This window comes from Lytechinus pictus, chromosome 1 (genome assembly GCF_037042905.1).
Source record: "Lytechinus pictus isolate F3 Inbred chromosome 1, Lp3.0, whole genome shotgun sequence".
Taxonomy (NCBI): domain Eukaryota; kingdom Metazoa; phylum Echinodermata; class Echinoidea; order Temnopleuroida; family Toxopneustidae; genus Lytechinus; species Lytechinus pictus.
Genome location: NC_087245.1, coordinates 39,244,432 through 39,309,535, shown reverse-complemented (window position 1 = coordinate 39,309,535; position 65,104 = coordinate 39,244,432). Strand labels below are relative to the sequence as shown.

At 36.1% G+C, this 65,104-nt stretch overlaps 3 protein-coding genes across 4 annotated transcripts; 1 reads left to right on the top strand and 2 right to left on the bottom strand.

Annotated features, from left to right (window-relative positions):
* Positions 1–17,186: 17,186 nt before the first annotated feature.
* On the bottom strand, positions 17,187–34,099 carry LOC129262582 (uncharacterized). Of its 2 annotated transcripts, none has more exons than XM_054900722.2 (6): positions 33,922–34,099; positions 25,574–26,048; positions 22,948–23,089; positions 20,758–20,952; positions 20,267–20,434; positions 17,187–17,927 (listed from the first exon to the last, which is right to left on the bottom strand). In XM_054900722.2, exons 2-6 carry the CDS (start codon positions 25,715–25,717, stop codon positions 17,425–17,427), a joined length of 1,152 nt encoding a protein of 383 aa, XP_054756697.2. In that variant the 5' UTR covers positions 25,718–26,048; positions 33,922–34,099; the 3' UTR covers positions 17,187–17,424. The 2 variants fall into 2 exon arrangements, with proteins under 2 accessions (XP_054756697.2, XP_054756704.2); XM_054900729.2 differs by lacking the exon at positions 33,922–34,099 and adding an exon at positions 33,586–33,819.
* A 248-nt stretch (positions 34,100–34,347) lies between these two features.
* On the top strand, positions 34,348–55,581 carry LOC129262677 (translation initiation factor eIF2B subunit delta-like). The gene is made up of 11 exons (XM_064102590.1): positions 34,348–34,467; positions 36,425–36,678; positions 37,756–37,915; positions 39,634–39,731; positions 41,855–42,030; positions 43,191–43,298; positions 45,966–46,068; positions 47,850–47,980; positions 48,703–48,880; positions 49,976–50,156; positions 50,698–55,581. Exons 2-11 carry the CDS (start codon positions 36,427–36,429, stop codon positions 50,895–50,897), a joined length of 1,587 nt encoding a protein of 528 aa, XP_063958660.1. The 5' UTR covers positions 34,348–34,467; positions 36,425–36,426; the 3' UTR covers positions 50,898–55,581.
* LOC129262563 (adenylate kinase 2, mitochondrial-like) lies at positions 55,440–60,209 on the bottom strand. The gene is made up of 3 exons (XM_064102598.1): positions 59,940–60,209; positions 58,768–58,935; positions 55,440–58,164 (listed from the first exon to the last, which is right to left on the bottom strand). The coding sequence occupies exons 1-3, from the start codon at positions 60,123–60,125 to the stop codon at positions 57,937–57,939; spliced, it is 582 nt and encodes a 193-aa protein (XP_063958668.1). The 5' UTR covers positions 60,126–60,209; the 3' UTR covers positions 55,440–57,936.
* Positions 60,210–65,104: the final 4,895 nt, after the last annotated feature.

The window sequence follows — 65,104 nt, the reverse complement described above, 5'->3', positions numbered from 1 at the left end:
TTTCAATTTGATATTGCTGATTGACAAAAGTGTATGAATATGATTCAAAATCTAACACTGATTCTAGAAATGGTAACTACTGAACTTCCTTTGCCCAAATTGGGAAGATATGTCAATGATTTTGAACTATTTTTTGACTGGCGGAAGAATTGGGGCTATTTTACTGTTTCAGTTGATGAATTTGATCCCATCATAGTTATCTTCATAAATGGCGATTTATTTTTAAAATGAGCTGGCTACGATACCCTTCTCTGGTCAGATATGGAATGTCAGATATATATCCTATCCAAAGGTAGTAAACATTCGACCCTCTAATTTCACATTTATTTTTTATGAATTTTTCTTAAGTGCCATTTTAACACACAAGTCTATGGGGAATGTTTTACGCGCGTGAGACCTTATGAAGATAACGCTGAATGTATGAGTATACATCGGCACCTAGAAACTATTTGAATAAACATGCGTTTAAAGATGTTGGCGTTGTTGGCTTTCCATAGTTGTGGTTGATCGAATAAATCTCGCCTTTTTATGACATGTGGCCCTGAAGTACAATGAAAATTACTTAGGTATAGATGAAAATGCAAAGATTTATATCAAATAGAACATTAAAACAGTCAACATTAATGTTTGTTTATACCCTAATCTTATTAAGTCCTACACCTGCACAACACCAGGTACATTAGTTTGGAATGTTGACACATTAGACCCAGTGCTGCGTTATAGGAAGGTCGGCCTTGGTCCTTAACAAATTCTCATGGACCCCACATTAATACATAATTGAATTCCAGTCCTGATTGAAGTATATAGATCTGTGGCCAGTACTTTCTAATGTGCGGTGGCGGTGGTTTCACATCCAGAACCCCGTTACACAATACTCAACGTTTGATCATAGGGCTGATTTTAAAGACTGAGTTCATTGCTCTTTATATGCAATCATTCGCAGTGATCAACTTTACGTCGAACGCTTAGCTTTGTGGTACGGACGCCAGAACGTCGATTTTAAATCCATTGGAATGATTGAAAATGTTGGCAGTAAAATGGCTATGATTAACACGTATTTTGTGTACTGACAGTGTAGAACATGTACATGTAGAAGCGTCAGTGACATCGCTCTTCCGCGTGCGCGCTGACCAATTTGTTTTGGGGTTTAGGGGTATTGATCATTATGACCATTAAGATATTGGTTAGCCCTAGGGCGAGGTTTAAGGTTCGCCAACATAATAAATACATTCGAATAGAATACTATAGAGAGGACAAGAAGGAATGCAGGCATAAACCGATTAAACCTACAAGAAATAAACTTTATCGGTCTGTAAGGTACGTGTTGAAAATGGCGCCAATCTTGTCAAACTGTATTTTGTATACATTGTATAGGTCCTCTGTCACCATACCATCATGTCCATATTTGAATTTATAAAGTAAATACCATAATGTATACAGGCAGAGATATACATATATTTACTTATTTGAATTATTCTATCAAGTTTTCGGGTGTACATTTGAACTTTTAAACCCCATAGGGCATGTATATGCATTTGATTTTCTTCAAAGTGGCGCCTTGGGAATCAACAGTACAATACTGGTACATGTATACAGTCCACTTGTTTCCTCCCCCTTCTTCTTCTTCTTCTTCTTCTTCTTCTTCGACACCCCAAGCAATAAAGTTATTCTAACACCGACAACTCTTCTTTGATAGCTCGCATGGAAAAGACGTGGCATATAGGACGAATAAAAAATTGATTTATTTCCAACAGCAACATTTAAGCTTTTGGTGAGGGGAAATGATGCATTTCCCAGTTTAGAAGCTAGGCGGTTCGATCATTTCCCCGTGCTCCTCCCAAAACCCTCTTGAAGCCAAACAAATCCCTTTCACTCGTCCAGCGATATAACGTGATACGGCATGTTGTTGAGAATCGAATAGAAATCAGATGCATTAATGATAGTTGACAAGAAGCCGCCCGCCCCCTCCATCCCCTTTGGATCCTCCACTGGTCATGCTCTAAATCCGATCAGATATTATTGCAATTGGGACATTGGTCGTTTTGTGATTCGTCCTTGAATACATCGATAATAGTCTTAAGATGCTGCTCCAAAGTGCAATGTTTTGAAGATCTTCATGAATGAAAGATTTGCATAATTCTTATCATCAATGATGTTCATTATGAAATGTATCAATGAACAAAAACTTGAAGTTTACCCCCCCCTCTCTCTCTCCCTAGGGGGGTAATCCATGTAAGTCATAAAAGATGTGTCATTGGCATTGTATATAATAGAAACGTGAGAAAGAAGCATAACATTACAAATATAGCATACAAACACGTGGTAAGTATCATGACATAAATTCCATAGGAAGCTGATAACTGGAATCTTTTAGAGGCCTACTTTCCTCAGGAAAATAAATCACGGTACATGTATCTGCAACAGGTTAATGCAATTACCCTATTTGCTAAACAAATTAATTTCATAATACTTTCATCATTTCTGAATACAGACACAATTACTATGATATGTGTATGACATCCAAACCCTTTGAATTTAATTTTGAATATCATTGAATTCGCATTTGGAAGCTCAACATTTATCGATGCTTTTTATAAGAACAAAAATAATGTATAAAATATTCATGTACAACCTATTGTCGTTTGAAATGAATAACAATCTTCATTTATCCATTTCAATTTCCAAAAAACACCACCGTTTGTATCACGTGCCAGATAATGTTGACAGTTTTCATAAAATACATGTAAGCTATCAGCATAAGATAGCAATGTACTGAGATGCGCTGTGGCCCAATAGTAGAGCGCCTGTCTGTGATAACCGAAGGTTGATGGTTCGATTCATTGTCGAGTCATTCTAAAGTCTTTAAAAGTGGTACCTACTGCCATCTACAAATGTAGCTAGGCGTTCGGCATGTTGGAGTCGAGAGGGGTAATACTAACACATATTAACAATATCATAAAATGTTATATAATTATGCAGGACCCGCTGGAAGACCAGCTAATAGCTAATGTGGCTACTCTGGGGAAATATGAGATATTATTATCATCATTTTTTGCACACCTTCAAACTACCTAAACTAAAGTAGAATACATGTACCTAAGCGGTTGTAAAACCAAACAAGATTCTGCTATTCCTCGAAGGGTAATAAGAGCGCATCCTTTTCTAGAGGTGCATTCTTATTACCCTTCGAGGAATGGCGAAATCTTGTTAACGCCAGCACAATATCTAGTCTTGAATATGGATAACGACCTGATGGGTTTGATAATGATCATTAAGCCAATGATCACGACGACGATGAAAACGACGATGAGGAAGACGATGATGGTGACGAAGATAGTGACCATTACCATGCAGACCTTCTTTTCTTACTGTAAAACTATTTATTCAACGGTTTAATTGATATTGGAATATAACTATGATATCAACTGTAAATAGATCGTCAAAAAATGCTAACTACAGTGCGTAACAAAAAAAAAACAGTTTACACTTTGAAAAAGCCCTGGGAATTAAAAAATATACAACAGGTGGGTAATTTTTTCACATATAATCTTGGGTTTGGGTCTCATCTATCAAATGAAAGTAAAAGTTTTGACAGAATGTTACACTTAAGTGAGCACTGTCCATTTTTGTAAAGCTCGCAGAAATCTGTTTGCGCAGAAATGCTCGTTTTCACGCTGTGTCAAGGGGAAAGGGCGAAATCAAACTTACCCTGCGAATCATTTCTCAGACATTTCCCTTGCATTTTTAGTCAATTGAAATAAAACGGATACATTCAAGCATTTTGTAACAATTTTGCCACCCAAATTAAAATTTCAACACTTAGTAAGCACAACCTTTACCCTTTTTGTGCCAGCTAGATCTGAGGACATAACTGAATCTGAACAAATGTTTATATCAGACATCTCCAACATTTTTTCACTAAGTTTCCATCATTTAAAGTGGGTTTACATTTCATTTTTCATTTAATACTTGGTTCTCCACACTTTTTCCAGGATTGACAATGATTAACAAAATGAAAATCAAGCCTAAGCCATTTCATGTAAATCACAGCTCAGTGTAAAGCAAATATCGTCACGATGGCCTCGGTGTGTGGGGGAGTGAGGTGGGGCGCAATGCACTCTCCGAAGTGTTTTGGGCAAGGAAACAAGTTAAAAAGGGGTAAAAGATATTTTCAAATCAATTTTACTAGCTATATTCCACGTATTCTTCATGATTAAGGTATACTTTTATTCGCATAACTATTTCAAAGTTCTGCGCAAATCATTTTTCACTAACTTTTCAAAAATAAGTGGTGCTCACTCAAGCGGAAATATTTTTCGACAGTTATATCGTCATTTGCTTAAATGGACATGTACCAATGTTAACATGTGAAAAAATCTTCAGAATATTACATATTTATAATTTTACAGGATTTTTTTCTAAGTGTAAACTTTTCTTTGATACGCACTGTATAAAGACTGTCTCTCGAAAATCATGTTTTATCCTTTTTTTTGTTGGGGGGGGGGCTGAACTTATTATGCGCGAAATATGGAATTAGAAGTATATTATTTTTATCCAACCGACAGTTGGTTCAAATATGAATCTGCCAACTGTTGGTCAAAACATCTCAATTTATTTTGCATGAAATTTTGTTTTAACCAACTTATATAAGTTGGTTAAAATAACTTCTAAAGGCGACCGCACACCTTACGATTGGTCTGCGACTCAATTTTGGAATAAAACGTAGTAGAACGTGATGCTAATATTGAGACTTGGAAAATCTTACTGTGTAATGTTCTAAATCATCGTACGAATGTCTATATGTTCAAATCTGTGACTATGCTATCATCCTTCGTAGAATAAAAGTAAATTAAATATCTAGTCGTAATGACGTCATAACAGTCGTACGATTGGCTACGATTTGAAACTAATTTGGCCTTTACTAAAAAAAAAAAGGCTTGCCATCTTTCAAGATGATTATATTAGTATTATTTCAATTAATTTTAACCTCAAATTAAATGATATGTTCAATTCACATTTTCAGAAAATGAGCAAAATACGATTTGTTCCAAAATCGGATCACGAACAGTCGTAAGGTGTGCGGTGGGCTTATGAGTGTATGAAAGGGTTACACTTCGTAATTCCGAAGGTTCGTAATTCTGAAGGTTCTTTATTCCGAAGGTTCGTAATTCCGAAACGCGTAAATTGCCTATACCTCGATGTTCGTTAATCCGAAAACGTAAAAGGGTTCGTTAATCCGAACATTTGTGAAGTTATTCCGAAGGTTCGATAATCCGAAAACGAAATAAGGTTCGATGTTCCGAAGGTTCGTTAATCCGAAAACGAAATAAGGTTCGTTAATCATTTCGTTTTCGGACTAACGAACCTTCGGAATTACGAACCTCATTTCGTTTTCGGATTAACGAACCTTCGGAATTACGAACCTCATTTCGTTTTCGGACTAACGAACCTTCGGAATTACGAACCTTCGGAAATACGAACCTTTGGAATAACGAACCTTCGGAATATCCGAACCTTCGGAATAACGAACCTTCGGAATTACGAATGTATGCGGTATGAAAGAACCAGAACACATTACTTTTATTTTTGTCAGTACTGTATGATTAGTCACGGGACATAAAGAAAAAAAAAAAAAAAAAAAAAAGACGTGCGTTGACGTGCACACATATAAATATCCCATCTCTGCGATGCAAAGTCACCACCAGTAGTTTTTCATGCAAGGATAAAGTAAATAAACTTCTTTTTAATAAATATATTTTAGCATGTATGGAGGTCACGAAGAAAATTCAACAATAAGGCAGAGTTTGCATTTTGTCTCTCTATTTATTCTGCATTGTACTTATACAGTATATCATACCACAGAATGGTAATGTTTGCACTCTCTATGTCTATGATGTATATAAGCATTCTCCATGCATTTGGTGTATTGTCTCGGAAACAGAAAAAGACATTTTGAAAAGAATAAGGAACGCCATCTTTGCCACTGGAATGTATACACGAATTCAAAGATATGAAACTAAATTTATATTTTCTTGACCTAGCCTTCTTGTTTGTACAATGTAAAATTACATTTGTGTCGTTGGCAATGTGGACCTCTATGAGATGTGCGCAATATTCTGCCCATGTATGTCTCAATCTGCAATAGATGGATCGTTGCGGCACTTAAATAACCACAGAAAACATGAGATGTTAATCAAATGAAATCTGTCTGCCATGCTGACTTAAATCAGAGCAATTCAATGATGTCTTTGTACAAAAGAATGCATATCTATGCTGCGTACATGTACACATCGTAACGTATCGTTTACTTGGTTGATAATTCGTGTACTATAGAATTTGGCCTAGATAAGCATACAGCAGAGGTAAAAATGAAACTATCGATTGCTAAAAATGTAATCACTTTCTTCTTGCGATTGGAGGGCAGAATTAATAAAATTAATTACCCTACGAAAGTGGCAATCATGATTTAGAACAAAAGAATGCGTAGATAACAACCAACAAGCCTTGCTTTTACTTTTGGCTCTCTCATATCCACATCTCTCATTTTCTTCTTTTGTCATTATTTCATAACCAATTACAACAATACATTCTAGTACCTTTTTTTCTATTGTTATATTACGTATACATTTCATATTTTACGATATTTATTTATGCTTATCTATGAAAATTTGTATTGTATAATATTATTGTTTGTATTGAGTTGTTGATTTTTTTGAAAATGTGAAATGTTGATGTGAATAAACCTTTAACCTTGAGATAACATGAACAGGTTTTAAGAGGAACCCATGAAAAGACAATTAGTTAAAAAGTGATCATAAAAAGGACTATTATGACGTCAGCATTGTCAGGGGAGTGTTTGATGAAAGGACTTGTCAGATTTTTTATCCGTCAAGTCGTTTTAACCCACAGTTACCATGGTGGTGATGGTATCAGTGCTTCTCAGCCGATAAAGTTCAAGAAAAGTTGTCAGTTGTCGTCTCCTTGTTGGACGAAACTGTTTGATGAAACACTCCCCCAGAAAGTAGCTCGGCCCGTGTCCGTTGCCAGAGTTTGGTTGGATCTCTTTTTGTTGAGGGGGGGGGGGGGCAAAAAAGATGCGGAATCATGATTTCATAGGGAGCAAATTATAAATCACGGGGTCAGATTTTTGGTGTCATATGGACCAACCTGGCATAACGCGTCAAAAAAGGATTCATGGTACATGTACGTTAATCTATACTCATTATCCGAAGTGGCTTGCACAAGTCCCTGCCTGTTTAATATTCGCTCGCTCGCCCACAAAGCTATATCCAAGCGCGAAGCGCAAGCTGAATTTGTATATACTGTCCTTAAAAACGGACATTTCAAGCACAGTTTAAAAGGCTTCAGTTATCAAATTTCTGGAAAAGGGACTATTTAATATGATATAGATCAAGGTGGAATTATGTTGAAGGCAGAATGCAAATATGGTTGTGTCAAATGTGTGAAGTAACTTCTACTCAGGTTTTTTTCAAAAGAATTTTAGGGGGCACATGCCCCATGCCCCAATCCTTGGTTATAGCAGTTAAGATGCTGTTCATGCAGCAGCTTAACTGATAAAAACAGATACATGTCTCCCTTTTTAACAAAAATATTAATCCTTTTCTGCTGCAGAAATGCAACTTAATTTGTACCAAAAACATGCTAAGGGGAGTTGTTATGAGGATGTAATAGCAGTGATAGAGAAAGTAAACGTCAGATCGAGAGTGCATACAAAGATGAACTTGGTGTTAATGGATCTGTGATTGATGATGAGCTATTAGGAAATTCGGTGCGACAGCTCGGGATTATACATACGTATGACTTTTATTAACATGTGAATTGACAGTTTATTAACACGTGAATTTACAGTTCAAATAACTTTCCATCAAAGTGAATGAGACGAATAGGGATAAGGATAAATGCGATGCAGACAGGTAGTATACATACGTTTAAAAAAGCATTAAATGCCAAGTTCTTATGGCAACAACATGCATTACATGTAAATATATGATAAAAAGAGCAATGTATAGACACATTTTTAAAAATAATCACATGCACCCTTTTTGCAAGTAATACATAGAACATTTTCTCTCTTTTTATTCTTGTTTTTATTTTATTTGATTCAAGATAAAAAGAGTCGTGTAGATAAAATGAATTGCTTTAGGACATGAATTGCTGTGCCTGGGAATCGAACACCGGACATTCATGTGTGTAGTCAGGCGCCGTCATTAGACCACTTTGTCATGGCACCTTCACGTTCGTTTTGCAGCCCACGACCATCTCGTTTAAATAAAAGTCTTGCTTAAGGATATGCTCAAAAGGCAATCGGTAAATTTAGGATGTCAGGGTAACAGTGTTTATTTTTCACGGGTTTAAGGGCGATATTGATAACCAGCCTATCCTCTTGAAGTTCATGATAATCTCTACTACTAATTATGAGTAATAGGCCTTCTCTATGTATTACTACTATTGGTAATGATAAGAGTAATTCATGTAATGATAATGATGATGATGATGATCACGATGATGATGATTATGATGATAAGGATGAAAATGATAATAATAATATCAATGATAATGATAATAACAAAAATAATGATGAAAATTATAAAAAAATAATGATAATAATGATAATGATGATAATAATAATAATAATAATATTTCTGACTATCATCATCATAATCAATTCACCACCATATAACTACTAATAAAAAGTATAAGGATGATACTATCGCTAATGAAAATTAACTTAAGATGGTGTTATACAGTCAAACATATCTATCAGGTTTGACTTAGTCCACCTAAGGGAACAGAAAATTTGACCACTTTGGACAGAGATGGCCTTTATAGACGGGTTATATAAAATAATCCTTTAAAATTGGAGACAATTTTGGTGGCCACTAGAGATAGGTTTTCAGAGACAGGTGGCCACTAAGCCATGGTTGACTTTATTACGTAGACCTACTTAAAATAAAATGAATAAGTACATGTGAATGTTCTGCATTCCAAGAAAGAACTTATACGCAATTTCATATTGTTACTTGTAAGTTTCTATTTGTTTCCTTGTCTTAAATCACTTAATGCGAGGACATATTTTCTACGAGATTTGTCGAGAAGAGGCGCTTATACATGGCAAAAAGTGCTTCCAAAATATCGAGCAAAGATCCATGATCCACGGATAGGCCTAATGCTCTATGTTGTGTATGTAGATACATTACATTGCAATTATCTTATGGCATTCAATGTAATCATATACATTTGACTGTCAATGAGGAAAAGTCTTCGTCAGACATGCAAGTCACATGATCAAAATGATCTTAAGGACGTACCTGTTTTAGAAGTAAATGAAAACAACCTTGTTTTTACGGCTCATGTAGTATCCAAATTAACTCCATCCTTCATCTGTGGGTCCCATCTAGCAACAGATCAAAAATGGTGACCTAAAACTCCAGTAAATACGCCAAGTTGAAGACTTTTTCCTTTAAAATATCAGTCCGTCATAACAAATTAGCGTTAGTTTCGTCGTACGCCAATGATATTTGGTTTTGTATCACCACTGCAGCGCGCATACATTGAACGTCATTTCTTTCCTTTTCTGCATTTGGTCCTCTCGCTCTTTCTCTCTCTCTCCTTTGCGACTTCTTACCATTACCATTAGACACATACACACATGTGTGTGTTTTGCACACATCGGGTGCTCAAACTGTGTTCGCTCACCTGAAAAGCTTCGAGTTATTTTACTTTCTCTCTCTCTCCTTCTCTCTCAACACCCCTCGTCTATTCTTTTTGGTTGCTCGCTAACCCCCGAAAGGAGAAGAAGAATAGAAAAGGTGGGAGTGCTATTCAGTAGCCCGCTTCGATCCTATTGTAATGTAAATCAAAGTTTCAATGGGAATCTGTGGTGTAAAGAATGAGGGGTTTGAGCAACGTTTAGCACACTGCTTTAATATTTTGTTGGACAAGTTCGTCGAGACTGCACGGGCGCCGTAGGATATAACCAAATTGGGCAGAAGCCATACACTGGGCTAATTCTATTAACATGGACATAAAATTCTCAGAATACTTGTTTCAATTCAGACATTTGATGATAAGAAATCTAAAACAAGGCTGATTAAAATTGCTTCAGTCCCCTTGAATAAATTTGAAATGAATTATTTTGTGTTTAGGGTATGTTTTTTCCCCCAAGCTTTTTCCCCGGGGCTTTTTTCTCCTCGTTTCTGAAGTGTTCGGGCCGGCCCGAGACAAAAATTGTTTAGGGGTTATATTCTGGCGACAACTTGTTTAGGGGCCAAAATGCGTAAAGTTTAAGTTTTAAGTATATTTTTATTGATTTCAAATCCAAACATAAAGGATTACAATCAAATGAAATTAAATTTTTTTTTTAATTATCTAACTTAAGTTACAATGATGAATTAACATTTCTAACAATAAGCAGAGTCACAAATTAAACAAAACGAAAACAAAAGAAAAAACAACAAAACAAATCAAATGCAGGAGGAAAAAACTATGTGCTGTCAGAAACTGTTTCACTCGACTATCTGTCAATTAACAGGGCATAATTATTCTTATCAAAACAATAATAATCATGTACTAATACGTCGTTCTAATTCATCAACTGCAAAATTATCATAAAATTTGTGAAATATTTGTCATTGCTTTAATTTGAGGCCATGCTATTGATATACTTGGATCGCAAATCATACATCTTATGTATTCCAATGATGAATATTTTAATTATATCCGTTTCTTTGGGCGCTAACAAAAACTTGAATTTGTAATCATCATTGTATTTAATAAAATCAGGTATTACGTCTTTTATCTTTTATTACGTAAATGAAGCCCGCAAAAAACTTGTTTCGGGGGTTATTTTGCACACAGAGAAAAACTCGTTTAGGGTGTGTTTAGAAATAATTCGGTCACGCATGTGTACAGCAATAACTTCGTGGTTGTGTTGAAATCATAAGATTGACTGATTATCTTTCAAACAGTGATGATAATAACTGAATTAGTGACAATACACCCATGGTAATATCAACATTCTCAAGACCCGTCAAAGCAATGTTATCCTTTTCTCTACATTCCTAACAAAATTACCTTTTCTGCGTATCCATTGGATCTCGCAGTTCCCCCAAGACTTGAGGAAATCAATAGAAGAACAAGAATAAGTTATTCTAACTTCATAACAAGCATATCCTTTGAGTTATGGCTACAGATGCTACTATACACTTACCGGGGATCTGCTGACCGGAAATCGTTTTGAGTTGCTTAACAATTCATTCACATTACACCCGGTTTAACAATAAACCATTTGTATAGTACTGAAAGTCATCAACTCTGTTTTCGGTTTTGATAATTATTATGATAAAAGACGATCGTGTCTTCGTTGGTATTTGTATTCTCAATTATATCGATGGTGGTGATATGGCCTTGTACTAGGCCGTTAAAATGATATTAAGATAAAATGAGAATGATTGCTTGTACCGACTCTAAGTTCCAAGAAGGCTTGATTCTCTCATTCTACGGTTATTTGTAAAGCCTTTGAAAATGCAAGGAAGTAATGCATGGTGAGTTTGTGTGTAGGCCAACGTATGGAAAAACATCTTATACCAAATGTTATCGTATAAAAGAAAACAATAAGGGTTGAAATAAATAAAAGTTATTCGTGTTTCGTATTGAACAATGAAAGCACAAGACGAAAATAATGTGCCCTAAGTTTACGTCAAAATCATTCTGATTTTACTGTTGGGGGTGAATGCAAATCAGTTAAACAGGGGGTACTAAAGACTTTAACGAATCAGGCCAAACAGTTGGTAGGGTTTTTTTTTTCTCTCTCTCTCTCTTCCTTCTGTCTCCCTCTTTTCCTCCGATTTATCTTTCTTTTTCCTATATAGTTTGAAAAAATGTCATGAGGGAGCCGCCCATGCTATCGAGTAGCAACGCCCTTGCGTTTCATTGCACTGCACATAAAGCTAAACATTATTGAACCCCCTATGAATATAATGAATATCAAAATACGTAAATAAAGTAACAAGCTGATATTTAATATTGATTCCATGATAAGCAGTCATACAAAATTCCTCATCCTCCTTGCATGAACAGAATATCCCATTTTAAGTCATTGTAGCCTAGCTGGTCATTACCATTTTTCCCCCTTTTTCATCTATTTTACTATGTAAATTGACAAAACAGTATCCCTTTGAAAAATAGTTTTATGCATACAATTTTGTGGTCTGTATTATTCGGAATTAGGTCCTTTAATGCAGAATCCTACGACCAATAACAAACAATATCAATTCTGACTTGGATTATGTTATTTCAGGTTGACTACCCATCCATTGATAGGCCGTGGGAAACGATTGATCGCAGGAATGAGACGAGTGAGTGAGAGAGGGAGTAAGAAAGAGACTAGAGTAAGAGGGAGAGAGAGAAACAGACAAACAGAAAGACGGAGGAGATAGGGAGTTAGTGACGGAGGGGGAGAGAGATAATGGGAGATAAAGAAATAAAGGTGCCAAGGGGTACTGGAAAATTGAAAAATAGGAATAGGACAAGCTGCAAAATGAGAGAGAACTGAAGAGGGGAGAGAGGGGAGGGTATGTGCGTGTGTGTGGAGAGAGAGTGGGAGATAGGGAAAGAGAGTGTAAGAGAAAGAGAGAGAGAGGGGTGCAAGGGGTAATGAAAAAGGAAGCAATAGGAACAGGATAAACTGTAATGGGGGAGAGAAAGAGAAAGATAGAAGGGAGAGGGGGTAGAGTGTGGGTGTGCGTGCGTGCGTGTGTATGTGAGAGAGAGGGGGGTAGAGAGATGAAAAATGAAGGGTTTTCATGGTAATATGATACAGAAAGGAGAAAGGAATAATGAATAGGAGGGAATCAGATTTTTTTTTTAGGGACTTAACTACCGGCATTATTGCTCCGACTGTAATATTTCTTATCATCATTTACATCATCACCAAAGGTATTAACAAGATATCATTGGATGAAAGTACTAAATTATTATCATTATTAGTAGTAGAAGTAGTGGTAGTAGTAGTAGTAGTAGTAGTAGTAGTAGTAGTAGTAGTAGTAGTAGCAGCAGCAGCAGCAGCAGCAGCAGCAGCAGCAGCAGTAGTAGTAGTAGTAGTAGTAGTAGTAGTAGTGGTAGTAGTAGTAGTAGTAGTAGTAGTAGTAGTAGCAGTAAGTAGAAGTAGTAGTAGTAGTAGCAGTAGAAGTAGTAGTAGAAGTAGAAGTAGTAGTAGTAGTAGTAGTAGTAGTAGTAGTAGTAGTAGTAGTAGTATACAGTAGTAGTAGTAGTAGTAGTAGCAGTAGTAGCAGTAGTAGCAGTAGTAGTAGTAGTAGTAGTAGTAGTAGTCAGGGGCGTCGATCCACTTTTCAGATTGGGGGGGCAAAATCATTAACGTTCCAAAGGCGCTCGATCGTACAAAACACCCACCCACACACACACACACACACATATATATATATATATATATTATACACACACACACACACACACCCATATATATATATATATATGACTCATGAGACACAGACACGTATCTCACTACACAGATAGTACGAGTGCCGAGAGTGAGCTCAAATTTCTTTATATTCTGAGCTGAAAACTTGATATTCTAAGCATTTTTGGTACCAATGATTAAGATTTGTATCTAAAAGAGAATAGATGCGAGCGCGAAGCCCGAGCTGAAAATGTTGATATTTCGATCTGAAAAAATGACAGTTTACTGGACGTTTTTGATAAAGAACAAGCTATATATCCAAGAAAAGATGATTGCAAATTGAAGCAGTTCTTTTGAGGCTTAGAACTGAAAACGGGACATTTACATTCACCAATTTAATCATGAAAAGTATGGGTTTTTGCTACAGAAATGATACGAGCGCGAAGCGCGAGCTGAAAATTTGTATATTCCAATCTGAAAAGCGGACATTTTGAGCACGATTTTAAATAAAGAACGAGTTGTGTATCTCATCTCGCTTGCTGAACATTACAATCTTGTTTTTTTTTAATGCATATCCGGAATTATTGGGGGGGGGGCAAAATGATATGTTTGCCCCCCCCCCCCAATATTTTCATTGGTGGGGCGGTCGCCCCCCCCCCCCCCCAGGATCGACGCCTCTGGTAGTAGTAGTAGTAGTAGTAGTAGCAGTAGAAGTAGTAGTAGTAGTAGTAGTAGTAGTAGTAGTAGTAGTATTAGTAGTAGTAGTAGTAGTAGTAGTAGTAGTAGTAGTAGTAGTAGTAGTAGTAGTAGTAGTAGTGTTATCATTATCGTCATCATTATTACTATCATCAATGCATCTTCATAATGCTTTTCTTTTTCTCATTCCCCGTTTCTTCTTGCAACCTTCAGTTTTCACGTCTGTTCTTACCTATTTCCACACGTTATTCCCTTTTCTTTGTTGCAAAATCCAGTTATGGAATCCATGTAACGATGCAGCAATTTGTAAATATAATTCCAGATTTAATGTTATTATACATACAGTGACAATTTTGTACAGAAAACAAATACAGCAAGTCCTTTTACAGACGAACAAATGTATAGATGTAAAATGCGATGGTCCACATTAAGAATATCGTCTGATAGAAAGACTAATGGCAAAAGTAATGAAATTGATTTTTTCTCTCTTTTTTATAGTTTATACGTGGTTTTCAGAATCGCAGTTGATAAATCAAACATTCAAAGACGGAGAAAAAAGGTAAAACAAACCGGTTATATGGATATATATAGCGTTATGTAATAGTCAACATCATATGAAGCGATTATACATGGCTGCAGTGCAATGGGGTGTTTTCCCCATGATGCTTTACGTTCACAAAGAAACACAAAACAAACAAACAACAATATAAAATTTTTCATAATAAGTCAACGCTATATAAAGATCCGTCTTTACAGAAAACACAATGTTAAATGAAAGACATTGTGAATTTAATGTAGACCTGTAAAGGATGAATTAAAAAAGAATGTTATTACATACAAATTATGACATACTTGGCTTATTTCAGAAAAAAAATTGAGTTAAAACGTCACGGCAAGAATTTACTTTTTATCTAAAAGAGTAAATTTTCAAGGAAATAACAAAATATGTATTGTTGAACGACAATGAAATAACATTATTAAAAAAAAAAGATATGTCCATAAATGAATAAATTGGTACATATTAAGTAAATAAAAAAGATGAACTGGATAAATCAAATGTCTGATCATTATCACTGTTTTATCCCAATCCATCTTTATTTTTTAAATAAACTAAAGGTTTACAAAATACTTTAAATGATGTACTGTAATTGAATATAAAGTATAAAATACCATCAATTCTGAATTAAAAAGAAATCATAAGGGAATATGTTTATGATATATCAAATAAGAATTTTTCAAATACCCATATAATTGTTATAATCTGCACATAATTGTTTCTTGAAATATACAAAATATTATTGGTATCACTGTAATATTTTTTTTTATTTTTATGTTTTACAATCGTAATAAACAGATACATGAAATTACATGAACAATAGATGAAGCTAATATTTAACAAATCAGAATAAAACACCAAAGTTTTATCCATACAGTAGAATGATAAAAAGGAATACATTATTTCATCAAAACCTACTGATGGCAAATAGTTTACATATCCTATAAAGAATTTCGTGAAAACGTAAAAGTTATTATTAGAGCATTGTATTAAAATCAGTTTCTATTCATTTTAGCACCTTTCCTTTAAAACAATCACAAAACTTGATTCAGCAAATATTGTGCATCCGAATAGATATAAAAATTAACTTCTAGCACAAACATAGAAATATCTTATTCTCTTCTCTTCTTTTTGTTATATGATATTTTGATTTGGCCCAAGTAGAGGATAGAGTATCGGCCAATTTCAATTTAATAATATATTATATTCGAACGTAGTTTATCTTTGTAATTGTTTAAAAAAAATATTTAAGTCTGGAAATCATGGTTTTTGGATATCGGATATCATATCAAGGTGCCGTGACCGAGTGGTCTAAAGGCCACCGCACACCTTACGACTGTTCGCGATCCGATTTTGGAACAAATCGCATTTTGCTCTTTTTCTGAAAATGTGAATGGAACATATCATTTTATTTGAGATTAAAAATAATTGAAAGAATACTAATATAACCATTTTGAAAGATTGAAAGCCTTTATTTTGGAGTGAAGGCCAAATCAGTTTCAAATCGTAGCCAATCGTACGACTGCTATGACGTCATGACGACTAGATATTAAATTTGCTTTTGTTCTGAGAAAGATGATAGCATAGTCACAGATTCAAACATAGGTATTAGTACGATGATTTCGAACCTAACACAGTAAGATATTCCAAGTCTCAATATTAGCATCAAATTCTACTACGTTTTATTCCAAAATTGAGTTGCAGACCAATCGCAAGGTGTGCGGTCGCCTTAAGGCGCCTGATTGTACATGGAAAGTCCGTGGTTCGATCCCGGTCGGCCGCGGCACCTATGCCCATGCGCAAGGCATTTAATCGACAATGCTCTTATATCCTGCATTCAAATAAATGGAAATGAAATCCGCATTTCCCTGCATGCTCAGCCATCTGGCATATATCATCCATTTCTACAAAATCTTACAGGACAAGGGTATGCATGAATCCGCTCGTCTCAAACCCTTAGTTCTTGAAACCAATGGAAAGTTCGTCTTCTTTCGTTGTATGGTATCGGCCATTGGGTTATAGAGTGAAAGCAATGAATGGAAGCTTTTCGTTTCTACTTTCGTTATATGGTATGATATTTTACAATGACCGATTATGATCACTGTCGTTTACCTGGGATCGAACAGTTTAACTTCGATTTTCACATCTGCATACCCTTTATAGACGTAACAAACGTATCAGAAGGCTTAAAAATCTGGGTTTGCACCAATTCATGCTTTGCACCATTAAAGTTTCTGTGAAATAATTCGTTATATGCTACAGTAACGGTGGACTGCTTGGTGGTGACGTGCTTTGAAATGTAAAGTAGGGCTTGATGTCAAAATCGAAAACTTGCTGGTTGATCAAAGTCCCTAAATTATATGATTAGTTAAGAATCCCCCCAAAAATAATAATAAATAAAAAATAATTATAATAATAAATAAATAAAATAATAATAATAATAATAAAAACTCAACTCCATTAATTTGAAAAACATGCTCTTCACTCAGGATCATTCGTTCATTCGTGTTTATTTTGTACAAATTTTCACTTTTCAGACTAACGTTATATATGTCTGATATCTATATAACATTTATATCGCCTCTTCTTAAATTGGTATAATCATGAAGAGTCGGGTATCATTTGCAAGAAGTATAAATATATCTGATGTTATCAAGCACGCATTGAGATGAAGGGAGAACATTCAACCAAACCGAAGTTTCCAAAATTTGTAGGAGTTCCATTTGATTGGAGATCATGCCTTGCCATTTTGCTTCCCGAACCCCCACGTCGAAGGATTGTTGAATGAAAACGAAGAAACTGTTCCAAAGAGCGATTTCGGTGGGGCTATGTCGTCGTCATCGTCATCATCCAACTTGATATCAGTCCAAGCAGGGGGTTGTACATCGCTCTCGGTGTCCTCGCTCTCGAGCTCGTCCGAGTCGCTCGTGTCATTCATATCGAAGGCGGCGTTGTTGAATTCGAACGAGTTGCCGTTGTTGTACAGCGGTGACGGTGGTGGTAAGGGAGGTGGATTATTTTCCTTCATGCGTTTCTCTAAGGCAGACAGACTTGGCCTGCCGTATGTGGAGTCTCGCTTTTGATATCTGCCTGATACCACGCCATGTGCGTGACCGTTGGCGCTGATGTCGTTGGCCCGACTTCTGATGTCGGGAACAGATCTCGAAGCTCGGAGGGTGGAGCCCGACCTGGATCGCGTCTCGTCTTCGACACCGATCGGAATGAGTCGTTTAATCACTAAATAAAAAAATAACAAAAATATAGTATTAAAAGTCATTTATCTTCATCAGTCGACATCAAATCTCTTCAACATCACTCGTCATCACATCTCGTCAAAATCAGTTGTCGTCATCATCATCCATTACAATTAATCGACATCATACCTCATCAACATCACTCATCCCCATCACTTGTCACCATATCTCGTCAACATCACTCGTCACCATCACACGACACCCCTACCCGTCCACATTACTTGTCACTATCATCTGTCACCTCCAGTCGACATCACATCTCATCAATGTCACTTGTTACTTGAAAGCACAGCTCGTCAAATCACTTGTCACCATCACCCTCACTAATAATTTTTTATAAATCACATCTCGTCCGTTGAAGTCACTTTTTGTCCTCATCACCCAGCACTATCACTTAAAATTTCTCGGCAACATCACTTGTCATCATTATCATCAATTACCATCAGTAGACATAACATTTCGTCTAATTCTCTTGTAAGCATCACTCATCACCACATCCCGTCATCGTCTCGTGTCACCATCTTCCATCACCATTAGTCGACATCAAATCTCGTCAACATCATCCAGCACCATCACTCGACACCACATATAGTCTACATCACTCGTCACCGACACATATCATCATCAATCGACAGCACATGTGGTCAGCACGACTAGTCACCTTCACTTGACAACGATCTCGTCAAAATCAATTATCACCGTTACTCGACACCACCACATCTCGTCAACATCACTTTTTACCATCACTCGACTCGACATCTCGTCAAAATCACGTCACACCATCAATCGACATTAAATGTCGTCAAAAGGACTTGTTACTATCATCCAGCACCATCACTCAACACAAAATCTCGTCAACATCACTCGTCAAAATCACCAATCCCACCATTTACACCGTAACCTAGCACCATCACTCGTCAATTTCGTCAACATCACTTCTCACCACAATCCAGCACGATCACTTGAACTAATATCTCGTCAACATCACTTGACAAAATCAACCATAATCCTTTCTCGACATCACATCTCTTCATCATCACTCATCATCGTCATCACTCTTCACTACATTTCGTCAACATCACTCGTCAGTCGTCACCATCACTCGACACCAAAATTTGCCAACACTTGTCACTATCTCTCGACACTACATCTCGTTAACATCACTTGCAACATTATTCAACATCACCTCTCTGCAATACAATTTGGTCACCGCCATTCATAAACATCACTCGACACATATTGTCACGATCATTTATCGGTATAATAAAGTGCTACTGCGCCTGAAATTAACAACCCCTGACAAAGACAATAAAAACACATTGACCCCCTCACCCATCACTTGTCCTTTTTTCAAACAATCGCATGCACAGTTACGAAGAATGCATATAACATTTCCATTCATTTGATTCTAGGATAACAGACATCATGATTCGATCAATAATCAAACACTCGACATAACTCGTCACTATCAACCGACAAACTTATACAAGCTTACATATCGTCGACAAAACTTATTCAGATTCAAATAATTCAAATAATCGCCACTCTCTCTATTCATTATCTTTTGACACATCATATTCATTTGGCAGCATCACCATGCCTTGATCAAATCATTTTACATTCAACATAACTCTAACCACTATCACTGTGTTGGTATACCATGTATTCACAACTCGGCCCTATACCATTAACGGCCTCCTGTTAGAACTGGTCAGTCTCAAGCAATGCCTAGTTCAGCACCATCGTCACCAATACTGGACGAAATCACACAATATATTTTTGCTCGCCAACATACATTCAATATGCATTGCTTCCATCATTCGATATGACATCTTCCACATGAATTGTCTCTTCCCATCATCATTCATTCATTCGTTCATCATCATCATCATCACCATCCGAATCCTCATCACCACCACCATCGCCGTCGACATTATCATGTATCTCCCTACCATTTCTCATTTCCTACACCACCACTAATCAACATATGATGTTATAATCATTCCTTGATATGCTCATTCAACACAGTAACTCGTCACAACCACTCGTCATATTCTCTCATCGTGATTTCCATGCGCTCGTCAAAATAACTACATTTTGATTTTAATAATCGACAGCCTCTCTTCCAAAATCTATCGTCTCATTTTGATCATCACTCGTCGTCATAACTCATGAATATATTTTGTTACTACATATAATATCACATTGCACTTGTTCTTTTTTCATGTATCGCAATTATTCTAACTCCTCTATATCAATTACAAGTTAGAGATTACTACTAACATCTACGTCTGTCTGTTTTTTACAATAAATTTGTCAAACCTTGAGCGTCGACGGCACCTCCAAACCGGACATCTTTAGCGACCTTGTCAGCGAGTTTATTCTGCAGTTTCTTAAACTGTGATTCTCTACCAGGCTGTGGTCCTAGGGCTAACGAGACCTCTAGATCGGAATGGTCAGGGATGTTGAGTACCGTTGTATCAAGCTCACCTGAATGAAAGGCAACAAAGAAGGCTGAACTTTAATTGGATTACTTGAAAGACTCAAATATCAAACCATTAGTTCGGTGTCGATTTCAAGGATTTTAATCACAAGGAGATATTTTAATGAATGTACTTTGTTAACATGGGAAAATGTGATAATGAAATGCTGTCATCTATGTCACCTACAAATCTAGTCGACATCATTTCTGACCATCATTCGACACCATCAGTCGACAATAATGAATGTACTTTGATAACATTGGAAACATGTGACAACGAAACGTTCGCTCATTTGTCACCTACAATTCTTGGGCAAAATTAATCCCTCACCAAAGTTTACAGCATTTCCTTGAAGATATACTTCTTCCTCTAGTTGCTGCAAGTCGATAGGCCCTGATAATAGATCGATACCGATGAGATTTAAGACGATATCGTTGTGACGGAGGTCGTTTGGAAGTTTGACCTTATGCGGGAGTTGGTAGTTGCGTACTAGATCGGTGAGCTGCATTCGTTTCAATTTCCTGACTAAAATCATGGCGGGAAGGTTAAAAAGAAAGGAACATGGGAAAATGTGTTATCAATAAATAGTACAACTTGTAAGGAATGTTTACAAGTACTACTTGGTCACATGTCACGTAACGTCGATAATGAACAAAATGATATCACATTACAAACTGGCAACCGTTTATTATTTTAATATGTGGCTTGATAGCTGACATTGTTTCATATAAAACTGAACACAGGGTATTCTGTTTCGAAAGAAAGGCTTTAAAAAAATATACTGGGTAAGTGAATGAGGAGAAAGACGTAGAGGTTAATGAGCAGGGGTAAAGCAAAAACAAAAATCCATTTATTTTCCATTTCCTTTCTTTTTTATTATTTTATTTATTTATTTATTTAAAAATCTTTATACAGGAAAAACATATTCAGATATTATTATTGGCTTGGTCGTTGAAATTTTGGGGACAGAGCCCACCAACCCTCCCTCCACCGGTACGCAAGTGAGTAAAACTCTGATGAAACCGACTCCAGGATTCCGTTTCATAAAGATATGCAAAATATTTATAAGAGATATAACAGTCTATCAGATTGAAGGATTTCAGTAGCTTTTAACACTTATTGCACATTTGTTATTATAACACGTTTTATGAAACGGGGACCTGGGACCTGTTTCATAAAGGACCTGCAACTGTTGTAACTTTGCCATAATAGCAACTATCATGGTAACAGGGCTCAGCAGCTAATCAGAATCAAGGTTACCATGGTAGTCGCCATAATAACAAAGTGACAACAGTCGCAGGTCCTTTATGAAACGGGCCCCAGACCGATACTTACATTATTTTCAATTACATATTATTGATTAGTTTGTAGTTGGTTTTGTTGGCGTTACTGCTACATTAAATAGAATGGTTCCACGATTTTTCTTTCTGGCGACAATTGTTAAGGTGGAAAAACTGCACGTTGACCTCCCAAATCCTATATAAACCCTATCCATAATCAAAACATTATTCAGGACCAAAATCACATTCCTAACTCTATGCCCTCGGAGCAAATGTCACATGAGCATATGTCGTGTCACCAATGGAAAGTGATCGATTCTACAGCTACACTACCAATCTCGAATACTACAGACCTTTAGGTTAAGTCACACCAAAGAACAGACTCAAAACCGACCGATAGTGGGCGATTAGGAGCAACGCAATAGTTTTGATCGGGCTTAAGTTGGTTTCGCTAGTGTCAACCAGAAAGCATTTCAGGACAGGGCTTGGCAGACATTATATCCAACAAGTCCTATTTATCCGACAGTTGCCATAGTAATAGTGCCTTTCAACCATTAAGAATCAAGGAAAGATGTCAGATCTGTGGGGCGTTTCATAAAAGGACTTGTCGGACGTTTTATCCGACAGTTACCATAGCAACAGCGGTTCTCAGTCAATCAGAGTCAGGAGAAGTTGTCAGATCTGACAACTTGTCGGATGAAAATGTTATTGAAACGCTCCCAGGGATAGCATTACTTCATTATTCGAAGTTGCACAATCTTATACCCCCGTCACACTTATTCGGAATCAGCAGGAATCGAGCAGAAGCTGGAGAAAAAAAATATTCAAAAAATCTAGAAATTTTTGGGAGGAACTTATGAATTCATCAAACTGGAGTTGAAATTCAGTAAATTGACCAGGTGTATCATCATACACTAGTCAAAATGAACCGCAATGGAGTCAGATTGATAATTCGTGCTACGTTCTTGGACATTCTAGGGGCATTCTAAATATTCTGACTGCATTCTGAGTGCATTCGAAATATTTTTGTCATTTCTTTTGGCCGTCCCGAAGGTTTTGGTCATTTTCAAAACATTCGAGGGGTATTCTCGAACGATGTTGGAAGTAGATTTAAATGACCGATTGGTGGTCAAACAATAGTCCTTTCATTCAGGCCAATTCTGCTTGATTCGGAATAAGTGTGATGGGGGCTTTATCGGTCAGAAGTCGATTTGCTAGGTATGACTGAGGCACTACTTACATGTCCCCCTAATGGACCCCGATTTGTTCTTTGGCATCACTTCGAAGTCCAATGGGAACGATAATGGTATGCTGATTAGCCTGTCTTTGGCGTCCTTGGCAACCACACGGTTCTGGGTGTGAATACGAGCTATTCTGATCACCTGTATAAAAATGGTAAAAATGATTTAAAAAGATGATGCATTCGTTGTTCCAATTTTTGCATATCGTAGAGGTGTTGACCGTTTGCTGCATATGGGCATCTAGGTTTTAGAAGGATCTTTCCCCAATGCAAACGCTCTTGTGAATTAGTGTAGCTACCATTCTTTAGCATTCAACTGAAGACGTATATGCTCCTTTTCAAATTGTCATTATTTCGTCTTGCCAAGTTATGCCGCAATTGCACCGGTGAAACAAATTCCAGGGGCCCGTTTCATCAAGACTTACAACTGTGGTTACGTGGTTCATCAGCCAATCAAAAATCAGGTTTCCATGGATGTTACCATAAATGGTAAAGTTACCATAGTTGTGTTTTTGGAACGGACTCCACATAGACCAAAGCTTTCACATTATTTCTACCGACATATCGGTTGGTTTAGAGTCGGGTTTTATTATTTATTTTTGTGCATGTGTGTGTGAGGAAGAGGGTGAGTGTGTGGAAGAGGGTGAGGGTGATTGTGTGGAGGTGCCGTGGCCAAGTGGTCTAAGGCGCCTGGCTATACATGGAAAGTCCGGGGTTCGATCCCGACCGCGGCACTTATGCCCGTGAGCAAGACATTTAATCTACAATGCTCTTTTATCCTGCTTTCAAATAAATGGAAATGATATATGCATTATTGGTAACTAGGTGTGCACTTGTTAAAAAAAAGTGAGGGTGTGTATGACTGCATAGCATTATAATCATTATAGACAAACAACTGAAAAGAGGGATACCGACAGGGGCCGCGGAAGCGGGGGGGGCTGGGGTGCTTCAGCCCCCCCCCCCCACCCCACTTTTTTCCAAAACCGTGTACAAAAACGTAAAAATTACCATATAATTGTGATTTTTTGCATGGTCAGCCCCCCCCCCCCCCACTTTTGGCTCAGCCCCCCCCCCCCACTTTGAAAACCGTTCCGCGGCCCCTGACCGAGAGAGAGAGAAAGCGAGGGGTGGGGAGACAGAGAGATTACACATACATGATAGAAACTAAATTGAATCCAGTCTCTTTGTATGAATAGAATGCGGCTGAAAAGGATATTGAATTTAAATTAGTTTTCCTGCTGCCGATTGCATACTGACAAAGAAAAGAAACTGCATGGGGTATGGTGAAAGGAACGTGTACAGACAAATAGAAAAGAAAATTTCTGTCACACAGTGCTATCAATATCATTCGCATATCATAAACGAATAAACGAATCAATAAATATTTTTTTAAATTATTGTGCACTGTAATCTCGTGTCACCTATTTTCTTGTATATTATCTGAAGATTTGTCATTGAGAAAACAGTTGTACATTAGCAAATTCATTTATGAGGTAATAGAAATTGAGATAAAGAAATCTGTAAATATTCCGAACGATCATAACCATGAACCTACTAACTAAGACATGACAATCTAATATGTAATTGATTATATTTTTATTTGTATTGTCTTGGTACCGTAGCCCGTAGGGATCAATAATGTATGGGATCGCATTTATGGGGAGAGAAACAATTGGGATGGAGGACAAGGATTTGTTCCTAAAACATAATGTACGTTTTTAGAACTCTAAATAAATTATTTGATTTGATTTGATTTATTTATTTCCGTCTCACAATTGTACATAATATGATAAACATAACATAACAAGGTCGAAAATACTACAAGACAAAATATAATATATATAACATAATCATAGATTTAAGGAACACAATTCAGTAAATAAAGATATCTCAAATGACATTTGTATTTAAAAGTAAAACGGAGGGACTTGCCGGAAAAAAAGCAAAGCTTGTATACAAGAGACAAGCCCCTATCTTAGTTACATTACAAAATTACAACAAATAAATATTGGGTCTTAATAATAATTTTGTTTAAAAATAAATACAAACAATTTTTGTGCACTTGACAAAAACGTAACTAATGGATCGTGTGAGAAAAAATTACGTTTTACAATATCATAAGGGAGGATGGAGGTGAGGGGTGGAAGACAGGAGGGACAGAGGAGTGCAGTACACTAAGTAGAAAGAAAGAAGAAGGCGGGCAGCAGGAGCAGGTACTTTGGCTAATTGCAATTTTAAGAAGAAAATAAATAAAATAAAACGAATAATATACATGACTATGTATATAATATGAGCGCATATAATACGCATATACACAAAATTATGTGTCTCACTTTTTGGAAGGAAGCGTAGGGGAAGATTTATTTTCATATTCAAAGTGTAATAAAATTTTATTTCGAATTGAAATTGAAATTACAAATTGAAATTGGAATTTTGATTGAAATCAAAACAAAATTGAAATTGTAATCAAAATAAAATTGAAATTAAAAATTGAAAATGGGCTTAAAATTTGAATTTAAATATACGTTGAGATTGAGATTAAAATAAAGATTTAATTACTTTGCTATATAGAGATATAATAATATAGCATTAAGGAGTATATAGAATGATTTGGGCCTATACCGACCTGTCCTTGGCTTAATGAATCTTCTTCCCTCAATGAACAGTGTCCTTGTTTCACCATAGCAATGATGGGTGTCTTACAGTACGTCATCAACTCCCTCATGTTATACGTCTCCGGCGACCATGACACCGACCGCGCAATATCCATGATGACCACAGGAACGGACCGTTTCAAAATGCTTCTCGCGTCAAAGGGCGTGACTCGAACCACGAAAAGGTGACGGGACAAACGTTGTTTTATCAAAGAGATCTAAATTTCTAGCGTTTGAAATGGAACTAGGAAATCATCCATTGAAAGGGTTTCTGACGCCCTTGGCAAGGGGGATTTGGTTATATCTTGATCTAGTTTTTATTAATATTTGTTTTTCCTTATCAGTATACGAAACATTCCATGTCGAAGAATTCATGAGTTCTGTTGATCGCTCGAGAAACAAACGTGACTTTATTTTTGATATTGGGTGTCATTTTGAGACGGTTATCTGCAATGAAAAAAAATACGAAAATAGTTAACATTCTCTAATAAAAAATACTATGGTAGCGTGGTCAATTGGTTCTATAAATATTATTAAACAATTCTTTGTAAGACAACTCTAAAACATGCTAGGGTCACGAAGAATAACGTGAGTGGGTCATCATAATTGACATTCTATAAGTGGGTACAACTGTCCACACTTACAACCCTTTCATATAACCATGCTCTTGAGTAAGCTTGATCAATTAACTCTGGACATCAGCATAAAGGCGACCGCACACCTTATGATTGATCTGCGACTCGATTTCAGAATAAAATGTAGTAGAATTTGATGCTAATATTGAGACTTATAATATTTTACTGTGTAATGTTCGAAATCGTCGTACGAATACCTATGTTCAAATCTGTGACTACGGCTATCATGCTTCTTAGAATAAAAGCGAATTTGATATCTAGTCGTAAAGACGTCATAGCAGTCGTACGATCGACTACGATTTGAAACTAACTTGGTCTTTAATCCAAAATAAAGGCTTGCAATCTTTCAAAATGGTTATATTAGTGTTCTTTCAATTAATTTTAACCTCAAATAAAATGGTATGTTCCATTAACATTTTCAGAAAATGAGCAAAATGCGATTTGTTCCAAAATCGGATCGCGAACAGTCGTAAGGTGTGCGATGGCCTTAAGATGTAAAGGTCTTGCATATCACGCATATGATATAAGAATATAGCAATTAAAATACTGTATGAAAACATGCCCTTCGAAGGGGCCAGTGTGACCAAAATAAAAATAATTCCAAACAAAAATACTCAAACGGGCATTCTTTTATTTGAACATGTCCTGTCATCGTTACAAGAGATTATCATGGCCATTTCACACTCCATTTCGTCAAAGTTGACCCATCATAATCTTTTTTCCTCGTCTATATATTTCATCTGCTAAATCCAACAAATACCATCCCGTGTCCACATTTATTTTTGTACCAATGCCATAATCAGATGTTACCAAAGTCTCCCCAATATTATTTTAACATGAATGATTTTGTACCATTCATATCAAACTAGAAATTGTATCATTTACCACCCTTTCTTGTCACGTACAGTTTTAACTGGGTTTTATCTGGGTTTTTTTTCTTCTTTTTTGGACCACTCTTTTGGAATCAAATTCCTAACTTTGTTGAATTATGTAAATCTCTTAATCAGTTTCAAAGTGCATGTCTCCAGGACGAAACACTTCTAAACACGGCTTTCCTTTCATTGTAATGATCTGCTTTCACCCCTCTCTTTCTTGGACTTAATCTTAATTATGTTATAATTATGATTATATTGTTATCGTTCTTGTGCTAATAATGTATTAATATGATACTTGTTATCAGTATGGGGCCAATTTATACAAGCAGCAGTTGTGTTCCTTTGACCCCTCCACATGTGAAATATATTTTAATGTTAAAGATTTGTATTTATATATATATATATATATATCCAGGCTACGTCTCTAGCTTCAATGCTTTTTGAGCTTCTTCGCCAATATATATATATATATATATATATATATATATCATATATATATATATATATATATATATATATATATATATATATATATATATATATATATATATTATTGTGGAAATAAAGTTGAATTGAAATTGAATTGAATTGAATTGAACATGCCGCACATTTAGCTATCCAGATCTAAATGACAAATGTTCGTTCTGAAAAAATAAAATGGGGGGAAATACATGTATAAAGTCTCGGTTTCCTCTTTCATAGATATCAATCGTCGGTTAAATATGTCAAATTGTGTACTTAAAAAGGAGCACATAGGTCACACAACAATGGCGATGATAATAATTGTAAGGCGTGTTGCTGTGTATCCTGTGCGTAAGGGAGTGTGTGATGGTGTGTGTGTGTGTGTGTGAAACCCTCTAACCCTCTCAGTCTAGTTTACGAAGTTATCTATGTGAGGAAAATAGCTGCATAACTTACTCATCAGAGCGTTGCCTCGTTCTATTGACTCGGGGAAATTGAATAAAGTATGAAAAATGTATTCAACAAAAAATTGAAAAGAATATGAGGGTTCGCCTCATGCAGTGAATTTATACAATACAGGGCGTGATTTGGGGGTGAAAATGGATAAGGGATATTGCACTGGTGTATAAGCTAGCTAGTGGTGTATGTTCTGCAATGGCAACTTGTAGTTTAATTGCAACATGGCCACTCGGGGTATTAGCTTATAGTGCCATGAAAGGGCAAAATATACAATTAATTGGTCCAAAAATAATGTTAAACGTGAGATTTCAACCTTTCTGTATCTGAAAGATTATGTTCATGCAACGAAAAGGAAAATACTTAAAATGTGACACTTGATTAAACCTACTAAAAAGGGGAAAATTTTGAGGGATAACCGTATGCGATTAAAATGATGGCCTTTGAATAGGCAAAGTCCACACGTTCTACCACCCTTTACTCCTGGGCAGCGTTTCATCAACATTATTCGTCTGACAAGTTCTCACATCTGGGGGGGGGGGGCTGTCAAATATATTGCTGTACACACGCGTACACAAAAAAAACCGCATTTAAAAGGGTGGTTTGTAAGTTTTGGACGCGGGCCGAGCGTGCACTCGTTAAGGGTATCAAAAACACCGATTTTCAAAAAAAAAGGGGCAGTTTTGAAAAACTGGTCAATGGTCAATCACAGGGTTAACGTATTTATGGTATGTTTTTTTCAAATTTTTTTTTAAGACTAGCCAAACGTGTTTAGTGTATGTTTTTTTCCCCCGGAGCTTTTTCCCCGGGGTCATAATCTGGCGACAACTTGTTTAGGGGCCAAAATGTGTAAATAAAGCCCGCGAAAAACTTGTTTAGGGGGTTATTTTGCACAGAGATAAGCTCATTTAGGGGGTGTTTGGAAATAATTTTGCCACATGTGTGTACGTGTGTACAGCAATAAATTTTGACTCCCCCCCCCCCCCGGTCTCACAACTGACACTTTCCTTGATTTTGATTGGCCGAGAAGCACCGTTCCTATGGTAGGCCTAACTGTCTGATTATAAAACAGGACTTGTCGAACAATTCCTTCATAAAACACTCCCAGAAATATTTGAAACTATATACCCAGTGTACCAGAGTCAATTTCCAAAGGGAAGTTCACGCTGTTCTATTACGACTTAAATATTTGGAATTCCATTTTATTATTACACGAGACAAAGAATAGTAGTTCTGAAAAATTCTGATTAAAAAACAGACCATTGAAGCCTTTTATCTCATTAATAAGAAGGAATTTGGTAAAATTCCTCTCTGCTACCCACTCATACTTAATGGAAATATCACGAGCACATAATTCCAGGTTTTTATTCATATATATACATAAGTTTAAGACTTTTAAGATGTTTTGTTAAGTACACAGCATTTGCGAATTGAAAAGAAATTCGTACTTGGGTAATACCATAATTAATTGAAGATATTTGTTATTCCTACGTGCTAATTTAATGTATATTCTTACATTGAAGCCCTCGCAGTCACTTTGGATTTTGAAGTTTATAAAGACATTAGTCACATTTAAAGACAAGTTAATATTTATTAATGTAAACATAAAACAAAGTCAATCGAAAATAAATTCATGAATTTATATCATCAATAAACCGATAAATAAGTACAATACAATTAGTTGGTCAACTCATTGTTCACATCTAATGTTTATAATGGTCATTCACTATTTTATTTGCCTATTCGATTATTCTATTTATTAAAAATATCCCACAATATTCCCCGTACGACAAAGCGTATTGTGTTAGAATTATTTTTATTTTACCAGAATTCCTCATTATATTAGTACTTCAATCAATAATGGGAGAGAAGAGTATAGACCTACATTGGATATCATCCATTTGTTTTTGGGGTTGTTATTTTATTTGTCGTGATAAGCCTATACATGTGTCAGTGTTATACACCGTGGAAATGACGAATAGTATACAACTATATCGGTCAAATCACAAGTTTCGGTTTTTCCGCTTTTTCTAAAGGTATGCAGTGTATGAAGCATGCAGTGTGTAAAGAGAGGGTGTGGTCTTTTGGTTTCATGACATTTTCTCCGGCGACAATTATTGCTCCGATGGAAAATCTGCACATTAAGCCAAACAGGGGGGGGGGTTCTTCTTTTTATTTGGCAACCAGTGAACTTGACTATTTTCGCCATCATGAATATCATATTATTAAAGGAGAATGAAACTCTTGGAGCAAGTTAGCTTTTGTGAAAGCAGAAAAATCAAAGAATAAGATCAACAAAAGTGAAATAGGACTAGCAATAGAAGAGTTATGAGCATTTAAATGTCGAGATTACTAATGCTATGGAGATCCTCCCATTGGCAATGCGACCAAGATCTATGATGTCACAGATGAACAACTCTCCCCTTTTGGACACTGAAAATATACCCAAAAACATATCTTTTTGCTCATTCTAATCATATGACAAACGATTCATCAATGATATAATGTTGTGAAACCTCTGTTCTTGTCCTCTCATAAAGAGAACACCTCACCTTGTGATAGACTCTATAAAAGTGAGAATATAAGTGAAATAAGTACTAAAGTAATGAGGGAGTTGTACGTGTGTGACATCACAGATCTTGGTCGCATTGCCAATGGGAGGAACTACATGGCATTAGTGATCTCAATATTCAAATGCTCATAACTTTTTTATTATTCATTCAATCTTCCTCAAACTTTCAACAATATGTTTCTTTGATTTTTCTCTTTGATATGGATTCAGCTGGTTTCAAGGGTTTCATTCTCCTTTAACGGTTGTTTTCTTTGAAAAAAAAAGTAAATGAATAAAGTAAAATTCAAATATTTATTTCTAAATCTTCATATTATTCTTGACTCAAGACTCTATTGCATTTTTAATTCTAACCCTGTGCTCTATGAGATATTAAGACCCGAACAAATGTCGGGTCACCGGTCTTTTTTATACATCTGGTTGATATTTCTTTCCGGTCTCAATATTATACCATACACTTGCTTAGACATGTTAGAGATGGGGAGGGACCTTATAATTAGTGCCATGACCCCCCCCCCCCCCAACAAAAAAAAAGATAAATAAATAAAATGATTTTTTTTTTTAAATCATGACCAAGAAAAAAAGGGAAAGGAAGGAAAGGGAAAATGGTGAAATGTGATATATATTTTTTTGAATTTTATGTCAAATTCTATCACAAAATTTAATTTTTTGGGATATAAATTAGGACAAAATAATTTACTCACTCGCTTCGGTCGAATGCAGCCTTTTAGAACGTTTGCCCAATACCGTTGGTAAATGTATCATTTTTTCATTCACTTTTATTGATATATGGTTTTCCGGTATTCAAGAACAAAATGCTACTTGAGATAATTTCATTCTTATTTAGAATTCAATGAATTTATCCGACTAAAGATAATTTTTGTTGGGAGCAGAAGGGGATATTGACTAATAGTATACTACTGCTACTACTACTACTACTACTTCTACCACCACTACTACTACTACTACTACTACTACTACTACTACTACTACTACTACTACTACTACTACTCCTAGTACTCCTGCTACTACTATTACTACTACTACTACTACTACTACTATACTACTACTACTACTACTACTATATTACTACTACTACTCCTAGTACTCCTGCTACTACTATTACTACTACTACTACTACTATACTACTACTACTACTACTACTGATACTACTACCACTACTACTACTACTACTACTACTACTACTACAACAACTAATAATAATTCTAATAATAATGATATTAATAATGATAATAATAATACTTCTACTACTACTGATAATTTATTTATACACTTCACATTTCTTCTTTTTCTCATTCTCCTCCTCCTCCTCTTCTTCTTCTTCTTCTTCTTCAAAGCGACTTAAATGTGACGGCATATTTTTTTCTTATTCGAATCACCGGGGGTTTTATACAATTACACGTCTCTCATTTTAGAAAGTCCTCTCCCCTCTGTTTTTCCTTTTCTCATTTTTTTCCTTTTTCTTCTCTTTCCCATTTTCACTCCTTGGAAAGTCATTGTGTGGGATGCCCCCTGCCCCTACCCCATATATGACGTCGCTCCTGAGTGTAACAAAGTAAAATAAAAGTTTCTGTACATCATGATGACATTCTCAACATCTCAATTTCTAAATTCACACTTCTCTCTCCCCCAAATCAAGATGTTATAATGGAAAAGAAACTAAAATCGATGCCTTCGCTATTTTATTGATTTCTAGGTGGTAATATAAAGCGACCTTGCATGAGCATAACCAATTCTGAAAGTAAATGATAAACATATAAAATGATATTTACGTTGTGATTGTGAGTGTGTGGGTGTGTGTGTGTATGTATTTTTGTTTGTAGTGCGTTGGGAAGGGGCACGAAACCTCACATGTTCATGCAGTATGTTTAGATTTACAATAATATTATTACAACATCCAGTAAGATATCGTTTGGCAAACCTCAAAATGCATTTTTTGTTCAAAGGATAAAAGAATCTAATGAATGATAACACGATTGATCAATCTCTATCCATTCAAATAATTCGTCCAATCGCAAAATCTTCAAATGGAATCAGTATTTTCGATGTAATAACATTTAATCTTCTCATAAAGACATTTTTCATAAAGCTTTAAAATGTATTGTTACCACTATATTGCTTTTGAATTCAATCAACTTTCTTACCAAAACAATTGTTACACGTTATTCTACTCATAACAATATTTAAAGAACTTATTTATTTTCTTGCTGCGCACAAGCTTATTATTAAGTATAATATTGAAAAGGCCTATAATAACTCCTCATGCTAAAGCTGAAATATTAATTTTATAGAATTCTTGAAGTGGTATTATGGAATTGGCTCTGATAACACAATCATTCCCGTAGAGAATGTGCTCGTTCAATCATTATGATACTTAACCCAGTAGCAGCAGCAACAGCAATAGTAGTAGTAGTAGTAGTATAGTAGTAGTAGTAGTAGTAGTAGTAGTAGAAGTCTAGGTAGTAGTAGTAGTAGTAGTAGAAGTAGTAGTAGTAGTAGTAGTAGTAGTAGTAGTATAGGTAGTAGTAGTAGTAGAAGTAGTAGTAGTAGTAGTAGTAGTAGTAGTAGTAGTAGTAGTAGTAGTAGTAGTAGTAGTAGTAGTAGTAGTAGTAGTAGTAGTACTAGTAGTAGTTAGTAGTAGTCTACTACTACTACTACTACTACTACTACTACTACCTATACTACTACTACTACTACTACTACTACTACTACTACTACTACTATAGTAGTAGTAGTAGTAGTAGTAGTATATAATCGGTAGTAGATAGGTATATACGCATCAATAATAGTGAGGTTTTTAGTTGAATATGGCAGAATATTTAACAGTATGGAGTAGGCCTATCTTATATAGTTTTTTCCTTTTATTTCTTTTTCTACATTTCTTTTTTTTTTAAAGAAACAACGACATATCATTCTAACATATTTCATTATTTATAGGTAAACAATGTACGTGATTTTATACTTACCTTTACTGAAGTCAGAAAGTCTTGGAACACATGCATACTCGGAAATAAAATAATTCCTACTCATAGTACATGGGATTCTTCTATCGTACACCCGTGTGACTCAAAACATGAAGCTCATGTGACGCTTAATTCATATATAGAGGCATTATACGACGTAATTCGCGTCCTCGTTTATTTCAATGCAGGAGCACTTTGTAAAAGAGCCCTTTTCTTATTCATGTCGGGATCATGTTCAACAAGCCTTTTCTATTCTTCTCATTCGCATTCACCACAGAACAAACACTTCTGTGTCAATTTACTACTCTGTTGAATAAAACGATCAATAGTTTAACCTACCTTATATCTCCTCTTGGGTTTTCCATTTCTTGTTTCATTTTCCGCCATAAAATGTTCAGGAATTCAAAAACGAAGTTAAATGCAAGAGACTTTCAAGATACTTGAGAGTAGTTTGGAATCATAGTAAGATGTAGATATATTGATATTACACCCTACACCAAGCAAGTCTTTTATTTTCACATAGGCCAACAGTATATAGTGGAAGCAAAAAGTAACTTGGGAGACTACATTCAATAATAGGGGTATAAAAGGTATCTCGTGCTAAGTTGAAATCTTCTGTAAATAAATGTGAAAATATCAAGTTACTATTTTACATATCAATTTATATTTTCAAAAATAATTAAGAAAGAGTAGTTCGAATCTTATTTTTTAGAACTATGTTGAGTAAAATACTCAAAAATCTCAAGTTTCCTTTGCAAAATATGTTGATCAACTTCTACCATCTGTTTTGGAATGAATTTGTCCAAAAGGCCATCGAGACGAAGAAGCCGAAGTCGAAGAGCCCCACTACATTTCCACCTTCTCGGGACTTTGACTTTGCAGTTTGTAAGTTATTTTTTCAACCAATTTAAATTAATATAATGTTTGTCGTCATCCGTTATTACCTATCTGTTTATGGGGAATTAATTTTGTTTGTTGCCGGCATTTGCATGTCCATATGTTAGCACAGTCCCACACGCTTTCATTCATGTCTTTTTTTTGTCACAGATGCCAACAGAGCCAGGGTTAAATTCATTGGCGACATGTAATGAAATGTGCACAGAACAGCTCAGCCATATCCCCGTCCATTAAGTCGTCTAAGTACAAATATCAAGAATTAAGGGAATAAAGGACTTTTGATGCTTGAAGTTGAACAATTGTTCTACAGCTTTTGTTATAAATCTTGCCTCGGATCGCATAAATCAAATGCCATGATTCCTGAGTGAGGAGTTCATTTTTTATAATAGATTTTATTATATCTAGAAAAAAAAATAGATAGATCTAGTTACCCGACGCACGCGTCTGTAACGTTGGCGAAGAACAATAGGAAACAAGATGGCGGCGTAAACATCGGGCAAGTCTCTTCCGTCTTTACACAATATTTCTCTCATTTTTTTGATGAATTCTTGTTCAAAAATAACAACGAGAGCGTAGAAATGTCGGAAATGAAGTTTTATCCCATGTACATGATTTAGGGCTAGATCTATTAGAAAGAAAGTAGAAATCTCGGGGGCAAAAGTTTCAGGTTTTTTGGTGGTACACACGAAAGTATACCTAGCCAGCCCTGGCTTCATATGAGAGTGACCTTACGTTAGTAAATGATTTTCACTCTCTTTGAAGCCGCCTGGCTAGCTCTGGGCACGAAATCAAATATTTCTAGATCTAAATGTTTCTATAGGCCTAGATCTATAATGAAAATGTTGTAACGGGGGTTGGTTATTAGATGAAATGGTAGTAAGCCAATCTCCACTTACCGACTTTATGCGTGTAGAGACATCCGACAGACAATCCTCCAATATATTTGAAGTGTTCCAATTTATTGCATGATCCCAATATGTGTATGTATACAGTATATAATATATTATTCACAAAATCACACAGATATTATCACAAAACTAACTAGGCTAGCACAAGCAGTATTTTTTATTTTGCTAAATTCTCTTGGTGAAATGACAGAGAAAAAGGGTAGTACGAAAACTTGAATATGATATGAGCCTAGGTGGAAGATACAATGGATGAAGTTTGCTTCAAGTGATATGATGGAAATCCACAAAAGTATTAAGTAATTTGACGACGTTCTCCAAACACGTGTTTACTATAGTAGAAAAATTTGAGAAGTGTGTTAAAAAAGAAAGTGGTAGTTTTCATCCCAAATGTGTTGGAGGATGTAAACAAAGAGAGGGGAGAGAAGGAACCACCAATTCAGAGAATTTATAGTGAGTCACAGGTGAGTGTGCTGTGCGAGGTTCATTATTGACCACTTGTTGGCATGTTTATTGCTAAGGAGTGGAAGTAACTGGTATCCAAGGGTAATGTCCTTTCGAAGATGATGAGTAATAGAAGGCAAAGTTGAGAAATGAAGAAGGATGAAATTTGGAAAATACTACAATGTATTTCATATCCAGTCCACATAACATTTAGTTATTTAACTATTATACCCAATATTTGTAATGCGCTTATCCCAAATGGCCCAAGTGCTTACAATTTCAGTTTACCTAATTCATACAAAAACAAGTACAGAATGCCATAAGCCTAACATTACATATAAAATGAAGGAAGTTGTTTAGTCCTAGAACAGAAACGTTTTTAGAGACTTCTTAAATGATTCAACTTTTGGGGATTGTCTTAATGTGAGAGGGTGTTTGTTCCATTCCATTTAATGGACTAGAACACTCGGTGACAAACTTTTAAGAAATTCACCAAAACCTAAAAGCAAAAGAGGCTTTAACATGTTTAAAATGAATTTCAGTTAATAAAATCAATAATGAAACAAATTTCTTTTCGTTTTATTTTTGAACAACAGGAATGGCTGAAGTAGCCAAAGCCGCAGCGCACCCCTCCACAACGAGCGAAGGGAAGAAGGTCAAGGAGGGTGTGACACCAACTCAAGATGGAGGTGATGCTGCAGGGGGCGAGGGAGGTGAAAAGAAGTTATCTAAGAAGGAGAGGAAGATGCTGAAACAGAAGCAGCTTGCGGAGCAGCAGAAAGAAAAAGATCTGGCTCAGGCCCCTGCAAAGAGCAAGGCAGAATTAAAGGCTGAGAGGAGGGCTAAGCAGGTCAGTTGTGGTAAAATAAAGCTGTTGGGTGAGAAGAATTGATGTCGTTTAGTTTGAAAAGCCTACTGAAGAAGTTAAAAATGTTTCGGAAGATGTATCACAAGACGGGCTACATCTATTGCAGAGTTGGTTTTACAGCTTTCATTTACAGGTAGATTATCTATTTTGTTGTTGTTTTATGGTGTATTCTTGAAAGTTATTCGCTTCCATCTTTAAACAGCAAATACCTCATGGACAAAAAAGTTCACTCCAACGTTGACTATTTGCCTGTTAATTTGTTATTCAAATTTTTTTTTTTCAGATCTTTTTGTTTACTGTTATGCATTGCCTCCTCTTACCAGGGTAGTCGTCAGAGACCTTGTCAAGTCCTTCTATTCATTTTAGTTCTTATAGTAAAATATAGACCATTTGATTTATAATCAACTTTACATTTGGCTCATGGAATTGACATGATCTAATTATTTTTGGGGTATGTAGGTTAACAGTTGGAGGTCATATCATAGGTTATTTATTATATGTACAAGTACCAGAAAATTACTTGTCTTTGAAATGTTTGACTAATTAAATTGTCTCATGCAATAGAGAGGACGATTATCTAAGTAGTTTTTAGGTCACATGGACAAAGTTTGAAGGTCACAGAGGTCATCTAAAATATAATTGCCTTTTCTCTAAATAGATAAGAAATGCGATCTAACATCCTTGATAATTAAGATTTCAACTTCAAAGTTTATGCTAATTTAGTCTTATGGGATTGACATTGAATTTATTTCTTAGCAGTTCTGTTAATTTATCTTCTATATTTGTTATAAAATGTCATTGAACTGTCTATATTGTTTTGAATATGTACTATTACTCCGATTATATTTGTTTATTTTGTTGAACGGAAATAAATAAATCTAAATCTAATCTAGATTTTCAGAATGTGGGGTAAAAGCTCATACTGGTGGCCGAGAATGGAAATTGTTTGCTTTTGTAATTGATATCTTATTCAATCCAATAGCAAATCAACTTCTGAACCTGATTCATTTATTCTTTTTGGAATTGTGATCCGATTTTCTTTTTTATTTGGTCTTTTAGGAGGCAGAGAGAGCCGCCAAATTGGCAAAGAAGTCCGGTGAGCCTGTGCCTTCGGGCGGAGCAGGAGGGGGATCAGGAGCCGGAGGGGGGAGCAGTTCGCTCCCGAGCAGTGGATCCAGTGGCCAGCTCCAGAGTAAAGCTGGTAAACAAACTGGAGAAAGTGAGTTAAACTTTCTTTTCAAATAGAGTTTCATATTCGAGGTAGCTGTGCATTTTCAAATTATTCTAAGTGTATTGGTGTTTCTGCATAATCTGTGTAAGGACCATTCTTGTTTATATGACACCTAGATAGATCCTTGTCATTTGATTGGTTGGTCGATATTGATCATTCAGCCCATTTTACAATGACGTCATCAACCGTGCAATTTTAGATCCATTCATCATGCAATCAACAGACCGAGCTGGCGCTGCATGAGCATATTTTGCATCGAAATTCACAAATTTCATATGAAAAAGAATCTATTTTAGGTGTCATATAAACCAAATAATGAATGTTTATGAGTGTAATGGACAGAATACTTCATTCGGTGAAAGATGAAATGAATGATCCATTCAACTCCGCTACGCCTCGTTGAATGGATCATTTCATCTTTCACCTCATGAAGTATTCTGTCCATTGCACTCATAAACATTCATTATTTGTATATCAGAATTTTAGATAATGATTATAATGATGATAATGGTGTACATAAGACTCTGCCAAGTCAACCTTCCATCAGTCAAATAATTGCCTAACTCAAAGCAGATGAGTGTTAAAAAAAGATGCATGACTTAACCCTAAAATGGCCGGGGGGGTTGAATCAACCCCCCCCTCAACATTTTCTGCGATTATTCCGCCGCGCGAAATTTTTTGACCACGCCACTGCATGTCAGACCAAAAATTGTTCCAAAACGTGATTTTGTGTACAAAGTCAATGCAAATTGAGTTTTCTCATCTTATTCATAAAGATATGATTATTTTTACTTTGAACAGCTGAAAGCAATTGATTTTAGCATAATTATGCTTCAAAAAGGTTGTGCAATAAATCTGGTGAAAAAAACAAAGAAAAACAAAAGGTTGAAAAACAAAGAAATACATGAGAAATTCATAAAACAATAAAATACATAAGAAATTGATTTCCAAACCGAAGTTTTTTTCAATTACCATTGATAAGAATGCTACAAAGAATATTTTTACCAAAAATTAGCATTCTAGGAGCTTTATTTAGTGAATTAAAGCAAAAAGTATGATTTATGCATAATTAGCATAATTAATTCATATAAAATAACATCTCATTATTTTGGAACATTTTACCATACAGCCTTGTAGATTACATCGCACACTACCAGCGTGCAAATTTTTGCGGCACTCGCGCGATCGGCGGCCGAGATCTCAGGGGGGGTTGAATCAACCCCCCCCCGGCCACAGAACAGCCAAAAAAGCCCGGCCTAGTTAGGGTTAAGAGTCATGCTTTTACGCCTTATCTGATTTATGGATACGTGGTAGTGGGTGCCCTGTGTGTTGTGACCAATACCGCACACAACTGGTGGGTTAACAGTATAATTGTGTGCTTGCCATACAGACAGCATGGTATTGGGATATTATGGTACTAAAAGATATATGAGTGCTACATCATGTACATCATGTCGTACATTTTATCATATCTTTTGCCTGTAATGGGATTATGTGCATTTATAAATTCACATTTTTTTAACACAAACGGTTATAGAGAAAAGACAAAATTTATGTCAATTTTTATGACAAAACTTGACATCCAACAGGAATACTGATAACGTCATATCTCTGAAAAAAAGATAAAGTATATAGAAGAGACGATGTTTAGAATACTGATCCAGATTATTACTATTCATATTCAACATATTTTTTCCCTCATTTAGCTCATTCCAAGAAAGATCTTTACAGGGTCTCAGATGACATCAAACTGGATGATCCTAACGTGCAGAAAAGAAGAGCAAAGAAACTTGAACGTCAACAGGTAATTACCATCTGAGAGCTAATAGTACATTTACAAACACCCAATTGAATTTTTATTCAAATTATAATGTGAAACACCAGTTAAACCTTGCTTGAATTATATTCAATTCAATTCAATTCGGTTTATTAGATATAAAACAGAATACAATGCTCTAGTCCGAAGACTAATTGTGCAACGTTTACATTTAATATTATTTACATTTGAAGATTGTATATACACTTCAAAAAAATGATTCACATATAAATGAGAAACAGTTGGTTGATTGAGTCATGCATAAGTGAGATTTCAGTAGATAAATCTAGCATGGGATTCTGATAATTGTGTATTGGGGGAAAAAAAGCCTGTTTTAAACTTAAAATTATACAACAAAAAGGTCAGAAATATAATTCAGATTTGATTTTCATTATGAAGTTATGAAATCGAGATTCAGAATCAAGTTATTGCAACAGAATTAATCATAGTTATAGAACCTTTAAATAAAAAAACACAACCTTTGAGATATGAAATCCATTAAGAATGGAACAGAGATTACTTTGAGATATGGGATTGAGGCTGATAAAATAATTCATAATAATAATTCTAAAGATAGGATTGCTTAACAATCTATTCTTGAGACATTCACTGTACTTAAACTTTCTCACTTTCAGATGTACTAGTAACATCAAGAATGATAAAATGTGTCATGCTGCTGTTTTCTTCTGCATTTGATCTTTTATGTACCCCAAAAGTGACCAACACTGGTTCGTCGGTATTTATCGACCTAAGCTACTGTAATCTATTTTTGGTCTGTTGAAGGTCTGTGTGGTACTATGTGTGCTAGGATGGATCCTGAATTTTAGAATAGAGGGGAGCCCCCCCCCCCAAAAAAAAAAAAAAAAAAAACAATAAAGAAAGGTAATTTCTATGAAAACAGACCTAGGGACAGTGATTTTCCGCGATCGTGGAAAACGGACGGAATTCACGGAAAGGGCATTTTGAAACGGAAAGTGGCATTTCAAACGGAAAATCACGGAAAACGTATTTTCCCTCAAAATACACATAATAGCAACAGAAATTACTCCAAAATCACAACAAAATGAGAATATTAAATGGCCCAAAAAACCCAGAAAACACGATGTCACTTCGCTACTATCATGACAATTCACACATCGTGACTGCACTTGACATCAGCACACTCGATTGTACCCCGCACTGTACCCGTACCCGGCGGCCGGCCGGGTTGGGCTTAACATGCACACATATCGTTCAACTCCTTACACGGTCGTGTGTTGCTGCCCTCTACGTTTGAAGATGTAACAGCACGATATCGTGGTCTTAAAATCCAAGATGGCGGATTGGCAATAGCCGTTGACTGATGATAACGATGTCCAAAAACCCCCAAAATTATCGATGAAATATCATTTCACCGTGAAATAATGCTAATAATATGAAAGGTGAGGATGTATGCATGCAAAATAGGTGTGTAAAAATATTTTATGCACCCGCATAGATCCGATTAGAACAGATTTTATTGTGTTGTTGGTACAGTAGCAGATACAAATTTTGACCAGTGCGAGTGTGCGTGTTGTGATTTTGCTATTCAATGTGTAAACGGAATTGTCACTTTTCTGTGTGTACAAAGTCTATGGGGAAACGGAATTTCCGTTTTCTGACATGCTGAAACGGAATTTGAGATTTTCTGAAACGGAAAAGGCAATTTTTTGAAACGGAAAATCACTGTCCCTACAGACCCTTTTCTCAAAAAGCAAAAATAAAACCTTCATCCTGATAAATGCATGATATACCAAACAGTTCTATATTACGATTTGTGTACAAATTTGGGGTAAAGGGGGCTGCATATGCCCTGTGTGTCCCCCCCCCCCTCTCCCCCATCCTGGCTTCATTCCTTCATATGTGGGTGTCAAATTTTACAATTGATTTTTCATTGACCAATATGTCCCATTGATGTGAAAATCCATTGTTAGGTGAATGTATACTTGACAGGATTAGTTTCTTCATTGCACTAAGTGCTGGAAGTTGCAACTCTGGCTGAATCTGTGGTAATAATAGTTGTGAGTTTGTATTGTCTTGAGAGAGCAATGTATAATAAGTTCCAGCTATCATCATCATTATCATAACTGTAGGTGCCACAGAGGGTCGAAAGTCAGAAGAAAGTTGGTCTGTTCTCTCACCTGAACCAGTTTGAACGACAGGTCTCGCTAACGAGCCGTCTTGGCTTTGGTTCCGGTGGTATCCATCCGGCCGTCATCAAGTTGGGTTTGCAGTACGCTGAAGGAATCATATCAGGAGCCAACTCCAGGTTTGTCTCTCGATCATTCAGGGTGTCTAGTTTTGGTGTTGACCTTTTGGTGTTGGTGTTAGGTTGATTTTCACATCATCTTGGCACCAAACCTAGAATGAAAATAGTCTTAAATGGATCTCATAAGGGGTATAAAAAATGCAATTTGGATCATTTTAAAGAGTTGACTTTCGGTATGTCTCTAGATCATTGGGTGTGTTAAGTTTATTTGTTGATCCCTTGGTTTTGGTGTTGGGTTGATTTTCACATCATCTAAGCACCAAACTTTAAATGAAGCTAGTCTTGGGATTAATCTTACTAGGGGTATCAAAAATGCAATTAGAATCATTTATATGTGTTGACTTTAGGTTTGTCTCTGGATTACTGGGGGTGTCTTGTTTGGTGTTGGACTTTTGGTGTTGGTGAAGGTTGAATCTCACTAGAAGTGGAGTTACATGTATCAAGAATGCAATTTGGATCATTTTTGTCAGTTAGGTGCTGGAGCTATGGAAAACAAACTCAATTATACATCTAAAACCAATACCAGCAACAACAAATTTTATACAGGGTGCTACTTCTGTTAAATGATTCCTATACACTGTTATCAAGACAGATTTAGAGCAGAAAATCTTGTGACTGGGAATAATTTTGCTTTACAAATTTGAATAGCATTTTTGGTCATGAGAGAAAAGCTCTCAACTATGTAATGCACAGTCCTATGTAAAAATATGCTATACAAAAGACTTTATGCATAGCAGTCTTTCAAAAATGTGGAGCAGATTGCGATGCGATACCAGGAAAATTATTCCCTGGTCAGTGATGAATATTTTATTTCTTGTTCAGTCATTGATAACTAAATGCACATATGACTATACATTGATCACATTATTCTGATTAATGTGCTTTTTTTAGTACTTATAGCTGTTTTTTTTTACTTCTTCAATTTTTTTTTTTTTTGTTTTTTTTTTGTTTTTTTTTGGGGGGGGTATGTTTATATGCTATAACGTTTATCAAGTGTTATAGCAGTGTGTGAAAGATGCACATGTATGGACTCTTTTTAATATGCATGCTAAATAATGCCTGAAATCTTCATCTACAAAGGTTTTAGAACATATATTCCAACCCACATTTGTGAATTCAGGCCCGTATAATCTTCACCGTATTGTTTTTCACATCTACAGGTGTATAGCATTACTAGTAGCCTTCAAACAGGTCATAGCAGATTATAGCACGCCTCCACAGAAAGATCTGTCCAGAGATCTAGATAACAAGATCAAACCGTACATCAGGTAAGTACCATTTTCATTACATTTCCTTGCAGATCCTGTTCATTCCTAACGTTTGTAAATTTTTGTCATATTTTTGAAAACAATAGAATTGTTGCATGCATGGGTTGAATCATAATTACCAGGGTTCTTTTGCATAAAAGTTAGTATTATGGTAGCCTCTTGTCGAGGCCCTGGCGGCTGCTTCCCGAGCGAAGCGAGGGATTAGCGAATTAGGCCTGGCGAGCGCAGTGAGCCAGGGCCTCTTGACATCTGAGCTGAATTATATTATATATTCATGAGGAATGTCTTCCTAATGAATATACATGACGTCATTAGTCATGAATATACCGGTCACCTAGTAAACAATGAAATGTCAAAGCTGTGTCGTCCGGGGTTCGGAATACTAGTAGTCCAATATTCTGCAGGGGATTCATTTCATTTCGGGACACTAAAGGGGATGTAACCAGCAAAATGCTACAAGTAGTGGTACTACTACTAGTAGTACTAGCCGTAACAGACCCATCACCGCCCCGAAACTTCCCGGGAGATCGGCCTGGTCAGACTCGATCAAGTCAAGCACCAACTGAACAACTCGACTCGTACTCCAGCATTCCTTCACTGCACTGCGGAGATCGATAATCAACGCATAGTGGAATCGCATGAAAGATTACATTTTTTTCCATATCCTGTGGGTAGATTTAAAAAAACATCTCGTCCTTTCAGTGCAGATTTAATTTCATCGACTTGCAAATCCTTAAATCCGTAAATATTCAGCATTTTAGAGGCATATTCAATGCTCTTTGATATTTCGTCGTCACTCTTCACCAAGAATCCACGGGTCGCCATTCAAGATGAGCTCATGAATATTCAATATGACGTCATAGCAGCCCGCGCTCTCATTGGATGATTTTCACCGACCAGTTTTTGGTCGGAATATTGGTAAAAACCATAAAAAACAAAAGAAAGTCTGTGAAATTCGGCTCAGATGTCAAGAGGCCCTGGCTCGCTGCGCTCTGCTTCGCTATATCACTCGCTTCGCTCGGGAAGCAGCCGCCAGGCCCTCGACAAGAGGCTAGTATCATGGTGACTTTGGTGTCTAAAACTGTCTAATGGTAACTATCATGGCAAAAATGCTCAGGAGCCAATTAACATCAATGATTCCATGGAGGTAACCAATTTGCCATTGAATGGCAAAGTTGCCATAATTATAACCATGATAATAAATATAGTGCAATGAATCCTAACTGGGTTTCTCTTTTCAGCTTTACCACTCTTTACAAACTATAGTTTACAAATATCTAAGACAAGCGAGCAACTTAGCACCGACATATGTTCTAGTCTGCATATTTGGCCTGTTAGAATATTTCATTGTGATTCGTTGGGTTGAACTGCCTATGCCTGCATTCGGGCAAAACTCAAGCCAATTACGCAAATGTGTGAACTGAGCATGGCATGAAAAAGTTTGAATATGATGAAGTATATGTTAGCAAATCAACCAGGAAATACACTGTTTGTATGAAAATGCATTTCATCATGAATTACATACATGTGGTATGTGTCTTATAGGTTAATTGTAAGGAAGGAAATGGTTACTTTTAGGGGTTATTTTTTTCACCCATTGAAGCAATTGCTGAAATTTTTGAGCTATTACTTTTCAAGTGCTACTTTTTATGCAAAGAGCAATTACAGTATGTGGTAAATGCAAAATATCATTATTTTGCTGAATGCAGAATATTGATTTTTTTTTAATCATAGTTAATGGAGCAACTCAAGAAAAGATGGTCACCCCAAAGCATTCATTTAGGGTAGTTTGAAGGGCAGTTTGGGCTGTGACGAGGGCAAATTTCCTTTTCTGGTATATTGATATTTTGTGAATGGGTTGAGCCAGTGTTCAACAACTTGTTTGGTGTTTCATATAGCTGTTCTTAAAGTATGCACGACTGATGAGTGGTGACTCTTTATTGTGCTAAATGATATATCCATATGTTACTCATGACTGGAACTTGTTCTTGGGTGCTATGTCAGCTACATTGGGAATATACCATGTACCACAAGAAAGGGTCACCAGTCGTGTGTAAAGTCATTTGTAACTTACAAACAGCTTTATGAAACACCCACCGGGGGCCGTTTCATCAAGCTGCTCGTAAGTTGAGAGTGACTTTAAAGGGGAATCCAACCCAAATAAAAACTTGCTTTTAGAGGGAAAAGGAAAATCAGACACGTTGATATGTGAAAATTTGATCTATATCGGAGTATATGGCCTATGGGAAAGTTGTCCTTGCCCCTTGTCATAATTTACTTACCCAGTTGCCAATTTGAAAACTACATAGTCTTAGGGATCTCAATTTTAAAACAGCCATAACTTTGTTATTGCTTGTCCGATTTCTTTCAAACTTTTATCATTCTTTTTTATTTATTTTTCTTCTTTCCAACACAACATTTTGTGACCAAGGCTGGATTCCCCTTTAAGAGCGACTGGTGATCCTTTCTTGTGGTAAATGATATCCACCATTAAATGTTTATTAGTGATTATTTAGCGTGTAAGAAAGGTTCTCCAGTCGTTCTTAAAGTCGCTCTTATAACTTTCGAACAGCTTTATAAAACACCCACCAAGTACTCCAACCAACAGTTTTCTGTAAATCTTCTCAAATCCATGAATGCGCCATATCAAGTATTCTTTTATTTCAGCTTCCTGAACCAGTGTCGTCCCAAGTCAGTCAGCATGGGTAATGCCATCAAGTACCTCAAGATGCAGATCAATAATATTCCACAAGGAATGTCAGATAAAGAGGTCAGAAACACATTGGTCCCAATTCTTAAAAGAGGTTTCAATTGTACCATGGTACAGAGAACGAAGTTGGCTCAGTCTGTAAAGGGTCTGCCTGTCGAATCCAAGGTCGTGGGTTCGAGTCCACCATGGGCTGAAGCCTGCATTGTGTGTTAAGTCTCTCCCCTGTTCTATAGATGTAGGCCATGTTACATTGGAAAACACTCCGTCCCTCAGATAGGATGTAAATGGAGGCCCTGCGCATGTTACGAACCCACTGCTCTATTCGTATAAGAGTAGGAGAAACCGCGGTGTAGTGGTCCACCTGTACTCCCCCTATCAGCTGTATCGGGAGGAGAGACCTGTGTGTCATAGTGATTCAATTTGCTTTTCGCCTAGGCACAAAATAACAAGACCATAGAATGTGCAGATTTATTGTATCATCGCACTTCTCTTTTGATAGTGCCCTTACCTAAAAGCTAGCATTTGTAATTGGACTTTTCTGAGTGAAGGCTTATTCGATGAAATAATTGTAATTGTTTACAAAAATCTGCATAGTTTATGGTTTTGTACCATGGCACATATGAAACCTGTTTTGAGAATAGGAGCCTTAGAGTTCAATATTGAATACATTTCGTTTTAAAAAGCCCTTCAAATTTATCAAGTTTTTTTAAATGATTTAAAAATGTTTTTAAACAAAAAAATGAAATATAGTGTTTAATATTTTATCACAAACATGTACTAGCTTTAAACATACATGTAGTTCTAAGTGTTAGTTGCATTCAACTGTCTTGCCTGCATTGTTTTACACATGAGATATGGATCGATGATTCCATATTACTTTTGAGTGAGGTAAATTATTTCAGTAATAACCTTTGGTCTATTCTGAATAGCTCGGTATTTACAGTGCGTCCCAGAAAAAAGGAAACTGGGATTCCCACATCTTTTTTTTTCATTAAAGGCAAATTTATGATGATATATCATTTACATAATCATACAATTCAATTATTCCTCCACATTTAGATACCTAATATGTGACGAACACTTGAAATTTTAATGTCAAAATCAGGCTGCGTAGAAATATTGGACAAGATTGGTTCGTGATACGACAAACAAGCTTATTCGACGATTGGCTCATTAGCATTTCTTTTGTATTCTTGTGTTAAGTTTCTCTCACAGATCCCTCAAATGGGAGTGGATTCAGATTAACGCTGAGATTCCACTCTTATCATAAGTATCAAATTTATAGTAAAAACATGTCTAATAATTGTGAAATCTATCTCTGAAGATGGGTTTCCTTTTTTGTGGGACGCACTGTATGTTTGAGGGGTTTTTTATCTTCAGGATCATGAAAATAGTTTGACACAGCCAACAAGTTCTTGTTGAAGTGGACCAGAATTTGATATATGCTTTCAGAGTTGTACTTGGTTTATTACAGGTGGTTCATTTTGAAAATCACTCGTTCACTTTCAGTTTGTTTTCTGGGACTTGGCCACAGAGGATAGTTGTATTGTTTCTGGTGGTGCTGAGCATTGTCACAGCACCCCCAGTACCAATAGATAATCCTCCATGGGCAGGTGGGTGTTTCATAAAGCTGTTCGTAAGTTAAGAGCGACTTTAAGAACGACTGGTGATCCTTTATTGTGGTAAAAGGTGTACACCATTGGCGTTGATTTAGCGCGTAAGAAAGGTTCACCAGTCGTTCTTAAAGTCGCTCTTAACTTACGAACAGCTTTATGAAATGGCCCCCAGGTACATATTTGATTTCTTCTTCAACAATTATGACTTTTATGTTACATTTATAGGCAAAACAGAGGTTGTGTGACTGCATAGACGGTTATGTGAAAGAGAAGATATTCCTAGCACAGAAAGCCATTTCTGAGGAATATGCCTGCAAGAAGATCAGAGATGGTGATGTCATCCTTATATACAGTTGGTAAGTAGGAGATATGTTGACCTGCGTAGTATATCATAAAGCTTTTTGTAAAGTTATGCACAACTTTACGAATGACTGGAACATGTCCTTGGGTGCTAAGTCAGTTACATAGGGATATAACATGCAAAAAAAATAAAAGTTAACCAGTCGTGCATAAAGTCATTCATAACTTAGGAATAGCTTTATGAAATGGCTCCCTGATATTTTTTCTTGCAATAATTGATCCTGTATTTTAATTTCTCCAAAGAGATTGGCCAATATTATGTTTTAATAGGATCAGGATGGGTTTGAGACAGATAATGTAGGATAAGAACAATGGTAACTATAAAGTTCAAGGTCAGGGTAGATAATTGTTTTCAGGGATTTTTTGTTTACTCTCGTAGCTATGATACTTATACTTGGGGGCCATTTGAATTTTGATTTCAAGTGCTACTAGTCATGTGGTAATTTATCTCTCTATCAATATCTCTATTAATATCCCCAATGTGTGTTCCAATTTTATAAGAATAGGTTAAAACAGAGGAAGTAGTTCGACATTCAAGATTTGAAAATGACCGACCAACCGCTTGCCTGACTGTATGGAACACACATTGGTCTTGGGGTAAAGACATGCATAACCCATGGTAATGCTGGAAAATGCATTAATTACCATGGTAACAGCACAGGGTGGATATTATTTATCTTCAGTGATATTTCTAGTTAATATTTGCTCTCTTCCACAGCTCATCCTTAATTAGGAAAGTCCTGTGTGATGCCCACAAGTCTGGGTTACGCTTCCGGGTCATTGTGGTTGACAGCAGGCCAAAGGTCGAAGGTCGAGAGGGTATTAGGAGGCTTGTAGCTGCCGGCATCAAGTGTACCTATGTCCTCATCAATGCAGTCTCTTATATGATGCCAGAGGTAAGATTAAGATTAACGATCTTAAACAGAAACCAGCTTTCATATGATGCATATGTATCATATGAAAGCTGACTTCTGTTTAAAGGGATGGTCCAGGCTGGAGATATATATATCTCAATAAATAGAGTAAAACTCACAGAGCAAAATGCTGAAAATTTGATCAAAATCGGATAACAAATAACGAAGTTATTGAATTTTAAAGATTTGCATTATTCTGGTGAAACAGTTCTAGGCATGTCTTCATGAAAATTCATTAGGTGGGCTGATGATGTCATATCTCCACTTGTTCTTTTGTATTTTATTATATAAAATTATGTTCATTCAACATTTTTCTTCCAAGAACTAAAACAATTGGATTGACAACTGATAAAGTGCATTAGATATTTATTGCCGCAACTTGTTTCAACACAATGGAGATACATCATTTACACCTGTATGAAAAAATGAAACAATTGTGATTTCATGTAATAACATAAGAAAAAAGGAAAGTGGGGATGTGACATCATCAGCCCACCTAATGAATATTTATGACGATGTGCATATAACTGTTTTCACCAAATATTGTTAAACTTTAAAATTCAATGACTTTGTTATTTGTTATCTGATTTTGATGAAATTTCAGCCCGGACCATTCCTTTAATATCGTAGTGTCACATTTCATTGACTTTCTTTTGGTTAGCATTGTTGATATTTTTGTTATCTTTCTTTGGTACTTTTTCTCATAAAGGAAAGACAAAAAATATATATCATTTATATCCTGGGCTCCACAATTCTTAGCAATCAGTCTTAAATAAAAATAAAAACATGATTGATTGTATTGACAGCGATGTACAGTTAATCATGAAAATCAATCCAAGGATCAGTCACTGTTCCATGTTTAATGAGACCCTGGTGGCCAGAACAATTGTGATAAATTTTCCTTTGTGGTATAAACAAACAATTGCAAACTTGATTTGATTGGTTCCTGAGCCCTGTTACCATGCTAGGATTTGATAAGTTTCTGTTCTTCCTCTTTTTTAGATCACTACCATGCTAGAATTTACAACTTATCCTCTGCTCTTCCACTTTTCTTTACAAATCTTTTTTGTATCGAAGGTTTCAAAGGTTTTCCTTGGTGCGCACGCCCTCCTTGCCAACGGCTATGTCATGTCAAGAGTGGGGTCTTCGGTCATCGCCATGGTAGCGAAGTCCTACAACGTTCCAGTTCTTGTCTGCTGTGAGACATACAAATTCAGTGACCGGGTTCAGACAGATAGCTTTGTCACAAATGAATTAGGTGAGTAGATCATAGACAGCTTGTGTCGAAGTTTGATTTTTTTTTTTATTCAGAACTGTAGTTTCATTACTAATACCATTTATTTTTTTGGGGGGTGGATGTGATTTATTTGTTCAGCTCTTACTTTGCCAAGATTGCTGTATCGGGAAATATTGGTACACACGATCTGCATACAGATAAAGGTGGAAAGCTGCGCCAAATAAGCAGCAAATCAGTCATGGCCATAAAAATAGATGTTTTAATCCATGAAAGCAGTAAATATTGTCATTTTTACTCTGCAAATTGTTTTTTTAATAAAAGATCAAATTCATAATCTTAATATCAAGAAAATAATCAGTCTTTTCTAAATACAAATCTATGTAATCATAACCCTTCTGACACAGTATGGCATCACAGAAGTCAGGCGGGTGAGAAGCACAATAATGCCTACTTGAAATGCTCCCAAGGGAATGGAGAAAGTGCATGCAGTCTTGTAGGAGCGAGCCAAGATGCGTTGACCGTGGTATAATTTATCTGTAATTTATGTTTTGTCCTTTTCTAGGTGATCCTGGTGACCTAGTTTCCATCAACCGCTCAAAGTGTAACCTGGCTAACTGGAGGGACATCAATGCCTTGACTCTCCTCAACCTTGTTTATGATGTCACCCCACCAGATTTTGTTTCTATGGTGATCACCGAGATTGGAATGCTACCCTGCACATCAGTGCCCGTTGTACTTAGGGTCAAGAACATTGAGAGCTGAAGTCATGAAGGACAGAAGTTGAAGAATGAAGGGATATCAAGAATAGTGAGAGCTTAGGTCGGCATGATGAAGAACACTGAGAGCTAGGTTTTGCAATAGCAGTTGAACTGTCATGTTGTGGTCTGCCATTCCGTTTGATGATAGTTTTTTGTTTGGGGAACAGCGACTAGTCTGCATGCACAGACCCTGACTAAAACTTTGATCAACAAGTAAGTCTTCACAGAAGACTAGCACATAAACAACTTGTTGTTAGTGCCTTCAGCACACTAGTCATTGTAGGCTGCACATTCAGACCCTTAACTTGAATGGGTTTGCATAGCAGACTATACAGCAGCACTCTTATTATTAGGGTATTTACAATGTGCGATAAGCACGGGGCTTATTGAAGAGCATTTTTGCTTTGCATCGTGAATACCCGAGATGACTGCAACACACTAACATCAAATCTTAACCTGTGCATTATTTGTTTGACTGTGGGTCAGCATCCCTCAAAACTTACTAGGATGGCACAGGTGAAGAGGTTGCTTTCTATTCCGACATCACAGGTGTATGCATCCAGTATGCACGCCCAAGTAAGCGCATTAAAATCCTTGCCATGGCCTTTCTATGAAAAAAAATTCATATTTTGTTTCGGTTTTGACATGCTGGAGTAAAATAATGCATGCGAAATGTGCAGTGCTGCACTCAAAATGAATGTCTGGAAGGTTGCGTAAAATTTAAGTATGTAATTTGCATATGTACTCGCTATTGGCTACATCATTGAACCCGTTCCGTAATGTCGGTTAATATGCATGACTTCTCTCACAGCTCAGAGGACATGTGGTACTTCTTTACTATCTGTTAAAGAACTTCAGGGCAATTCTGTAAAATAAGCAACCTCTTGTATGTCCATTTAAGCTACTTTAAGCCATCGTAATTTGAGGAGATTGCAATTCTTCATTTGACCTAGGAAACAGAGATAGAATAACTCCTGAAGGTCCTGCTTATACACTAGGACCTATGTCAATTTCATGTGTAATGTGATATTACATAATAATAATAATAATAATAAACATTAATTTGTATAGTGCAGCTTTTATATGGATATATTCAGCTGCGCTTTTATATGGATATATTCAGCTGCGCTTGTTACATTCCTGTAACATACAATACAAGAATAAGAAGGATGATTGTCAATTCTATCCTCTGATGTGACCTCACGTCAGAATGTAGCGTACATCTGTCCTGGGGGCTGTTTCACAAAGGGATAAGCGTGACTTATGGGGTGTTGCAAGAAACCTGCGATCAATTGAAAGTCTATTTTTGGTCCCTAAATCAATCATGTATCTTGCAATTAATTGTAAATTAGTGATTGATTGCTAATCTGCTCCGTGAAACAAGGAGTTTAATCTGATTTGCTATATTTAACGTTGATCTATCAGTTGTAAAATTGCAACAGAATATTTGCAATTGATCGCAAATATTTGCTTGCAACACCCCTTAGAGTCACACTTAAATTTCCAGTTCCGTGCACTACATAGTCAAATCATGCTAAGAGGACGAGTGCTACTGCATATTGATAAATAAGATTGTGCATAATAGATCACGGGCCCGTCTTACAAAGAGTTGCGAATGATCCGATCAATCACAACTATGGAAAGCCAACAAAGTCAACATATAAAATGCATGTTTGTTCAAACAATTTTTTAGATATGAATGTATATCCATTCCATAAATTCATTGATTTCTTGACAATTTGGTGTGGTCTCCTTTGTTTACAAAGGACATTTTGCAAATTTCCTGTAGAAAAAATTCTGACACTGATGGATTTCCATAGTTACGTTTGATTGGATCAATTGTAACTCTGTAAGATGGCCCTGGTTTGCATCAGGGGTCCGTTTCATGAAAGTTGTCAGCACTGACAAGTTGTCTTTCTCCGACAGTTACCATAGCAACAGTCAGAAGCCAGTGCTTTTTAGCCAATCAAAACCAAGGATTTCACTGAAATAGTCAGCACTGACCATTTAGTCAGTGCTGACAGCATTGATGAAACACCCCCACCCCCCAGTATTAGAATGACTAAGTAACACTTAGAGGGGTGTTTCATTCCTTGTGAAACACCCCTCTTGTTTACCGGAGGACAGATGTACTATGTTACGAGAATGCCCTTCGTGGATGTGCTTATCTTATGGTTCAACTCTATCGTTTTGATTACATGTAAGTAATTGACTGTCTCTGATAGGCGACTTAGTTTATGCATAATGATAGTGCAATATACATCATTCGCCTTATACCAAAGCTGCAGGAATGTAGAATTGATTTGGACCCATTGCGTAAAAAATTCAACACTAATACTAGTAACTATTCTTTCAATGTTTACTACTACTATCACTTTTAACTACCATGGTAACATTGCTCAAAAACCAATCAAAATCACAGCTATGTTGAAGTTTTATGCCGCAGGCTTTGGATCTTTCAATGCAACCTGTGAATTGTGGTTAATACTAGGAGAAATATTGTTTGTCAATGCAGAAATGCATATTTTGGCCGCAAGAATAACCAAGACTCTTTTCACGAAAGCACCATTTACAAATGGGGCTGCTCTAGATATGTGATGCAACTTCTGCGACACTGCAAGTTGGCAAAAATATTGTAATTTTCTTGCTCAGAAAAGTCGCTCCCTTGCTCGTGCATGAGCATTATAGACCTTTTAAGCTCATTGAAGACATTGTGAATTGCATCGCAAATCTAATCTGAAGCATACTGTACTCTAATTCTCCTTATCACAGCTATAGCAATAACAGCTATCTATATCAACCTCCCAAGGTTATTTTGCTGGGACATGAACTTCCTTGATTAATCAGCCAGTAGTTCTATTCAGCTCTACTGTCACAGCTAGCTACATATTTCTTGGCCAATTGCAAAAGTGCAAATTTTGCTTCTCTTTCTTTAACAATGTTTAAATTGGAGACGAGTTGAGGATTGTAAAAACGGCATAAGTAATTCAGATTGACTTGCTCACCCCCGCTCGCTGAACTAAAAATCCATATAAACAAAACTTGAAGTTAAAAGCTGATTAGGTGAGAAACTCTTAAGAAAATTTTCCCATAGTTTATATCGCTTAGTATCGGCCGTATATTATACGATAAGGAGAAATGTAAGTTAATTGATACCCCATTGAAAACTGTCATGTGTTCTGTTACAGTTTTAATAACATCGTATTCCAAAGGGTAATTGTTGGATTTGGGAAGTTAATGGTTTTAGATGGTTATATTAAAAGGGCTGCTTTTCAATTTGATAATTGATATAAAGTTGATGCTTATCTCATTAAATTTTAAACCAACATGTCACTTTAGTACCAATGACCTTCCTCTGATCATGCGCAGAATGGAACTACGAACTAGCTTGTATGACCAACATGTGAGATATATCATGGACAAAAGCTTGTACTATCATTAGAATGAGCAAAAAAATAGATGTTTTGGGGTATATTTTTAGCGTACCAAGTGGATTTGTACTTCCACGACCTCACAAATCTTGGTCACATTGCCAATTGGAGGATCTCCATAGCATTAGGGATTCCTTTATTCTCAAACTTTCATTGATCTTATTCTTTGATTTGTTTCCATACAATCTAACTTTGTTCCAACGGTTTCATTCTCATTTGAGTGAGAAAAACCGGTATTTACTTTAATTTTTGCTCTCATACAATACTAAGCCGATAGCCCCACTCCATATCGAAAATATGATTGATAATTCTCGCTACCCCAATTAACGATTTCGCCAAGATCCGGGAAAATCCCTGTAACGCGCACTGCATTATGGGATAGCTTTTCGGTATTACAACTTCCTGATCGGAAGTCCAATGCACTGTTTTGCCATTCAGATCAACAGTGCCGTCATGCACAACAACACAACGTCGCTTTCGCTCGGAAAGTTCGTGATCACAACCCTCTCTTTCACATTTTCACGTGAAATATATTTTGTATTTCTATTTATAATTCAAATGGAATCAAAACTGACCAAATTAGATAAAACGTATTATAATCTGTACATATTACGCTGATTGGCATCGATTTCAGCGTGGTGGAAAACCATAGAGGTATACATCTCTATGTGGAAAACTCAGTATCGCGAACCTCGCGCGAGCATAACTCTGAACCGGAAGTGGTGATGACGACCCGACGAAGTGAAAATTATCTCGTCTCGCGCATTATGAGATTTTTGTTCCTATTTGGGGTAGCGAGAATTAAAGTAAAATTTCGAATTATGTCTAATTCAAGCTATTTAATCTTTCTAACAAGATTCAACTTTTGACTGTACATACTTATTTAATCTATAAAAAAAAAATCTTAATCTTAATTGTGACAATAAAGTCTTGTTGACATTTACATATGGTTAGAAAAGGCTCAACAACATTTCCTCAATGTTGTAGACCCGTTTTACTGGTATACATGTTTAGATGCCTAATATTTTCAAAGAAAATGTTGAGCTCTGTCCTACCACATCTTAACAAGACTTAAATCAGGCATTAAGATATAACAAAACAATCATGAAACATGATTTATTGTGATAGAAATCTCAATTTATTGAGCATAGTTATTAATTCCCCCTCCTATAATGATGATCACAAATGCATGTGTCAATTTCTTTGTCTTCCTGAATGTGTAACATACAATATACATGTAAATATAAACAACATAAATGGGTGTCTTAGACTGATTTTTTTGTGTGTAAAGTTCTGTTGAACAGTATTGTTATCACTCATCAATGTTAATAGAAGGAATATTATTACACACTAAGAAGAATGAGATTAAAAGATAATTTAATAGATCTACAAAATCCAGTATTTTCGCTCGTTCTCTGACCAACAAACTTACATTCAGATTTATTAAAACTTAAATTTGTGAATGGTAACCCTTTCTGTTAGCAAAAGTATAATTTTAAAAGAAAGACATGATTTGAACACGAGTGTTAATAGTGAATTTGGACAGCTAATTACAATTGCAAGGTACTATTCGTAACTTCTAATGTCTATTTAAACAGACCAACTTGAAATCAATAAGAGGTGTTATTAAACAGGCAATCAAAAAGAGGATAAGTTATTTAATAAATTTTTTGTTTTCTCTAACAAACAGATGCATAAGAATAAGTACTTAATTAAACCAAAAACTTTGAGCTGCCAAATACAAATCATAAACTTTGATCATTTCCTGAGAGAAAAATTGTTTATGAATATCAAGTGATTTGTTTTTTAATGTCAAGTGATATACAAATGCTTTCGAGAGTAAGGGGGTGGTGATGTTTTTACATCAGCGAAAGTTGTACAATGCACACCCATTGAAAACATTACTGGACTTCTATATACTAAAAAAGTTATGCAATTTCTGTGGGGAAAACAGGAAATGAAATGTACACTAGCAAAGCATATTAGGCAATAAAGATTTTTTACTTCTCCATTTTTAATCAACACCCCTAATAGGAGTAAAATGTCAAAGCCTTGCCTTTCATGCAGGGTTCCTGGAAGTGGCTTATCACCAACTCTCACATATCACTAAAGACAGGAGGGATAAGAGAAAGCCACTGCAGTAGAATTCCAGCTTAAAGACGTGACACAGAGTTTTGTTATGGTACCTTTTAGTTTTAAGACTAAATTTGGTATAAACAAAAATAATCTGTGGCAAATTTGGGGGTAATCTTCTCAGAACTGTATTGTGGCATTTGAGGAACTGAAGATAGGCATGGTCATTAATCAGTGGCTAATGGAACATTTAATGCAAATTTTAGGTAATGAGAATAGTGCTCAACAATGCTACTCAGCCAACTAGTTCATCAACATGACTTTCAAATTCATCTGTTGAACTATAAAGTCAACTATTGGTAATAGCGAATGAAATCCAACTGAAGCACAAAATAAGGCAAACTCTAGTGAGTGGCGAGAACTGAAAATAAATCCACTACATAAAGATAATTCAGTCCCCCCAAAAAAAGAAAGGAAAATTAATACTGTAGATAGAGTCAAAAGCTCATGTAAATAAATTATGATTTCACCTACTTATGACGCTTTTTATTTTCAAAACTGGTCATGTAACTTTTGCGATCACAACATGTACTGTAATCAAATGGTCACAAACAGTCACATGGCCAATTGTGAAAACCCTCTTTCATATCGCAAACAACACAGGAACAAAGAAATTAAAAGAAAAGGAAACAACTGTGTAGCACATATACATATTGTACGAGACTTCTACGAAGCCCCTGCTCTCGACATGATTCAGGTAATAAAATAGAGCTCCAAATTCATGAAATTCACAATTTCAATCTTATATGTATAACAACACTCCGCTGCCCCACTACCCCATTAAATAGCACTTAGTATTCTGACTTCCCTTCCAGCAGGTATATAGCCCCATATGCTTTGTAATTACAAGAGAAATAAAAGCTATCAGTGACAAGTCACCACAGAGCCAGGAACCCTGTTTCATAAAACTTGCTGTAATAACAAATTCACAATATCAAAAGCTACTGAAATCATTCAAATTGTTTGGCTGATAGTAAACCTGCTATAGAATTGTGTATTTGTTCTTATGACAAGTTTTGTGAAACAGAACTGTGTATACAGCTAAGTCTGCCTAAACCAACCTATAAATCAAGTAATCGGTAAAGTGGAAGAAATTTTTCAGACCAGGGCCCCCATCTTTTTAATCCATCAGGGTCCTCATTTGTCTACAGGAAATTTGCAAAATGTCCTTTGTAAACAAAGGCAAACGCACCAAATGATCTAGAAAACGATTAATTTATGAATATACATCATATGTAGATAACATTTTGAATTATCATGCATTTCAGATGTTGACCTTGCTGGCTATAGTTGAGATTGATCAGATCAATCGCAACTCTTTGTAAGACGAGACCCAGAACATGCAAAGCATGCGTTATTTACGTCTGTCCACCGATTTCAAATATATTCTGGACCCTGGAAATTTGTCTTTCATTTCCCTATCCATGCTTTGTGGTGACTTGTCACACTCTCTCACTCTTTTAATATACAGTTCTACAATCAAATGAATACAACTTTATCTTTCCTTGCAGTCTGCGCCTTTGCGAATATCGATTGGATGCTGGCGTATACCGCATCGGGTGCTCTAGCGGCATCGATACGTTGATGGATGCCACGTTTAGAGTAATAATCGACGAGGGGTGCGGTCTGCTTGTGGTAGGCCTCAAGGCGTGTCTTCAGTGTAACCTCATTATCGTCGGATCGTTTGATGAGTGGCTCACCAGTTACCTGAAACAGAGAAAATGGACAAAATAGTAATTGCAATAAAACTGCAAAAAAATCAAATGAAACAAAAATTGCATTTTGGACAGGTACACTATATAGTCAAGGTACAAAATTGAAGTATAAATTTCTGCCAATCATATTCTTGTGGAGTTTTACATAAACAAGGTATAAATACATAGGTATCCTATTTTGATCAGGCATACAATGAAATTCAATTTTGATAAAAATTAGTAAATTTAAATCAAATAAAACACAATTTTAGATTATATCCTAAACATCATAAACATTCTGGGGACACATGCATAAATATAATCTATGCGGAGGGGGGTTAACTGAAGATAGCATTTAATTAGTCTGCAGCCACAGACCCAGATTGAAACTTTGATCAACAAGTGGGTCTCCACGCAAAGACTAGCACATACAAAACTTGCCGTTTCAATTCAGCCCAAACCTGAAGATGAAGCAGACCCTGAGCGAGAGAGCCCTCAGTATACAGGGCATAAATAGGCTGCACATTCAGACCCCTTAATCGAGTGAGGGGCTTGCACAGCAGAGTAGGCTTTATATTATTTCTCATCTATTGCTCTATCACAAGGAGCTACTTACATCATCAGTCATAGGTTTCTTTGGAGGGCTAAATTCTGTGTGATAAGACCTTCCGCTGGGTTTGTGGATGAGCCGTCCTGTGATTCTCTTCACAAGCAGCGTGTCATCGATACCAAACTCCACTACCGAGTCAAGGGCAGTCTTCCTCTTCTTAAGGAGTTCATCCAGCTGTTGGAATATGAAATAAGAAATCAATAATAATATCAACAATCTGTTCTTGTATAGCACTTATCCAAATATCTTCCAACATCTCTATGCATTTCAAAAGAATTTTGGATTTTACCCTGGATTTAGCCTTGGTAGCCATGTAGATCGCACAAACATTTTGAGGAATCAAACCTTGTCAGGTAACCATTTACCTCTCAAGGGTCGAGGGTGGCAGATATTGAAACTAAGTTTAGAGGCTTGCCTTCTATACAAGCTTTGCTTTCCTTGGCAAGTTCATTTCTACATTCTTTTCATAGATAAAATTATTGCAACACACTTTAGTTTTGTTTAATCTATATTCAATATTTGTTAAGAAATGTCATTGATCTGTCTGTATTATATTGACTATGTATTGTTACTTTGATTATATTTTGAAAATTTTGTTGAACGGAAATAAATCTAAATCTAGATTAATAGTTTGCTATAGTGATATGGTACCATGTGATTTAAGTCCAGAGACATATCCTCTGAAAATATAGGATAAAAGTAACATGCTACAAGCAATAAAAGTGGCATTATCCAGAAGGAAAAAAATACATTCAAAATCAAAGATAAACCAAAGTTACGGGAAAGAAGGAAATAATCATTGTACAGTAAGCTACCAAATTCTTATGATATAAGAGACAATATGGAAACAATAAATAAATGTTTAGTACCGCAAAATCGTGAAATAGCCTTAAAAACAGACATATTGAAGCTTAAAATGACATGCACTCATCAGAGTAAAATGGCATGAATGAACAGAACACTAGGACAAAATATGATAGAACTAAAAGAGACAATGGACGCTAAATGACGAGCTGTGATTGGCTGTCGAAATAAACAAATTAGGCTTAGTAACAGCCGTTAATTGTGTTATTTTAGTCACTTTGCTTCAATTAACGGCTGATACTAAGCCTAATTTGTTTATCTCGACAGCCAATCGCATCTATGAAGACAACGCCAGAGGCATCTTTGAAGATTACCTTCTCAGCCTGGACGACCGTCCTTGGGAAGCCATCGAGGAGGAAGCCATTTTTGCAATCTGCAGTGTCCAGTTTGTTGTCGATCATCTGCACGACCAGCTCATCGCTGACGAGCTTCCCGCTGTCCAACACCACCTTCAACTTCTTACCAAGGTCCGATCCCGAGGCGATGACCGCCCTCAGCATATCACCCGTGGCCAGGTGACATACGCAGTACTTGTCTGCAAGCTTGGGTGCCTATTAAAGGGGAAGATGAGAGAGAAAAGCGAAGGAAAATGGATGATAATCGTAATTTGTAGTTTGGTTAATGGGAAAACATCACATCTTTTTTACCAACATCCAAGGGATAATTAAATGGTATATGAGCTCAGTTCCCTATTGATGTTATCATCATTATCATCATAATTTTATTCGGCATGTCAACAAAGATCAAGTTACAAGCAAATATATGAGTAGGGACAGTGATTTTCCATTTTACCGGTAAATAAAACGGAAATTCCGTTCGGGTCTTATACTTTTTATGTAAAAATTCATGGAATTCACCTTTGCAAAGGTTTTTGCTGTGTACATTTTCAGTGAAAAAAACAGAATTTCCATTTTGAGATCAAGTTGAAACGGAATTACAGATTTTCAGAAACGGGAAAGACCATTTTTTTAAACGGAAAATCACCGTCTCTATATGAGTACAAAGAGGGAAGGAATAAGGATGTCTACAGTACAAGTGCAGGTTGCCTGGGAAAGGAAAAAAGTAAATCAAATTACTGTAGCCCACAGGCTGAATTTCCACCCCAACCTGGACTTGTAAGGTGACATCCACATCCATCACTGATATGCTGCCTTGACAACCTTTATCTTTTAGCACAGTACTTAGATAAATGGATGATAATCATAAGTATATATTGGTTAATGAGAAAAATAGCTAATGAACCAAAACCAAGCTAACTAACTTTAATGGTATAATGGTTTATATGTATGTCCCTAGTCTCATATATCTTCTGGCACTGTGAGATAAATAATGTGCACAGTTTAATAGTGCTAGGTTCTATAAACTCCTGAATGATCATCAACTTAACTATCAGCATATCAAATTGACATACTTGAGCATGATTCTATTCATATGTCAATATCAAAGTTTCATGCATAAATCATTAAAATATGCTGGTACACAGTATTACACTGTCAACCTCGAGCAGCATTTGCAAGAAAAAACTTTAATATCATTCAAAGCGTCATATACAAATGCTGTACATGTACCTTATCTTTGCAGACTTTGCAAGTTATTGACCGACAGGCAGAAATGTGGCTGGATCTTACAATATACATGTCAGGTACCAAATGTATGAGTATGAGCGTTGGCATGCCAAAACTAAACCAGAATTACTTCATAATCAATTCATAATAGCCTTACAAGGAGAAAAGGACTTCTAACTAGTGTACATGAATAATTTTTAATTTACTCAGGGTTGCCACTTCAGTTATATAAATGCTCTACCCTTCTAAAATCTTAATGCAGGAATGCCAGACTAAAAGGTCCAGTACATGTAGTTTTCCATTTTTACAAGTCTTTGGTATGACTCTGCTGGAACAGGGACACAGATTAAACTCCCATCAATTCATATGTATACCAGATGAGTATACAATACTATCACATAGACGTGATGTGGCCCCTAATATTTATAATAATCAAGCGTTCTGTCTTTATAGACTACCGGTACATGTAGTTTAATATATCATCCATCAACTTTAATCAGCATGCACGTGTACTTCAGAAATAACAGTGAAAGAGATCACAGATGAAAAGTTTTTTTTTCTTCAAAATTAGTTGTGTAGTATGATTTTTCCATCCCTTCTCCTTCCATCTTCTCCCTCTCTTTCTCTCTCTCTCTTCCACCTTGTGCCAACCGCGTAGCCAGGATTTCATTTTGGAGGGGGCGGTAAATGCACGCAAAGCGTGCCAACACTTACAGAGCGCGCAAAACGCGCTCCCTAGTGGGTGGGTGCAGGGAGGGGTAGTTTCCCCCTACCGCGCGAAGCTTTCGGTGTTTCATAAATTAAAATGAAAAGGAGCCGCCTCTCTTGTCTCTAGTACCTATATTAGCCCCAATTCAGTTGACTATATTGTGATTTTGAACCTTGTTTTCGAAAGTGACTGTGAACGCACAAAAAGGGATAAAATGGAGGAAAATAAAATAATATTAACCTCGCGCGAAGCGCGGAAGCTAAAGCGTTTTGTCAATTTTTTTGCAAAGAAAAGGGTCCCGAGAAAAGGGTATTCTCTAGGTTATATTAAATACTTCCCTTGGGAAGATCAGATTTGATTACAAACAATTTAGCGACAGTGCATATTTTAACTTGCAAAACAGAGGAGAAGAAGGATATATGCTGGGAGGAAGATATTCCTCCCCGTGCAGAGTAATGAAACTCTGAAATTTCAAAGGGCGGACATTTCGTCAAATGCAGATATCTCTAATACCCCCATCGGCTCTAATTCATTTGATTTTCTAAGATTGAACTTCATTACAAGGAAAATAGTGCGCAAAAAGTTGAAACTTCTGTGATTTATTGAAATTATATAAAACAGGATAATGTATAATTTCTATGACTTATCCTGATGCGCTTCATTTTGAATGATAACGAAATTTAAGTGTCATTCAGGAGATGAATGTGCAGGGAAATGACATGGGCCCGTATTCTGATAGCAGGTTTAACTTAACCCTAGTCTAAAGTTAACCCTGGTTTAACTAAACCTCCTCTAAACCTCACCTCTGGTCTAAGTGTAGTTTAATTATTTTGGTATTCTGATAGCCAGGTTTAACTAAACCTGGGTTAAACCCGGGTTTAAATTCTTTTTGGAAATAATAATCCTCTTTTAACCAAGACTAGCACCTTTTTGGTAAATTAGTGCTGCAGGGATGACTGCAACAAAGTTGAAAAAATGTCACTAAAGTTGTTTTTTCTTAAAAATTTGGATTTTATGGAAACTAATTACAACTATTGTAGTGAAAGAAAAGCATTCATCACCCATATATGGTAAGAAATTTTCATTCAGATTATCTTTATATTTTTTAATTACTAAAACATTTCAATCCCAAACCGAGTGACCTGCATAGTTTTGTGTGTATCAGTCCCATTGATTGCTTTTCATGTTTGTCAAAATCTAAATTGAATAGATTCACCTCACCCACTCTAGACTAGAGTCTAGACTCTAGTCCTATAGATCTAAAACAATAAGTTAAGAGGTCGACATCTTTATTCTAACTTTATGTAAGGGGAAATTTTTGTAACTTTTGAGAGTAGTCTTGGGTCTAACATTAGGCCTAGGCTAGTATAGTTAGATCTAGCTTAGGCCCAATTGTTTGGAGGAGAATTGAACATTGTTTTGACTTTTTTTACTTTCCTGAAGCAAACCGTAGTCTAGTGGAGCAACCGAGACTGAAGCTACATTATACATATTTATAGTATTGGTCTAGGCCTAGAACATCATTCAGGAATTAGGCTGGCTTAGCCTTGGGACAGGGATAGATATAGATCTATATTCTAACCTTATTCTTAGTTTAATAGTTAGAATCTAGTAGAATAGATCTGATTTGTCTTAGACAAAAAGCTTCAGTCTCTGTATTGTTCCGCTGAGTCTATGATGAGTATGACAGTCTACGTTGCCGTTGGCCTCTCTCACCAAGGCAATGTGATATGACAATAAAATGTCAGAATTTTTTCAATAAATCCCCAGAAACGACGGTTATTCCTGTCTACAGTGTTAGATCTGACTATCGCTATGCATTGCCATTGCTTGCCAAGTAACTAGGCCTGGCTAAATGACATCTCTCTACTCCTGTTTTAGGTCCATATCTGTTTCTTTGAAGAGTTTTTATTTTATTTAAATATTTTTTGGGGACTTGTTTAGGTTTCCAGGTCCAGGACTAAAAAACAGGCCTAAACCTAGACCAACAACAGCTTAGTCTTGACTAGACTAGGCCAGGCCTAGATTTATGTAAGAATTTAGATCTAGGCCTTACGTTAGTCTGTGCTATCTAGTCTACTGACTTACTGTATGATCTAGAATCTCTAACGCTGGCCTAGTTCTAGACTAAATAACTTAGACCCTATCTAGATCTAGAACTAGATCTGTATCAATCTAGGTCTACATATAATAGGTCTAGATCTAGAGATTTGTAGACTCTCAATTTAGATTCTAAATCGAAAAATAGTAAATGTAGGCTAGTCTACAGTAGATCTACTCATCTAACCTTAGGCATGACAAAAGAAGTAGGCTAGAGATCTAACGGATTATTACTAGATCTAAAGAATCTAGATCTAGGCCTAGATCTAAATCTAGGGACTGTAGTTCGAGATCTAGAGGTCTAGCACCCCCCTTAAAACTAGAACTAAGCCTACAGCTACATGTAGTTCTCTATGTAGCCAAACAACAGTTAGCATTGACTATTGTCTTAATCTTATTTTGGTGTGTGTAGTTACCATACAAACACATATTTTGATGAATGAGAAAATGTGTCTTGCAGATTATTTTACCTCAAAACCTATGTGTTCTAAATTTCATGAGCATAGGCCTATGTCATAAAATGAAGAAGTTCAATCCACGAGATGTGTTTACACATTTATTGATTTAATATGATGTTACCATGGCAACAAAGTTATATGTCTTGCAGATCTATACCTCAAAACCAATGTGTGAGCCGACTTTTATAAGAATTGGTTGAAAAATGAAAACTAATGAAGGAGTTCAAACCGCAAGATTTTCACCTAATTTCATTATGTAATATGTTGTTACCATGGCAACACGATTTCTGATACACCCAAATATATGTCTTGCAGATCTATACCTCAAAACCAATGTGTGAGCCAACTTTTATAAGAATTGGTTGAAAAATGAAAACTAATGAAGGAGTTCGAACTACAAAATTTTCACCTTATTTTCGTTATATAATATGTTGTTACCATGGCAACACGATTCTGATACAGGCAAAAATATGTCAGACATCTTCACCTCAACATTAATGTATGTGCCAAATTTTTAAGAGAATTGACCAGTTGGAAACTGATAAAGTAGTTCAAATCACAAGATTTTCATCTAATTTTTTATATTTGATTTGTTACCATGGCAACATGATTTTTTTTTATAAAGACATAAAATATTTTTTGCACAT

Coding starts and splice junctions, on each gene's coding strand:
- LOC129262582 (XM_054900722.2), bottom strand. CDS start 25,717: ATGGATATTGCGCGGTCGGTGTCATGGTCGCCGGAGACGTATAACATG. Junction 23,090..25,573: donor ATTCATTAAGCCAAGGACAG/GTCGGTATAGGC, acceptor ATTTTTATACAG/GTGATCAGAATAGCTCGTAT. Junction 20,435..20,757: donor AGGAAATGCTGTAAACTTTG/GTGAGGGATTAA, acceptor CCTTTCATTCAG/GTGAGCTTGATACAACGGTA.
- LOC129262677 (XM_064102590.1), top strand. CDS start 36,427: ATGGCTGAAGTAGCCAAAGCCGCAGCGCACCCCTCCACAACGAGCGAA. Junction 42,031..43,190: donor ATATCAGGAGCCAACTCCAG/GTTTGTCTCTCG, acceptor TCACATCTACAG/GTGTATAGCATTACTAGTAG. Junction 46,069..47,849: donor AAGGAATGTCAGATAAAGAG/GTCAGAAACACA, acceptor TTACATTTATAG/GCAAAACAGAGGTTGTGTGA.
- LOC129262563 (XM_064102598.1), bottom strand. CDS start 60,125: ATGCTGAGGGCGGTCATCGCCTCGGGATCGGACCTTGGTAAGAAGTTG. Junction 58,936..59,939: donor CGGTCGTCCAGGCTGAGAAG/GTAATCTTCAAA, acceptor ATATTCCAACAG/CTGGATGAACTCCTTAAGAA. Junction 58,165..58,767: donor AGAAACCTATGACTGATGAT/GTAAGTAGCTCC, acceptor TCTCTGTTTCAG/GTAACTGGTGAGCCACTCAT.